The sequence below is a fragment of the Benincasa hispida genome, chromosome 9 (genome assembly GCF_009727055.1).
Source record: "Benincasa hispida cultivar B227 chromosome 9, ASM972705v1, whole genome shotgun sequence".
Classification (NCBI taxonomy): Eukaryota; Viridiplantae; Streptophyta; class Magnoliopsida; order Cucurbitales; family Cucurbitaceae; genus Benincasa; species Benincasa hispida.
Window position 1 is genome coordinate 40275290 of NC_052357.1, and position 72089 is coordinate 40347378.

Genomic DNA, 72089 nt, shown 5'->3' on the forward strand with positions numbered 1-72089 from the left:
GAGGGTTGGCTCAATAACATTAGCTCAATAAGCCTCCCATTTCAGGGGTAAGACCGAGTCTAACTAGAGACATAGGGTGCAAGATGGAACTCACTCCTACTCGCTTTCAGGGATAGTAGAGAGGTTGTTCCCTTAAGTGCTAATTTTAGGTCTTGAACAAGGGGCCCCACCCTCTCATTGGCACGAGAGGATCTCGGTTTGATGATCAGATCACAAACCAATTGTTCATTAGAAGATCAGTGAGACTTAAGGAACAAGAGGTAATCTCAGAGGTAAAACAACCTTTTGACCCAACAGTTATTACGAATAACCTGTGAAGGGTTAACTTACTAATCATAGTTATATCAAGTGGATACAATATGTCTACAGTGAGAGGAGTGCAACTACTGGGCTTTAGTGAAATGACCTGGTAGTTAATGAATGAGGGTGATAGCTTGTAGAAATACAAGTTATTGCAGCCTTTTTTTTAGAATTATAAGGGTTGATGAGCAGAATATACGTTAATATTGCTAAGAATTCATGTGGAATAATGAACTTGCGTTGATCAGTACTAAAAATCCCCGCTAACCCTATATCATACGTTATTTTGCGTCAAAATGTCTATTTTGTAGTTTTCGCGAGAATCGATTGCATGCGTTGATCCCAAACCATCTCAAATTTGATCTCATGTGTAGATCTTAATGAAGACAAGTTGGTCGCATAAAATGCCGCAACTACAGTGGTAACCACGATAGGAGGATGATCGTAAAGTGAGTGGAATGCATTGATACTTCAGAAGAAACAATTATGAATTCATACCACGTGAGTAACAAAGAGATAAGATCATAATGACATTTCACCCACCGCATCAGTAATGGCAGTGATTCAGAGCGAGATTACCAAAGCTGTCGGCATTTGAGCTCTATAAATAGAGCCCTAGAGCCCAAATTCAAATCATCCAGGACTTCTGCCTTAGGTAGATTCCTATGATCACAAACAAGAGCATGAGCAAGAAATTATTTGAGAGTTCTTCACTTCCACAACATCCTTCGATTGATGACCAGAGCTTCACCAGAGATAGATCTTGAGAGGGACTACTCCACCACCTATCCATTGCACCACCGACAAACTTGACGCACATCTGATGGAAACAAAAGATTGCCTACATCTAGCCATCCATCTCTCTTCTCACCTCTATATTGTATTACATTTTGGCTTAAGACATTAATACATTTTTTAATCAATGCATCTCTTCAATTCCTTCAACATCATTTTCACCATCTTCTTCTACTTTATCATCATTTTCTTTCACTGTAATGAGTTAAGTGCAGATCGCAAGAGTTATCGCATACTCAATCATGCGACATAGAGGTATGACACATGTAGCAAGCCACCGAGAGGTGTGCATTGCATGAGTATAGTGAGTCAATCCTGTTTGTTTAATACAAGGCTATCACAATGTTTGTCTATGAGCAGAGTAGCTATAACCAATTGCCCGAGAGAGTAAGTAGTGGAATTCACTAAGCAGAGTAAGCAATGTTCCTAGAGATAGGAATAATCTTATGCTCAATGCAACCATGCGTTATAGAGATATAAACATGTGGCTGACCACCGAGATATGTGCGATGCGTTAGTGTGGCAAGCTGGGATTACCCTTGCGACTAAACTTAAAGACTTGGTGATATCTCTTCCACAACTCTACTTCACCATGCATCTCATTACGCATTAACAGTTGTCGCATCTCTACCAATTCTCATATTCAAACTTCAATTGTTCAGTATGTTTAGCTAGGAGTAGAAGTAGCGCATAGCAATCAACTTCTTTCTTTTTATTTTTATTCTCCAACATATTACTTTACAATCATCTTTAGTTTCAAGTCTCCATGTTCGACCTCAGATCATCCCGAAAAACTTGTGATCTCGTTATACTTGGCGAGAAAGCAAGAAAACTAGTGACAGGAACGCATGATCATCTCATACACGATTAACACATACTGTATATTCATCAGATTAACACATGATTAATGCATGACCATCAATACATATCCATTAAGGCAAACGAAATAAAAATTTCCTCCACGCATCAGGGGGTTAATTCGGTGTAAAGAGTTTAGCCAATTAATCTCAGATCGTTGGAGCCCATGATCTGTTGGTCTATTAGGACCCCCTACTAGCTCATAAACGGAATAAGCCTTAAAATAGTGTGATAAGTTGATTTGAAATATTCAAATTCGAATCAAGGGAATTAGTAATTATATGTGATATAATTACACATTTAATTTTGGAATTAAACGAAATTGGAGAATCGATTAATATTTAAATATGATTTAAATATTAATTCCATGAATAGGGATTCATGGTGATGGAATTGGTAACAAATAATTTAATATTTTGATATTAAATTAATAGAATTGATTAAATTGTTTAATTAATTATTTATTATTAATTTTATTAGAAAAATTAATTATTGAAATAACTTTTGTAAAATTAATAAAATTTCAGTTTTAATTAAAAGAATTAAAATTTAAAAATATTTTGATTTTGAAAAAAAATCAAAAATAAAAAAAAATAAAGTTGAAAGTTTGAAAACCCCAAAAAGTTAGATTTTGCGGTTTCAAGTAGGTTAGTCACCTTCCACTCACAGTCCAGCTCAAATTTGAAGCTGGAGCTAGAATGATTTGATGCAATTCAGCGTTTGCATGAAGGACCTATATAAAACACTCAATTTTGAGTGGAGTCGGCCATGTAAGTTAGAAGAATTTGCTGAGAATTTAGGTTGAAGAAGAGCTCTTCACCAATCAGAAAACCAGTCTCCTTCTTCCTTTTGATTCCCTTAATCCAAGCCTGTTTTGAGTCTCACAACTCAATCTAAGGCTCCTAGAGGATAGTAGGGAAGTGGTGGTTCATGACCAAAAGAAGGAAGAATTGTAGCTAAATCTCGTTGAAAAAGATGATCTTCAAAGGTATGTAATGAAACCCTCTTCTTAGTTAATGAAAATGCTTAAATGGTAGCCAAAATTGAGGAATTAGAATGCTTAATGATCTTGTTTTCTTCCGTTGTATGTTTCCTTAAACCAACAATTGGTATTAGAGCATCTTTTAAACGTTCAATTCGAGTTAATTTTGGCTTGGTGGGTGTTTTTCATAAGTATTATGAAAATGGTGAATTGATGTGATTTTTCTAAGTTTTGGCATTGAATTCTCTTCAATTATATTGTAATTCTTCTAATTGGCTCTTGATTGATGGGCCTTAATGTGTGCTTAAGTGTCTATAATTCGATTGGAGTCATTAGAGTTGAAATTAGGTTATAATTGAAGAAAAAAGTGAAGAAGGTCAAACAGCAGAAACTGGATTTTTAGCTACTGCCTTACAGCGTCGTGACACTGTGCTTGGAATGGCGCGACGTTGTTCTTTGTTCCAGTCCAAATTTTGAAGGTGGCCCTGTGGCGTTGCAATGTTAGGATGCAGCGTTGCGATGTTATTCATCCTAGCCCAGCATACATGAGTGAGCCCAAACCGGCGGTCCAAATGAACTGGTCTAGCCGGTTCAGGTCAAGGAGGTCTAGTTCGACCTGATTAAGCCGGTTCATCCTTTTTGTAGTCTTGAAGGTTCGGTTCAAGAGGTTCGGACCATTTTAGGGCAGTTTGAATGGTCCAGAAGTGTTTTGGAGCCAGTTTTGGTTATTATTGTAATAATCTAGGCTTTTGTTTGCTTGAAAATGTCAAAACTAAAACCATGTCAGTTTATGTTTAATTATTTATGCATGTGACGTATGTTATAATTAAATAAATCTTGTATGTGCATATAATATGCCATATAGATTTAAAATCCCACCATAGGAAAGCATGTTACATGCATTGAAAGTATGTTATAAGGTGTTATAATGTATAGTATGCATGTTTAGGGTTTCAAATGTTTTAATATAAGTGTTATATTAAATCATGAAATATCTGATGTATTTTATGGATGTATATCATGTCTAAAGTTTTATAAGTTGTTATAAAAATTGATTAGACATTAACATCCATAACAAAGATAAGGTGCATACTCACGTAGGTTAACCATTTGTTTAATAGTTAAAATAGGTCGTTATCTTATAAAAATTCGGTTACAAACTCAACCGGTATATAATCTTATCTAAGGTTGGAGGTATTTAAGTTGACGGTTTACGGAACACCTCCTACCTGGGGCTTATGGCCAAATAATTGAGTCTTGTTAATCGGTTTTATAAGCACACGTGAGCGATGTGAGGTTTTAAAACTGGTTTATCACATAGACATCGAAGGTTAAATCCAAATATAAATGTTATACTTGGATAAATACCTAGACTTAGGTCGTTTAATTAGCCGGAACAAACCTAAGTAAACTATACCCAAACAATTAATAGAACACTTCAATGGGAGTTTAATAACGTGTATGATATGTTGTTAGAATGCTTCAGTGGGAGATTAATAACATATATGTTATGTTTGTTTTAGTGCTCGTGTCCCTAAGAGTTCACATCGAGATTCATGTTTCGCTTCGTGTCACCCTGGGATGACCTCTATTCAGAAAGTGTTTGCATGAATGAAGATTCAGTTGAAGAAGGGGAAGTTGTTCAGTGAAAAATCAAATATGTGATATATTGATTTCATGTTATATTGTTTAGTTTTGAATCTCATTCAAAATTAACTTTATAATATAATGTATCTATATACGATTTATTAATTGTATCATATAAAATTAACATAAATTTCCTTATAACTTGAACAATTCAAATTCTTCCAAAACTAAGGCCTCGTTTGGTAACAATTTGGTCTTTGGTTTTTGTTTTTGAAAATTAAGCCTATATCATCTACATTTCTTACCATGATTTGTATTTTTTTGAAGCATAATGGTTGAATTCTTAGCCAAGTTCCAAAAATAGAAACAACATTTTGAAATTACCATTTTACCTCTGTATTACCTCTTACTCCTTAAGCTCCACTGAACTTCTAATGAACAACCTGTTTATGGTCCTACCATAAACAAATCCCTCTGGAGGCAGGGAGAGGGAGGGGCCTCATTGTTCAAGACCTAGAATCAACACTTAAGGGAGCAATTCATCTACTTACCATAAGGGTAGGAAGGAGTGAATTCCATCTTGTGTAGCCATGTTCCCAACTCTCTATTCGGATAAATCCCTGAAATGGTAGGCTTATTAATCGGTGACTCAGACAACTCTCACACATACAAATCAAACGATTCCCCTTATAGACAAGAGTTTATAACTCACTTTGGATTAAGGGTGAGTTACCTAAGGTCATTCTATGAAATGTTGATCTCTTCAGTCAATGGTGTTATAAAGAGAGACTAATCATTTTGTGGTTAAAGTGATCGAATTATATGCAGAAGTATGTGAACACGTGTACTTTTAATATGTGTTTCAAATACAGAGAAAAATACATAGAAGTTTAAACATGCTTTACTATGAAGAATTTCAAGAAGAAAGAAAATACCTTTGAAGATAACTTTTCAATTTTTTCCAATTCTTCACTGATATTCACAAACTCTTCAACCTTCTTGGATCTCGAATAAGACACCACCACCAAGTCTTCCCCGCTATTCTCCGATAAGGATTTGGTTTGTGGGAACCAAATTTTGGAATACTAAGGGAAGTGAATTTTTAGATAAACTTTTTCTTTGTGATTTGTGAGAGTAGAAAGAGTATGGAGATAGTGAATGTTAATTAGAAGACATTCTTCTATCTCAAAGTATCAAAATGCAGAACCTCTTCTGCAATTCAAGTAAAGGGAACTAACTCTCCTCCCACTCACCAACTTACGTTAACTCCTTAGTAAATACAGGGGAGTTAATTTTAACATTTAAGTTAAAATTAAATAAAATTTGATTTAATAATTATTAATTAATTAATCTTAACTAATTAAATAACACATATTTAACTAATATTAGATTTGAAACGTTCAAACATATTTCCCTCCAATCTATAGTTTTAATGTGCATCACATTCACATTAAATTTAACCTAAGTTTTAATATGAACCTCATTCATATTAAATTTAATCTATAGTTATAATATGAATCTCATTCATATTATTTAATATTTGAGTTTTATTCAAATACATTATTCTCTCACACTATATACTTAAATTTTGAATCTCATTCAAAATTAACTTTATAATATAATGCATCTATTTACATTATATAATTGTATGATATACAATTAACATAAATTCCCTTATAATTTGAACAATTTAAATTCTTTAAAAATTAAATAATCCTTGTTTTATTCTTAGTGAGCGAGCAAGAAGACTTAATGGACATATAGATTAGAAGCTCTATAATTTGAGATTAATTAATTAAACTCTTTAATTAAATTAATCAACGTTCATTAATTGTAGGTCACTCAACCAAAGACCCACAACTGCACTTTTCGCACTGTAGAATATTTCTATATCCATGGATATAACCAATAATCAGTAAGTCAACCCTCTCACGAATTGCCCGTAACTATAACTGAGCCAATTTATCGTCTTACCACTGTAATTGCCACTTACTCCTTAAGTCCTGTTGATCCTTTAATGAACAACCTATTTATGGTCCCTACCATAAACAAATCTCTCTTAGGCCAATGAGAGGAAGGGGTCTCATTGTTCAAGATGCGGAGTCAACACTTAAAGGACTAATTCATCTACTTACTCTAAATATGGGAATGAGCAAATTCCATATTATGTAGCTATGTTCCCAACTCTCTACTTGGTCAAATTCCCAAAATGGTATACTTATTGAGTCATGATTCGGGCCACTCTCATTTATACAAATTAAAAGACTACCCTCATAGACTAGAGTTCATAACTCACTCAGGATTAAGGTTGAGTATCCTATGAAATGTTAATCTCTTCAGTCAATGGTGTTATAATTAATCATTTCGCGGTCCAGTCTTATACAAACTCTTTGTATAGGATACTCTCACTCGCATGTCTCCACATGAATGACTTGGATAAAATTATTTGTAACACTTACAACTCTTGTAACAATTACAAAATGGGTCGTATCTGTAGTGTCACCAAGATAATGCACCCAACCTTATCGATATACTACAGACCATTTAGGTTATTACTTAAACTTGGTCCATCTATATGTCTACTATATATTGTTTAAGTTACATATAAAATAATCTTGAATCTTTCCCTAATGGATAGTTGCATATATGAAATAATCAACTATTATTTCAAATAACTTATTAACTACAAGATTTTAAGGCATACATCCTAACAGTGGTTCGGGCTTATACAAACTCTTTGTATAGGATACCCCACTTACATATCTCCACATGAACGATTTGGATCAAATTGTTTGCAACACTTACAACTCTTGTAACGTTTACAAAGTGGGTCATATCCGTAGTGTAACCAGAATAAGAAACCCAACCTAATCTATATACTACAAACCATTTAGGTTTTTACTTGAACATGATCCATCTGTATGTCTACCACATACTATTCAAATTACATAAAATAACCTTGGATATTAATTTATTGGATTGAGTTACACAGGTATAATGAACTTCTTAGTTTACTAAATAAATGAATTTTGTTTATACATTACAAATCACAAGATTTAGGGCATAATCCTTGATAAAATGGACATCATAATGATCTAATTAACCTTTATGTTTAGATGAAATGCATCCTAAACATGCAATTTGATAGCATTAGGATCAAGAGATTATGCTTAGATGAATAACTAATTGGAAATGCCTAATTACTTGTTCAATGTGATTTTCAACTAAGTTAGTTAAATGAATGCTAATTGAATGGATGTCAAATAATCCACAAGTCTAACTTAACCTTTGCCACATTGATTTAGAGATTTAACACTTGTTGATTAAGTTTTAATCTATGGCAATCAACTATATTCACTTGACTAGTTGTCAGACATTCCCGAGCAAATACAATTGAAGCAATTTATTTAAGAAGAAAAATCCTTAAACAAGGAAGTCATAAGATGAACTTAAACAAGAATCTGAAAAGTTTACAAATTTACAACTTCTCATAATAGCACAACTGGTGTGATTCCCAAAGATCCACTTAAGCTCACCTTTATCATTTGTAATAAACCAAGCTATTGTTGGGAATGTCCTAGAACTCGCAGTTCGTGTTAAACATTTTATTTTATCAATAATAATGACTTGTTGATTTTGCATCTTATTATAGAAATTCAATAAACGCATCCTTGACTATAGTCTGAATGTTGTAACTTTATGTAGTGACATAAACATGATCAAGTTGACAGTATATAGCCTAAATGGTCTAATAAGTATATGGATGAAATTGGGTATCTCATCCTAGTAACACTATTGGATGCAGTCCACTCTGTATTTGTTACAAGAAGTTGTAAGGTGCTACAAATGATATGATCCACAAATTGTTCATGTTGAGACATGAGAGTGGGAGCATCCTATGTAATGAGTTTGCATATAAACTGGACCACAAAAATAGTCATTTTTCTTTATAACGATCGTTTATTGTTAAATTGACTATTTCATTTTATATAACCTAGGTTAACTTGATCTTAATCCTGAGCTAGCTATGAACTCTTGTTTGTTTGGGATTATCCTTTGATCTGCAAACGGTGAGAGTAGTCCATCAGCACTGCTCAATAAGCTTACCATTTTGGGGATAAGACCGGATGAATAGCTGGGGACATAGCCTTGCAAGATGGAATTCAATCCTACCCTATTTAGGGTTAGCAGATAGACTGTTCTCTTAAGTACTGACTCCAGGTCTTGAATAATGGGGGCCCCGCCTTCTCATGATAAAGAAAGGATTTGACTCATAGAGATTATGAATCAAAATTGCTCATTAGAAGATCAGTAGAAACTTAAGGAACAAGATGTATTCACATGGGTAAAATTGTATTTTTGACCTAGCTATGATTACGAACAACCTGTGAAGGATCGATTTACTAATTATGGTTATTAAGTGGACATAATATATCTACAGTGAGAGGAGCTCAACTATGGGCTATAGTGGAGTTTCCCATTAGTTAAGGAATGAGGGTTAGATCAGACTAATGAGTTTAGCTGATTAATCTCGAATCGTTGGAGCCCACGATCTGTAGATCCGCGAGGTCCCCCTACTAGCTCGTAAATAGATAAGCTTTAGAATAGCTTAAGAAATTGATTTGAAATATTCAAATTAAATGGAACAGGAGAATATATATTTAAATATGATTTAAATATATGAAGATGATTATTGTGCAAAAATTAATTTAATATTTGATATTAAATTAATTTATGAAATTAATTTTAGAAAATCATTTTTCAATTTTATTAATCAAAATGGTTTTGAAATCATTTAGTATTTTTAAAAGAAAAGTGTAAATTGGATTTTGCATGTTGCACAAAATGAAGAATTCATTTTTTCCATTATCTTCATCTTCATACTCACACAAAAGCCATTAACTTTTCTTCATTAATTCTCCAAGCATGAGCTGCAAGCCATGAACTTCACTTCTTTGCATGTTCATTTGCAATATATAAAGAATTTTGGAGTCATTTGAGAAGAAGGAATGCATAAATTTTGAGAGAAAAATCTCTGGGAGAAGAAACTGTTCTTCCTACCCGGTTGTTGTGTGTTCTTCACTGTTCTTCACCATTTGAAGTTGTTCTTGAGTCCCACAACTCTATCTAAAGCTCCAAAAGGATAGTAGGGAAAACTTTGAGGTGGTTCACGATTATCTCTGGTGAAGACTGTTGTTGTACATTCGGATTCTTGGAGTGTTCTTCAAAGGTATGATTTTAAAACCCTCTTTTTAGAAAAGCATGCTTTAGTTTCTGCTAAAATTAGTGAATTTGAATGCTTATGAATCCTTGATACTTCCGCTACATGTTATTTAACTCTTTCAGCTATATCCATGATCATCTTCTAGTTACTAGCTGCAGGTGAGGACCAACATGATCTAAGGGACCTGAGGAGATAGAAAATCCCATCAGAGCACCGACCTCCTTCAACATAGCCTCTGCCTCACCAACCTCCTTCAATATAGCCTCCTCCTCACTAACCTCTAGTAGAAGAGACTCAATCCTCGTTGAAAAGGAATCCATATAAAAGGTCCCCTTTTTGCACCATATCTCATTCCTCAGGTTCCACAAGCTCTTAAGAATATACAAACGTTCTAATAGCGAACACAACAACCTCAATCACTATCAATAATTCATCAGAGACCACCAATAGCTAGAGTTAAACAAAGCAACATAAGAGGGAAGGAACATACTCCAAACTTTCCATGAAAACCTAGGCTCCTAAAGCACATGACTTATTGTCTCATACTAAGACCTGGAAAGATAACATAAAGAGTTAGTATGAATCTTTTTAGCATAGAGATTCTAAAAGGTAGTAATCAAATCAAAGAAGATTCTATAATAGATAATTTTAACTTTTGTTTAATCGGTGCTCGCCAAAGATCATTCCTGAAGAAACCTTATTAAAGGTCCTTGAGTGAGGTGGGAATCGAACTCAAATCCCAAAATTCATAGTATATAAAAATTATAGTAGAAGAACAAAATCATGCATTTAATTTAGAAAAATTCAACATGCTCACAAACGAAATACAGAAATAAAAATGGGTTCAAAACCCTTACCTTTGAAAATCTAATCTTTACGTAATTCCTCTCCAAGAATGGTCATGAACAATACAAACTCCAAATGAGCACCACCAGTCAGAAACCTTCGTATTATCTGGGATGAGAACCTAGGAGTTTGTGGGATCTGGCTATTGTGGTGAGGGAATTAGAGAGGAGAAAGAAAAGGAGGAGAAGCCAAAAAAACTCAAAACGTTTCTTTGTTTCTCTTGTATTCTGTAACTATTTTGTGAAAAATAGAAAAATGGGAAGAAGACAAAAAACCTCAACCCACTAACACGTATTGGAGGGAAAAGAGGGGAGGGAGTTATAACTCCCCCCAAAATGATTTTTCAAAAATAAATTAATTAAATTAAAACAATTTATTTTAATAAATGATTTTAATATATATTTATATGATAACTACTGAATCGTATAATATATATTAAACTATATGTTATATCAAACATAACATATATAACCTAGAGTTTCTATATTGTATCAAATACAATATAACCTATAGTTTCTATTCTCTCAACAAGGACATTTAATATAAATCTCATTTATATTACATTTAATTATCTGAATCTAATTCACGTAATTAATATTTGAATCATATTCAAATATTTATTTCCTCTCATATATCCTGGTGCTCTCATAGTTTGTAAACTTCTTGTACACATTGTTATTAATAAAATAAGTGTTATTTTATATGCATTTAGTCAAATCTGATAAACTGAGATCCGTAGTTATTTTATGTAACTTAAGCATGTATGTGAGACATACAAGTGGATCATGCCTTAAGTAATAACCTAAATGGTTAGTAGTATAAGGATAAAGGAGGGATACCTTATCCTGGTGACACTACGTATACGACCCGCTTTGTAGATATTTACAAGTGTTGGAGTGCCCTATACAAAGAGTTTGTATAAGATCGGACCACGAGATGATTAGTCTCTTTATATAACGTTGTTGATAATTGAGACGTACATTTCACTAAAATGACCATAGGTGACATGACCTTAATCCTGAGTGAGCTGGGAACTCCTACCTATAAGGGTGGTCCTTTGATTAGTATGGATGAGAGTGGCTAGATTACCAACTCAACAAGCTTACCCTTTTGGTTATTCGTCTGATTGGGGAGTTAGGAACTCAACTACAGAAGACGAAATTGCTCCTTTACGGGTTGATTTCGGGTCTTGAACATAGTGGTCACACCCTCTCTTTGGAAGAGAGGACTCAGTCATAGTAGAACTATGACTTATTGTTCATTAGAGGAATTAGTGGTACTTAAAGAGTTAGATGTAACTATTTTTCTCTAATAACCAATTTGAGTGGGAGGTTATTGGAAGTTTTATGGTAACCATGAGATAAAAAGGAAAATTGTTTTCCAAATTTAGTTAGTTAATTCATTCGAAAAATTCTCACGGAAAAGGCTATCTAGTAAAAAGAGTTTTTACTAAGCGATAACCATTGAAAGCATACACGATCGTTAAGAGTTGACTATACGATAGATACTCGTTGATCGTTGCTACACGATCGAGTAGCCAAGTCTATACGATAGGCTTGTGTTTTCTAAACGATCGAGTACATTGTCTATACGATAGACAATGTTCTTATCTCCCACTTACTCGATTGTATACTCGATCGTATACCTTCTTTCTTCCTCAATCCAAGATCATACAGAGCCCACAACTCTTGGATTTTCACACCAAGAATACCAAGTTAACACTTGTGGTGGTGTTCCTCTTCAGTTCATGAATCGAGTTGGACTTGGTTGGATTCGAGGAGCATCCAGTTATTCGTGCTATTATTGTTTTGTTCGTTGTGTTCAAGTGCATTGTTGGATGCATTGTAACCGATCAAGGGATATTTGAAGAATGGTTCTTCAAAGGTACACATACTTTATCCCCTATATACTCTTGTAGCATGCTGTAATTTTTGTCTATGCATAATCTATTCATTTCTGATTAGACTGTAATTGTTGTGTTCTTTTTGAATGGGATTTGGAATGATCCACTTCCACTGCTTATAGTGATATCTGTTTAAGATTTCCTTCAATATATACTTTATATTATAATGTATCGAATACACTATAGTAGTTATATTATATATAATTAAATTAAATTAATTATATCACATATAATTAAGTCCCTCAATCAATTTGAACAATTCAAATTAATCCAAAAACTAATTCTCATTTATTCCCCTTGAGCTATATAGGGGACCTCATGAACCTGTAGCTTGAAGCTCCAATGGTACATGAATTATTAATTAAACTTCTTTAATTAAATTATTCACCATCCGTTAACTGTCGAGCACTCTACTAAAGACCGACAACTACACTCTTCGCACATATTTATGTGTCCATTGGATATAACCAGTCTACAATACGATGACCTTTCACAAATTGCTCATAAGTACAGTTGGGCCAAAATTACAGTTTTGCCCTCACCCCCAAACTTAAAATCATGCTTGTCCTCAAGCATGCGTTATACTCAAGAAATTCTAACTCACCTTCATGTTTTCCTTTGCGATGACCAGCTTCTCAGAATATAATTTACACACACCTCTGACCATTACCGCAATGCTCTTCTCCACTTTGGTTGCTTCTTCAAAAAGATCTTTTCTAAGTTTAAATTCGGCAAGCCTTTGCTAAAAATTTTTTTATTCATTCACCACAATTTTGTGTTTAGCTTTTGAGAATGCGTTCGTCAAAATAATTCAAAACTTTGCGATGACTTATTCAAATGCGACGTTGAACCAGGTTACACCTTTCGTTTTGCTTACCCCCACATGTGTCATGCGGGCATCCAACTTCGGTTGCGTTCCATATTCAACTCAACTCTTGTCTCGTTTGATCTGGCTTGCACCAGACAGAGAAGTTGCGCTAATGTGTTGATCTTGGCGACTTGCCTTTGTTTTGGCTTGCCCCCACGTGTGTCATGCGGACATCCAACTTCGAGCAAGTGCCTTTCACAAGCGTTGACAGTGGAGTTATTATTCTCAAAAACTCGCTTCTATTTTTTTTTCAAATGATCGCAATGCAATGAACACAATTCTCCGAGACCGTTGCCACCCCCAAACTTAGAGGTTGGCAGCGTTCTCACCGCAAAGCTAAAAAGAAAATTACAAGAATGCGATAATAAATGTTTGAACAAAGGTTTGCACAAAATAAAACTCAAGATTTTCAAAATTTGAAGAAGCTAATAAAGTAAAGAATGCCTTGCATTTCTTAGTTAGAAGATGCAGTGAACTATACATACCATCATAGAAACATCGCAAAACAACGCAATCGGGAAAGAAAGAATTTCAAAAGGATAAGGCATACAAGATAACAGGAAAAGACCTTAGGCGGAACAACGTATGCGCTCATGCGTTGGAATTCACGCGATTGAAGCCATGCGTTGATAGATGAAAGGAATTCTTCTGTTGAAATACGAACCAAGGCGACTTATTGTTGCAAAATAACAATAAAAATAAAAATAACCTATACTAAGAAAGCAAGTTAAAGATAGAGTAGAAGACGTCCCTGGAAAAGTAAGAGTGTTGTCACCGCAAGGAGTCTTCCATGCAGGAGATGGTTCTCAACTGCTTGGGTCAAGTTGCCTTGACCATTAGAACTTCCAGCAATTGTTGGGCGCATGTGGTCGTCATGTGCTTAGAACTGCCTTAAGCTCTTTTGCGATTGATTGCCCTTCTACCTTGGGGTCAATACTGGCTTTCAGAACATCACCTATACTTCAATATTGTTTGCAACCTGGTCACACAAGCTGCAATACTCCCGAGATAAAAAGTTTGCTCACAGAGACACAAAACTTAACAAACATTTAGCTGCCAAGTCCCTGGCAACGACGCCAAAAACTTGATGACGGGAAATTAGAAGTCAAATTATTCAACAACTAAAATCCCTTAGACGCGATATGCGATGCATGTTCCTAAGATATGCGTTAATAGTCATGCGTCGATGGTCATGCATTAGAATGATAATGCGTTAACGGATATATGCGATGACATCGTCCTGTCACAAGTTTTCTTGTGTTCACGCCAAGTATAACGCAACGCAAGTTTCTTGGGTGATCCAAGGTCAAACACAGGTACTTGTAGCAAAACGAATGCGGTGATGTGCATGCGGCGGTTTAAATAAAAGAATGGAGGAGAGGTTGCTAAGTTAACCCTACTCCTATCTAACAGACAACGCAATGAGAATATCATGAGAGGTAGAGATATGACAACTCTTGACATGAAATAAATGAATGGGGAAATAGATAAAATGTGGAGATGATTACATTGCATCCCTTAAGAGTGACCGCAAAGGCAACCTCAGTAAACGCAAGCCATGCAATCATGCAACACGCATACAATAGTAAACCACCTCTTGGTGCGAATGCTATAGCTTCTAATACTAGAACACATACGATATATGCGATAAGTCTACAGGGCCTACACATAAGTCTTTATTCCTATTTATGCGATGAAAAAATGACATCCACACAAATATGTGACCACATAATATCATACCTATCTCTAGGGTGCATGCGATGCAGTATTGACAAACATAGCTTATCTCTAAGTCCCTATCTCTTGCTTATGCCGATTTAATCTCGCTCTCTCGAGTCTAGATTCTAACCTAGCTCTCCCGAGTCATTAGGTTCTTTCTTTAGACTCTCTCTCGAGTAGCTCTAAAGGGGTGTTAGGCACAACATAAAACAAAACAAATGCATGAACTTGGTTGACATAAGATTGTTCCTATCTCTAGTGACCAATGCATACATTGCTTAATGTGACCAACCACTTACCCTTTCGAGTAGTTGGTTGTTGCTGACTTTACTCATAGACAAGCAATGCGTTAGCCTATAGATAGGTGTTGCCGCAGCTTCATACTAAGCAAATAAGGTTACTTACACACTCTCGCAACACACACCTCTCGGTGGGTTACTACATGTTTCATATCTCTAATCCACATGACTAAGTATGCGATATCCAAGCAATCTCACTAAGTGTTGCAATGAAAGTAAAGATGCTAAGTAAAGAATATGGAGATGGAGTCGAAGGAAACAGAGAAATGTATTGAAAACAATTTGTATTAATTCCTTGATCACAAAATGTCATACAATACAATATAAGAAAATAAAGGGAAATGAAATGACCGGCTGGAAGCAAAGACTTGCTTCCAGCGGATGTGCGTCAAGGCTGCCAGTGGTGCCATGGATGGGCAGTGGAGCTGACTCTCTCGAGATCTAGCTCCGGTCGAAGGCTCCGATCGTCACTCAGAATGGATGAAGGAGGTGAAGAACTCTCAATCGTCTTCTCACGCATTTTGTCTAGATTGCGGGGAAAATCCTCGGATAACTTGAATTTCTGCTCATCGGCTTCTATTTATAGATCTTGGGTCACTGACAGCATTAATGGACTACTCTGAGTCTGACATTCGGTGCATTAGTCCTTTTTGAACCTCTGCCACTAACGGCGTGGTAGGTGAAATGTCAACATCATCTTTTGATTTTTCTCGAGGTAGATGCGTTGATGCGTTTATTCCACCAACCTTGCGTTACTCTCATTAGTATACGTTGTCGTGTAATGGCAATCATTCAATGACCGCATTCGCTTAATACCGCAACTCTACACGATGACCGCAATTGCTAAGCGAATGCAACTCACATACGATGGACGCATACGGCTAATTACCGCAACATCCATGCGTTGATTGATACATTTGCCTTTGCGATGGAGAGTTTCTCCATATGTGGTCGTCTATGTGGTGGTCCGGTTTTCGCATTTGCGTCCATTTCCTGTTTTAGCTACAAAAATAGAAATTGAACGCATAATAACACATAATAATGAATTACCTGAGATTCAACATGTTGATTGATGCAAGCTCACTTTCTCGTGAATTCCTAGCACAATTGCCACATATTCTGCTTAACAACCTTCATAATTCTAAGTAAAAGGCCTAAGAAGACATGCATTTCTGCATGTCATCACCCCTATAGTTACATTTATCTCCTTAAGTAACACTAATCCCTCTAATGAGCAATAAATCATAGTCCAACTATGATCAAACTCTTCTCAGGCCAGGAAAGGCTGTGGTGCCACATTGTTCAAACCCTAGATCAGCCCTTAAGGAAGTAATTTATCTTACCCGATGTTGGGGAATGAGTGAATCCCTTCTTGTGTAGCTGTGTTTCCTTTGATTTTGACAGCCCTTCTCTTAGATTTCCCCTGCAACAGCCCTTGCTCAAAAACTACGCTCAATTTTTGAGATTTTGGCTCATAAATCACCTAATTTGCACAAGTAGTTTAGGAGAACTTCTCATTTGAACTTGGTGCTATAGTTTGTCCTCAATGCCCGGACAGCACCTGCACCTTCTGCCTTCTTGATCAATGCATGGTCTTGCTATCAACGCATGCTCTTTATGATCAATGCAAAGCTTCTTCTGAATATGCCCTTAAACACTATTCCTAATGTCATTTGAAAGGAAATGTGTTGTGAATTGAATGGAAACGTTGTTGAGGTATTTATAGGCCCTTAGAATGCTCCACCGCATGACACCTCCTACTAAAGAACTTTTGAAATGTCTTCACCTTGATTTGCCACCACTTACTTCCATGCCACTTCCTACTTGCATGAAGTTTGCGTTGTCCTCCTCATGCACAAGTCCTCTTTGCATGCTTTAATATTCATTCACCTAAATGGTTAAAGTGATAACCTAAATGGTCTGTAGTAGAGTTATTCATAGAAGGTGTGACAATTGAGCAAGGTTGAGTAATCTTAAGATTCTGAGCTCTTGCGGTGGTGTTTAAAGACCAAATTTTAAGGTAATTAAGTTAAGGCATTTCTAAATATATTTATAGAAGGAAGTGTCTCGAGATAAGGTTTGGAATTATGTGTAACCTGAACTTTAAAATAAATATGGAGATTAGGGTTCAAAAGGAAGCCAAAGGAAACCATGGAACTTGGAAAGAGAGAGAGGTTCCTGCCAGTCAAGGTGAGTGGTATTCTTTTAAGGTCTTAAGCATATCTTTTATGATTTATGTTTATGTTGTGGATGAATAGCCAAAACGAGAATGAGAATATGTGACCAGGATGGTCAGGGGGTTAATAGACCTAGTTTCTGAGCCCAAAGCAGGATCTCATGGGATGGTCAAGGTGCTATGAGGCCTAGTTCCTGAGCCTGTAAGAGGAACCTCGTATAGGATGGTCAGAGGGCCGACGGGCCTAGCTTCTGAGCCCATAAGCGGGAATCTATGTGCATATAGGGAACATAGGAGATTAAATGATTATGATAAGTATTAATTTTGACTATCTACCATGTCTGTAGGTAGGGTTGAGAATGGACTCAATCGAGACTGAGGTTTGGATGTTAACCTCATAAATATGATATGCTTTTATTGCAATAAGTTGAAAGAGACTTGTTATGTTATTACCACTCATTGAGCTTCTTGAAGCTCATACTTTTCTTTTGTGTTTTTCTTCCCAGGTAGTGAAAGATGAGAAGTTTTAGGGTGCTGCTAAGATCACGGTCTGCCACGCCACAACCACACTTCTGGATTTAAGTTGTGTTGTAAACATTTGTAGTTAAGTTCGAAGTTGTTGTTGAGGTTGATGCCCTAAATCTCGTAGGGTCTTGTAGTTTGTAAACATATGTATGAACAAACATTTGTGATGTAATAATATGAGATATTTTCTTGACTAATGTCTATGAAATATGAGATATTTTAGTTGCATTAACCACAAACCAATAAAATAAGTTCTCTAGTTATCGTTGTAACTTAATCATGTATGTGGAGACATACAAATGAATCATGCCTTAAGTGATAACCTAAATGGTTTATAGTATATGGATAAATAAGGGAAACCTTATCCTGGTGACACTACGGATACGACCTGTTTTGTAGATGTTACAAGTGTTGTAAAGTGCTACAGATGGTCTGATCCTGATCATTCATGTGGAGACATACGAGCGGGGTATCCTATACAAAGGAGTTTGTATAAGACTGGACCACGAAATATTTAGTCTTGTTATATAACGTCATTCATGACAGAGATTTCATTTCACTAGGATGACCATAGGTAACATGACCTTAATCCTGAGTGAGTTGGGTACTCTTGCCTATGAGGGCAGTCCTTTGATTTGCATGGGTGCGAGTGACCAGATTGCTGACTTAAACCTACCACTTTAGGGATTTGTCTGATTAGGGAGCTGGGAACTTAGCTACACAAGAAGGATTCACTCCTTCCCCAAAGCAGGGGTAAGTAGATAGATTGTTCTCTTAAGGGCTGATTTCGGGGCTTGAACAATGTGGCGCCACACACTTTCTCATGGCCTGAGAAGTGTTCACTCATAGTAGGACTATGATGCATTGTTCATTAGAGGAATTAGTGGTACTTAAGAAGTTAGATGTAACTATAGGGGCAAAATGGTAAATTGGCCTAGTTGTACTAAGGAGCAATCTGTGAAGGGTTATCGTATTGTTGGTTGGTTATATCCAATGGACACAGAAATATATATGTAGTGCGAAGAGTGCAGCTGGCAGTCTTTAGGTAAGTGCCCGATAGTTAATGGATGGTGGATATCGTAATTAAAAAGTTTAGTTAGTTATTCACGTACCGTTGGAGCTTCAAGCTACAAGTCCATAAGGTCCCTTTGGTAGTTCAATGGATTCAAGTTGAGAATCAGTTTTTGGGTTAGTTTGAAGTGTTCAAATTCACAAGAGAGAATTTGATTATATATGATATAATTAAATTGCTTCAATTATATGTGATATAATTGATTTGATGTATTAGATACATTAATTGGAGGAATCGATATAAATATGATTTATGTTAAATAAAGGAGAAAAAAACTATGGTTTAAATACTATATATGATATGATATTAAAACTATAGGTTATAAATAGAATATGATAAGTTAGTTATTATATTTATTTAAAATAAAAATAATTATGAAATAATTGTTTTAGTTGGTTATTTCTTTTCTCCATTAACTGTGCAAGTGGGAGGTTAATTTCAGTTTTTAATAACTGAAGAATAAAATGTAAAGAGTTTTCATTTTTTGAATAATCGCTGCATTATCGCATTACTAATTGATCGAGCGAAAGAAAGCTATGCAATAGCCCTTTCGAGAGACTAAATGATCGAGTGAGAGATTGCTAGACGATTGCTCACGAGAGCGAGAGATTGCTAAACGATCGAGTACCCACTGTCTATACGATAGACTAAACTTTTCTCCCACTTACTCGATTGTGTAGCTCGATCGTACACATCCTCCTTCCCTCTACCAAATTCACATAGAGCCCACACCTCCTAGATTCTTACTCCAAGAATAGAATACCAAGGTAACCAAATGGTATTATCGAGGGTTGTCGTTCGAGGATCAGACTGTTTGTGATTACACTGGGTGTTCGTCGCATTTGTGATCGTTGAGACTTTGCTGGGACACCTGACCAGTGTAGCTCGAGGGAATATTTGAAGAAGAGTTGTTCAAAGGTATCTCTCTTGATTCCATTTGTATTTAATGAAGAAATGATGTTGTAATTTTCTTTAAGATGCATAATTGTTCTTGTATATTTGTGAATGCATTTATTCTTTCATAATGGGCTTGGAAATATCTTGCTTCCGCTCATTGGTTCTCTTCTATAAGAGATCCCACTGTTGTATAAACGTTATACTATTTGTAATAAAATAAAGTTTAACCAACCAGTTGTTGTTTATTTCCTTGGCTTAAAGTTTAGTAAGCGGAAAAGGTCAGATGGGCAATAGGTATCACAAAAGGATGGTATATGTCGTCCTCACGCCTCCTTTTAGGTTCAAGAGGTGAGCTCGAGAGGAGGTGTGACAGATGGTCATCTTGGTGAAATGTAAGTCTCTATTGTGAACGACATTATATAATGAGACTAGTCATTTCGTGGTTCGGTCTTATACAAACTCCTATGTATAAAATATCGCCCTACTCACATGTCTCCACATGAATGATCAGGATTAGATCATTTATAGCACTTTACAACAATTGTAACATCTACAAAGCAGGCCATACTCGTAGTGTCACCAAGATAATGTATCTAGCTTTATTCATCTATTACAGACCATTTAGGTTATCACTTTAACCTGATCCACCCGTATGTCTCCACATACATGTTTAAGCTACAAGATAACCTTGGATGTTAGTTTATTGATTTTTGGTTAATGCAACTCAAATTGAAATAAAATTAAGATGTTTGTACAATACAATTACAAACTATAGGACCCTACGAGATTTAGGGCACCAACCCCAACACTTCCAACACCTATAAGCCTCTATCATGTTAGAAATTGAAGGGATTGAAACATTCATCAGAGAAGCCCTAAGTGATAGGCACTCTGACAGAAAACTGCCACATTTTATCAAACTTCCAGAACACCTCATCTTTGGCCACAAGTTGTCCTAAAGGAATCTTGAGGATATCATGTACATCTTGAGGAAGAAACACCTCCCTGATAAGAGCTTTATTCCAAAGACCTTCAATATTAATCAGAAAAGCCACCAAAATGTCTTTTGCCCAAATCTGTGCCCAACTTGGTCTTAAATTTCCATCCATTGGAATCTAAGGATCTTTATCAATAGAGATGCTCCTCCAATTCCCCACCTTCCATTTGATGCCTTGAGAAAACAACTCTCTACCCTACTAGAGTTAGTAAAAATAACTCGTGGGGTTAGAAGTCCATAGAACCCCAACTCAATTACATTACGAAATCCCTGGTTTGATAGGAGATAGAGGTTAAATCGGGAACTTTTATAGGGTCCCCAATCCGGGATAGGGCGAGGACTGTCTCTTATACACATCTAGATGTGTATTATATATATATATGTATGTATGTATGTATGTATGTATGTATGTATGTATATGTATATGTATATTATTTTAAACACAAATAATTGTTTATTTGTAGGAAAATGAAAAAAGCACAACCACTCAATCCAAGCCCAAACCCAATTCGAAAACCCTAATATTTTCTCTTCCAACTTCCATATTAGATTATCATCTCATCTCTTTCATTCTCGAGTTCTACCCACGGTTGTATTCCCATTTAAGCCTCTTCTTCTCAAATCTCCTCCACATTTCTTTAAACTCAACAATCACGAGACCGCCTAAGAGCACCAAAATATGTTATTTCCCTCTACTTAATTCGGAGCCATTCATTCATTTAATGTGTTTAATTGATTATTTACAGATCATGAGTGTTTAAAAGATAGAACAAAGCGTTGGAGTAAAACGGTTCTAAAACAGACCAATTTGAAGCTCAATTGCATCAAAAGAGAAAGAAGACATCAAAATTATGAGAATGCTTCTGAGGGAGCATCGGGCAGAAGTGCAACAACACCGTGCTCGACGTATTTTCCTGATAGCTCATAATTTTGGAATGTGAGGAAGCATTGCAACGCTACAAACTTTAATGGAACAAACGCGTACGTTGAAGCGTCGCTATATTGCGCTTCAACAAAGGGGGTGGGTTCCCAGGCCCCTGACGTAAGTATTTATGCATGTGATGTATGTTATATTTAAATTTAAACACGTATGTACATATTGTATGCCATGTAGATTTAAAATCCCACCATAAGAAGCATGTAACACGTATTGTATATATGTTATAAAGAGTTATAATATATAGTATGCATGTTTAGGGTTTTTAAAGTTTAATATAAGTGTCATATTAAAGTTTGAATGTCTTTTATGTATGTTATGGATGCAAAATATGTCTAATATTTTATAAGTTCTTATAAAATTGGATTAGACATTAAAATCCATAACAAAGATAAGTTGCATGCTCACGTAGGTCAACTACTTATTTTAATAGTTAAAATAGGTCGTTATCTTATAAAATACGGTTACAAACTCAGCCGATATATACTCCTATCTAAGGATGGGGGTACTTAATTTGACAGTCTACGGAACACCCTCTACCTGGGGATTATGGCCGAATGATTGAGCATTGTTAACCGGTTTAATCAGCATACGTGAGCGGTGTGAGGTAATAAGATTAGTTTATCACCTAGACATCATAGGTTAAATCCAATTATAAACATTATACTTGGATAAACCACATAGACTTAGATTGTTTAATTAATAGGAATAAACCTAACTAAAAGTATATCCAAACAAGTAGAACACTTCAGTGGGAGATTAATAACATATATAATATATTGTTAGAATACTTTAATGGGAGACTAATAACATATACGATATGTTATTCTTAGCTCTCACGTTCCTAAAAGCTCACATCGTGAGATTCATGCTTCGTTTCGTGTCACCCTAGAAGTGACCTCCATTTGGAAAGTGTTTGCATGGGTCAATATCAAAGGTGAATAGGGGAAGTTGTTCAAGGTAAATTCAAATATATATGATATATTGATCTTAGCTCTCATGTCCCTAAAAGAGTTCACACCGTGAGATTCATGCTTGAATTTGTGTTGCCTTAGGAGTGACCTCCATTTGGAAAATGTCTGCATGGGTCAAGATCAAGGTGAATTAGGGAAGTAGTTCATAGTAAGTGGGAGAAGGATAGTGTCAACGTGTCTTGTGGTCTCTTCCATTAGTTTGGACCATGAGATTCCTATATTGCGTCTGCTTGTTGACTTTAGGTAACCTTTGCTAGTCATTTAACGATGGCTATCCCCTCGGAGGGTTGTAACATGGGATTCGAAACAACTCAAACTCCAAAAATGGCTAGAATTTCTTAGGTCCATTCCTAACCTTGACTCTCCAGTTCGGTATCATCGTTGGGGCCGACATCTGAAGTCTGAAATTTGAGGGTTACACTTACAAAATTACTAAGTTTTTGTAAGTTCTGACAAAAAATGGTAACAAAATAACTATAGGAATAAGAGTTATTCTAGAGATAGTATTAGTCAAGAATGTCTTGCTTTAGTGAAGGAGTATTTGACTGTCCCTCGGTAGCACTTATTCTGACTCACATAGTATCATTGTAAATAACTAATGAAATTCGAGTACATTATTACTTTATGTTAAAATGAAATTGGATTTAATTGTAATTTACTAATTAGAATTTGTTTAAATTTTCAGTATATTGAATTCTTCAAGATTACACACTTCCAATTTAGTTAATAGTTTTAATCATTCACCATGCAAATTAAACATACTAGCAAATGATGATTCAAAATTTGTTTTAACAGAGGAAAATCCTCTATCTCCCAACTCGTATACAAATCAAAAGGTTTTGAACAATATAGATGAGAAAACGAAAGTAGCACAACAAAGTAAATATAATTTGCTTGTCATTAAGACATGCTTAGCGGAAAATGATAAAAATAGCTAGATAGTAGATTCAGGTGTTGCTAATTATATCTGTATTTTCACTCAGAAAACTAGTTCCTGGAAATAACTTATAGAAGGTGAAGCAACCTTTAAGGTAGGAATCGTGGAGGTTGTTTCAGCTAAAGAAGTGTGAGATATGAAGTTATTTGTAGGAGATAGATACATTTTTCTTAAAAATGCTTATTACATTCCTTTTATGAAAAGGAATTTAATATCTGTCTCGTGTTTACTATAACAAAATTACAAAGTTTCTTTTGAAAATAATGAAATGTCCATTACTTCGAAAGATACAAGAGTTTTTCTGTAAAACTAGAAAATAACTTGTACATGTTAAAACCAACTGAGGTAAAAGTCATCTTGAACATAGAGATGTTTAAAACAATTGAAACTCAAAATAAGAAAAGAAAATTTTCTCCAAACGCCTTTCTTTGGCACTTGAGACTTGGTCACATAAATCTCAACAGGATTGAGAGATTAGTTAAGAACGGTCATCTAAATCAGTTAGAAGATAGTTCATTACCTCTATGTGAATCATGTCTTGAGGGAGAAATGACTAAGAGATCTTTTTCTGGAAAAGATCTTAGAGCCAAAGAATCCTTAAAGCTAGTACGTTCAGACCTTTGTGGTCCGATGAATGTTAGAGCAAGAGAAGGATATGAATATTTCATTAGTTTTATCGATGATTATTCAAGGTATGACTATATTTACCTAATGCATCATAAGTCCGAAACACTTGAAAAGTTCAAGGAATATAAGGCAGAGGTTGAGAACCAATTAGGTAACAAGATTAAAACACTTCGATCAGATCGGAGTGGTGAGTACGTGGACTTAAAATTTTAGGACTATTTGATAGAATACGAAATTCAGTCTCAACACACAACACCTAGCACACTTAAAAAAATGGTGTTGTAGAAAGGAGAAATAGAACCATGTTGGACATGGTTTGTTCTATGATGAGTTATGTTCAATTGCCAAGTTCTTTTTGGGGTGACGCAGTAGAAACTGCGGTATATATATTGAACATGGTTCCCTCGAAAAGTGTTAAAAAACACATTACTTGTTATGAAGAGGACGTAAAAGTAGTTTACTTCACTTCAGGATCTGGGGATGCCCAACACATGTGTTGGTGCAGAATCCAAAGAAATTGGAACGTCGTTCAAAAGTATGCCTATTTGTAGGCTATCCTAAAGAGACAAAAGGTGGTTTCTTTTATGATCCTCAAGAAGATAAAATATTTATATCAACAAATGCAACATTCCTAGAGGAAGACCACATGAAAAATCATCAACCTCACAGTAGGTTAGTATTAAGTGAGATGACTAGAGAAACTATAGATAAATCAATAAGAATTGTTGATCAAGCAGGTCCATCAAAAAACGTTGATGAAATTGGTACTTCATGATAACTGGCAGAAATGCCAGTTATTATAAGCATTTTATTTAGAATTATGAGGGCTAACAAGTAGAAAATACGGTGATAATACTTAGAATTTGTGAAAAATTGAGTTTTGCGTCGATTAGCACCTAAATCCTCACTGACCCCAATATTATGCGTTACTTTGTGTCAAAGTGTCTATTTTTGTAGCTATCGCAGGAATCAAACGCATGCGTTGGAAATAAGTAATCGCAATCAAACGCATACGCTGAAGCCAAGCGACCGCAAAGACAAACACATGCGTTGAAAGCTGTTATCACATAGACGAATGCTTACGGTGATCGCATGTGTCCATCGCATGAAAGTTGCGGTGATCGAATACATCCATCGCATGGAAGTTGCGGTGATCAAGCGAAATACGGTAATCACTTGGAGATTGCAGCCACAGAGTGATGACCATAATAGAAGGGCGATCGTAAGATGGGTAGAATGCATTGATACTTCAGTTGAATCAGGCTCGGACGCATACGATGGGAGTATCAACAAGATAAGATGATGTGACATTGCCCATACCGCGACAAAGGCAGTAGTGAGACATAACACAATCATGATAGTTGTCGGCATTTAAACTCTATAAATAGCCCTTTGGACCTTCATTTCAAGACATCAGAACTTCTGCCTCAAGGCAGAGGTTTGTGATCACAGATGAGAGCATAAGCGAGATTTTTAGTGAGAATTCTTCATCTCCACAAACCAGACCGAGTGACGACCGGAGCTTTCACCGGAGATAGAGCTCGAGAGAGACATCTCCACCATTCATCCATGGCACCACCAGCATCCTTGACGCAGAGTCTTTCATTTCTTCTCTAACCTCTGTATTGTGTTACATTTTAGCTTAAGATATTAAGACATTTTGTAATCAATGCATATCTTGCTTCTTTCGATGCCATCTTCTTCATCATCTTTATCTTTATCATCATTTATCTTTATCGTTTATTTATCAAAGGCGATCACATACTTAATCATGTAGCCTAGAGATAGGAAGCATGTAGCAACCCACCGAGAGGTGTGCATTGTGCGAGTATAGTGAGTTAATCCTCTTTGCTTGGTGATAGGCTGTAGCAACGCTTGTCTATGGGTTGTTGCAATGCTTGTCTATAAGTTAATTAGTCGTGTCCAACTGCCTGAGAAGGTAAGAGATGGAACATACTAAAGCAAAGTATGCATTGTTTCTAGAGATAAGCACAATCTTATGCTCGACGCAACCATGCACTATAGAGATATAGTCATGCGGCTGACCACCGAGAGGTGTGCAATGCGTTAGTGTGACAAGCTGGGATTACTCGAGCGATTTAAGGTAATAAACATTATTATGCGTTAATAGTTGTTGTGTATCTACCAATTCTCACCGCAAGTCTTACATTGCTCAATCTGTTTAGTTAGGAGTAGGAGTAGTGTGTAATCCATTAAACTTCTTCTTTTTATATTTTATTCATCGCCTCAAACGCATTGCTTCACAGGCATTATTGAGTGACAAGTCCTTGTGTTCAACCTCGGATTACCCGAGAAACTTGCGTTCTCGTTATACTTAACGCGAACGTAAGAAAACTTGTGATAGGAACGTGTGGTCATTGCATACTAGATTAACATATATTTTCCATTCCAACGCATGACCTCCGACGCATGGGTATAAACGCATAGCTTAAGCCATGTACAACGCATGATTGCGTGCATAACCCCATCATTTTTCCTTCCAACACTTCACGTCATTCTCAAGAGTTGAGAGTGCCTCGACGTAATGGGAGGGTTGTTCATCAGCTTGACTGTTACATGGGTTTAACAGAAACCTAAGTCATCATGCTAGATGATGGCTTAGAGAATCTATTAACATTCAAACAAGCAATGGAAAATGTGGATAAAGACTAGTGGATTAAAGCCATGGACCTTGAAATGGAGTCAATGTACTTTAATTCAGTCTGAGATCTTGTAGATAAACCAGAAGGGGAAAATCCATCGATTTCAAGTGGATCTACAAGAGAAAACGAGACCAAGCTGGTAAGGTACAGTCCTACAAAGCTAGACTTGTGGCAAAAGGGTTTATCCAAAGAGAGGAGGTAGACTATGAAGAAACCTTCTATCTGGTTGTCATGATCTACTCTTATCCATTGCTGCATTTTATGATTATGAAATCTGGCAAATAGATGTCAAGATTGTAGAATTGTATCAACAGCAGCGGAAGCACAATGATCATCTAAGCACTCAAATTCACTAATTTTTGCATAATATAAAGCATGCTTTTGCAGAAAAAAATGAGTTTCAAGACATACCTCTTGTAGAACTTCTTCAAAGTTCCTTCATCAGCTGTTATCTTCTCCAAATCTTGTTGTAGACCACCTCAAGATCTTCCCCACTATTCTCTTGGTGCTCTAGATTGAGTTGTGGGACTCAAAACAAGCTTGAATCAAGTGTAGAAGGAGAAAAACTCACTGTAGCAACCTTGTTGAAGAACCCTTTCTTCAACCCGAATTTTCTCTAAAATTCTCTATAGATTGCATGCCCAATTTTCACTCCAATCTCTTCATTATATTGCAGATCAACGTGCAAAGAAAAGAGTTCATGAGTTGCAGCTCATGCTTGGAGAAGACAAGGCAAAGATATTGCCATTTGAGTGAGCTACTTGGTGATGGATAATGGAAAAACCTCTTTTTCCATTTAAGTGTTTTGTTTTCTTTTTCTTTTTCAATTTTATCTCAAAAACTCAAAATTTGATTTTATTAAACCTATTTTGATTTTAAAATGAAAAATTTAATTAATTTCATAAATTAATTATTAAATAAAATTAATTAATTTAATATCAAATATTAAATTAAATTTTAACACATATCCATCTTTATATATTTAAATCATATTTAAATATATAAATTCTCCTATTCCGTTTAATTATAAAATTAAACATATAATAATATCTTAATTCTAATTTGAACGTTTCAAATTAACTTATCACCTAATATAGAGCTAGTCCGTTACGAGCTAGTAGGGACCTCGCGGACCTACAGATCATGGGCTTCAACGATCCGAGATTAATTGGTTAAACTCATTAGACCAAATTAATCCTCATTCATTAACTAATGGGTCATTCCACTAAAGCCCATAGTTGTACTCCCTCACTGTAGATATATTATGTCCACACGATTTAACCATAATCAGCAAGTCGACCCTTCACAGGTTGTTCGTAATAACGGCTGGATCAAATATCTGTTTTACCCTCGAGATTACGTTTTATTCCTCAAGTCCTCACTGATCCTCTAATGAACAATTGGTTGATGATCCAATCATCAAACCAAACTCTCTCAGCCTAGTGAGAGGGTGGGACCCTTATTCAAGACCTGAATTTAGTACTTGAAAGAACAACATTTCTCCTATTCCCTAAATCGGATAGGTGTGAACTCCGTCTTGCACCCTATGTCCTCAGCTATCTATCCAGTCTTACCCCTGAAGTGGGAGTCTTATTGAGCCGGCACTGTTGATCCAACCCTCAACTATGCAAATCTAAGGGCAATCCCGAATAAATAGGAGTTCATAATTAGCTCAGGATTAAGATCGAGTTACCTAGGTCATCTAGGTGAAATAGTCAGTCTTAAATAGTAAACAGCGTTATAAAGTAAGAGTAACTTATTTCTTGGTCCTGATCTTATGCAAACTCATTGCATAGGACGCCCTACTCCTCATGTCATAACAGGATCACATCGTATGTAGCATTTTACAATTCTTTGTAACAACTATAGAGTAGGCCGCATCCAATGTTGTTACCACAATAAGGTATCCAACCTCATTCATGTACCATAGATCACTTTGACTATTTACTCGAATCCAATCCGATCTTATGTCTCCACATAAAGTTCAAGTACTCATACAATAGTCATGGGTCTTAGTTTATTGGATTTAGACTTTCATACAATTTATGAGATCAATAACAAGTATATTGATAATAGAAAATGTTTATTATTTTACAAACTGCGAGTTTTTAGGACATAAAACCCAACAAAGACAGCCTTTTTGAATGGCTATCTTGAAGAGGGTATTTATATGTCTCAACCAGAAGGGTTTATAGAATAGGGTCAAGAGCAAAAAGTTTACAAGCTTAATAGGTCAATTTATGGGTTAAAACAAGCTTCACGATCCTGGAATATGAGATTTGACATTGCAATCAAATTTTATGGCTTTGAACAGAATGTTGACGAACCTTGTGTTTACAAGAAGATTGTCAACAAAACTATAGCTTTTCTGGTTCTGTATGTTGATGATATTCTACTCATAGGAAATGAAGTAGAATTTCTTGCTAACATTAAGAGATGGCTTGCTACGCAATTCCAAATGAAGGATTTGGGAGAAGCATAGTATGTTTTTGGGATCCAAATAGTCGGAATCGAAAGAACAGAACTTTAGCATTATCTCAGGCACCTTATATTGACAAAATATTGTCTAGATATAAAATGCAGAATTCCAAGAAAGGTATGCTACCTTTCAGGCACAAAATTCGTTTGTCTAAGGAACAAAGTCCTAAGATACCTCAAGAGGTTGAGGTTATGCAACGAATTCCATATGCATTAGCAGTAGGGAGTTTAATGTATGTCATGTTGTGTACTTGTCCCGACATATGCTATGCAGTTGGAATCGTCAACAGATATCAGTCCAATCCAGGATATGATCATTGGACTGTCGTTAAGAATATCCTCAAGTATCATCGAATGATGAGAGACTATATGCTTGTTGTGGTGCTAAGGATTTGATCCTTACAGGATACGCATATTCTGACTTCCAGACTAATATCGATTCAAGAAAATCTATTTTGGGGTCAGTATTCACTTTGAACAAAAGAGCAATAGTATGGAGAAGTATCAAGCAAAGTTATATTGTTAACTCCACCATTGAAGTTGAGTATGTTGCTGCATGTGAAGCAGCTAAAAAAGCAGTATGACTAAAAAAGTTTGCATAGGATCGGACCAAGAAATAAGTCACTCTTACTTTATAATGCTAAGACTGGCTGTTTCGATCTAATGACCTAGGTAACTTGACCTTAATTCTAAGTTAACTATGAACTTCTGTTTATTCGAGATTATCCTTAGATTTGCATATATGAGGGTTAGCTCAACAGCGCCGGCTCAATAAGTCTCCCATTTCAGATGTAAGACTGGGTAGATAGTTGGGGACATAGGATGTAAGACAAAATTCACACCTACCCAATTTAAGGATAGTAGAAAGGTTGTTCTTTTAAGTACTGAATCTAGGTTTTGACACAAGGGGCCCCACCCTTTCATTGGTCCGAGAGGGATTAAGTTTAGTGATTGGATCACAAACCAATTGTTCATTAAAGGATTAGTGAAGCTTAAGGAACAGGATGTAATTTCAGGGGTAAAACAATAAGTGACCCAACCATTATTACGAATAACTTATGAAAGGTCGACTTACTAATTATGGTTAAATCAAATGGATAGAAATATATCTACAGTGCAATTATCAAGCTATAATGGCGTGTCTCGATAGTCAATGAATATTAATTAATTCAATCTAAAGAGTTTAGCCAATTAATCTCAAATCGTTGGAGCTTATGATTTGTAGGTCCATAATGTCCATCTACTAGCTCGTAAAACATTAACACCTTGAATTAGTGAATTAAGTAGTTTTGAAATGTCCAAAATCAAAATTAAGATTTTCAATTTGAAATGTTCAAATTGAATTTAAGGGTTTTTTAATTTGAAGTGTTCAAAATTTCAATTAGGGTTTGGATAATTATATTCGATATAATTAACATTTAATTTTGTTGAAATTAAATGAAATTGGAGAAGTTTAAAATATTTAAATGTTGATTTAAATATTAAATTACATGAATATGATTCATGTATGAAATATGTATTTAATTAATTTAATAAATTTATTTATTTAAATCATTTTCAAAATTAGAAATTCAATTTGAGAAATTGAAACTTTTGTTTAATTTAAAATTTGATTTGAATTAAACTTAAAAATTGAAATTGGATTTGGATAGTGGAATTGTCCAAATCAATCCCACAATCCAACACCTATCCCACTTCTTCATGGCCTCTTGAAGTGTCAAGGGGTTGGTGAAGTGAGGATTACATCGATATTACATAAAACAGTTCCAATTTCTAAGATTGAAGAACAAGGATGCTAGAAAATTGTTTCTCTGTAGAAGTTCTCTCTCTCTCTCTAAGACCTTTTCCTATTCCATACTAAATTCACTTCAAATTTAAGTTCCATCACTCAAATCCAGAGCTTAGATAGTAGAGAAGACACTCTTGTTGGTCTACTCTTGATTTGAAGCTAAAATTCGTGGAGAACAGCTTGGATTTGAAGGATTCTTCAGAGGTATATGTTCTAGAAACCCTTCTATATGAAAAACTGTGTTTGTATGATCTTAGAACTCAAATTAAGTGTAAATAGAGTGCTTACTGATCTGATTGCTTCCGTTTCATGCTTCTACATTCTATCAATTGGTATCAGAGCATGATTTAAGAACTTAATTAACGTTAATTTGAGTTTAGTGGGTGAATTTCTATAGATGCATGTTTGGTTGACTGATATGGTTGAAATTCAACTTTGGCATTAGATTTCTCTTTGATTCAATTGTTAAATTTGTAATTGACTCTTGGTTGATGAGCTTATATGTGTGCTCTAAAGTCTTGAATTTTATTGGAGTCAGTAGAGTTAAATTTAGGCTGTAATTGACGATTGAAACAAGCAAGGTCCATAGTAGAAACCTAGAGGAGTAGCTACTGCTAGGCAGCCTTGCAACGTTGCCCATGAGCGTTGCAACGCTGCTCTTGATGAAGTTCATGGCGTTGTAATGCTGGAATGGAGTGTTGCAACGCTGCTCATCCCAACCCAAAAAGACGCACACTCATGAGTCGATTCACGTGGGGTTAATCTAGTTCAACCATTTTGGTTGACTCTTGGTCCAGTTCAGCTCAAATTGGATCGGTGCAGCTTCAATTGAGCATTGAAAGGCCGGATCGGGTCGGGTTGAGCGGTCTAGATTCAAATTGCAGTAGTTTTTTTAGCTGTTTTTGTAATAATTTAGTTTTTATTGCTTGCTTAGGATGCCAAATTTGAACCATATCAGTGTTGTTTAAATATTTATGCATGTTATATTTAAATTTAAACATGTATGTGCATATTTGTATGCCATGTAGATTTAAAATCCCACAATAAGAAGCATGTAACACGCATTGGTTATATGTTATAAAGAGTTATAATATATAGTATGCATGTTTAGGGTTTTTAAAGTTTAATATAAGTGTCATATTAAAGTTTAAATGCCTTTGATGTATGTTATGGATGCAAAATATGTCTATTATTTTATAAGTTCTTATAAAATTGGATTAGACATTAAAATCCATAACAAAGATAAGTTGCATGCTCACGTAGGTTAACCACTTATTTGAATAGTTAAAATAGGTCGTTATTTTATAAAATATGGTTACAAACTCAACCGGTATATAATCCTGTCTAAGGCTGGAGGTACTTAAGTTGACAGTCTATAGAACACCTCCTACCTAGGGATTATGGTCGAATAATTGAGCGTTGTTAACCAGTTTTATGAGCATGCGTGAGTGGTGTGAGATAATAAAATTGGTTTATCACCTAGACATCATAGGTTAAATCCAATTATAAACGTTATACTTGGATAAACCACATAGACTTAGGTTGTTTAATTAGCCGAAATAAACATAAGTAAAAGTATACTCAAACAAGTAGAACACTTTAGTGGGAGATTAATAACATAGATGATAGGAGGAAGCTAGTGGCGATGATCAACACGATCATTAAGAGGAGGAGATTGAAGAAGAACCTTTAGGTTTAAGATAGCAGAAGAGGCCTTGAGAGTGAACTTAGATTTAGCTCGAAGGGTTAGGCATATACAGAGAGATCACTTCATGAATGAAAAGGGATCTTCTCTACTATGCCAACATAGACTTCCAGTTCAACATCCCGAGAGAGTTGGACTCGCTGGTTTTAGATGGCCACTATGCCAACATTTTTTTTTTGTACGGATGACCTTCTCCCGTGCGCCTTTATGTTTTATGATCTGTCTTCCACTATCTTATGAATTTTAACCTTATGACTCCTTTTCAATAGAAAGGAATAGCCAAACCAACCCAGCTACTAGTGTATAAAAAGACTTTTTTTTATGGTTTTTGGCCAGCAAACCGGTATCTCGGAGAAAGTCGATCAAACAATTCCCAATCATGGTCTTTGCGGATCTGATCATCCATATAATATACAAAAAGAAACTCCAGATATTATGCCAACATTTTTTTTGTACGGATGACCTTCTCCCGTGCGCCTTTATATTTTATGATCCGTCTTCCACTATCTTATGAATTTTAACCTTTTGATTGTGTCAGACGACATTTTTAACCTTTTCAATGAACTTGCATTGGGATGAGATCTCCAACCCGACGCCTTTTTCAAAACCCGAACCTGATGCTATCATGATAATGCAACGAAGAAATTTAAGGGGAGAGCTTAATGATATTGTTGGGAATGTCCTAGAACTTACAGTTCGTGTCTATTTATCAATAATAATAAGTTGTTGATTTTGTATTCTATTATGAAAATCTAATAAACATATCCATGACTATAGTCTGAATACTTTAACTTTATGTGGTGACATAAACAGAATCAAGTTAATAGTATATAACCTAAATGGTCTAATAAGTATATGGATGAAATTGGGTATCTCATCCTGGTAACACTATTGGATGCGACCCACTCTGTAGTTGTTACAAGAAGTTGTAAAGTGTTACAAATGATGTGATCCACAAATCATTCATGTTGAAGCATGTGAGCGGGGGCATCCTATGCAATGAGTTTGCATATAGGCTGGACCACAAAAATAGTCACTTTTCTTTATACATAGTATATAGCCTAAATGGTCTAATAAGTATATGGATGAAATTGGGTATCTCATCCTGGTCTATTGGATGCTGTCCACTTTGTAGTTGTTACAAGAAGTTGTAAAGTGCTAAAAATGATGTGATCCACATATCATTCATGTTGAGACATGTGAGTGGGGGCATCCTATGCAATGAGTTTGCATATAGACTGGACCACAAAAATAGTCACTTTTCTTTATAATGATCGTTTACTGTTAAAATTGACTATTTCATTTATTAAGTAACCTAGGTTAATAAGATCTTAATTCTGAGCTAGCTATGTACTCCTGTTTGTTCGGGATTATCCTTTGATCTGCATGAGTGAGAGGAGTCCAACAGCACAGCTCAATAAGTCTCCCATTTTAGGGATAAGACCAGATGAATAGCTGGGGACATAGCTCTGCAAGATGAAATTCACTCCTACCCAATTTAGGGTTAGCAGATAGGTTGTTCTCTTAAGTACTAATTCCAGGTCTTGAACAATCGGGGCCCCACCTTCTCATGATAGAGAAAGGACTTAATTCATAGGTATTATGAATCAAAATTGTTCATTAGAGGGTCAGTATGAACTTAAGGAACAAGATGTATTCACCGGGGTAAAACATTAATCTTGACCTAGTTGTGATTACGAACAATCTATGAAGAATTGACTTACTGATTATGGTTATATCAAGTGGACATAATATATCTACAGTGAGGGGAGTAAAACTATGGGTCATAGTGGAGTAACCCATTAGTTAATGAATGAGATTAATTTAGTATAATGAGTTTAGCCAATTAATCTCGGATCATTGGAGCCTATGATTTGTAGGTCCGCGAGGTCCCCTACTAGCTCGTAAATGGATAAGCTTTAGAGTAGCATGATAAGTTAATTTGAAACGTTCAAATTAGAAAGAAACGGAATAAGAGAATTTATATTTAAATATATGAAGATGGATTTGTGTAAAAATTAATTTAATATTTGATATTAAATTAGAATTATTTAAATGATGATTTAAATAATTTTTATTAATTTTATTAGAGAATTAATTTATGAAATTAATCTTATAAAATAAATAATATTTTCGGTTTTAAAATCTAGTGGATTTTGAAATCAATTTTTGATGAAAATAGAAAAATTGGAAACTTGCACAATGGAAAGATGGGTTTTTCAATTACCATCTTCAACTAGCTCACTCAAAACCCATTAACATTCTCTTTAATTATTCAAATCTCATGCAACCATCTTCTTTGCATATTCACATGCAATAAATAAAGAAGACTAGAGTGGAATTGAGAGATGATTTAAAAAGTGTTTTTTGAGAAAAATTCATGTTGAAGAAAGAGTTCTTCAAACGAACTGTTGCAGCGAGCTTCTCCCTAGTTTTTCGTTCGTTCAAGCTGTTCTTGAGTCCCACAACCCATTCTAAAGCTCCCAGAAAATAGTAGGAAAGATCTTGAGGTGGTTCACGCTAAGTTTTGGAGAAGACAACTACCGAGGACCAAGATCTTGAAGAGTTCTATAAAGATTTACTCCAAACCCTCTTATATTAGTTGAGCATGCTTTAGTTTTTGCCAAAATTAATGAATTAGAATGCTTATTGATCCTTGTTATTTTCGTTGCATGCTAATATACTTTTATAGATATTGGGTTGGGATGAACTCACCCGTCCGATTTATTTTCTGAAGCCCTAACCCGATTTCAAATATGCAACCCGATTGAATAAAAATCTAAAAATCGGATGGCATTACCCGTGAAATCACGACAGTAGTAAACGTCTCAGCCTGGTGATGCCTTTTTCGAAGCCCTAACCCAGTAATAAATAGAAAGCCTGAACTTCAAATTTATTAATCAGAATAAAAAAAAAAGCACAATCCAAATCAAATAGAGCATGTACATTACCTCTATCTCTGTTGGTCACTGCTTATATTACTTAATAATGACTGGCTGCATGTTGCTCAATTGTGTCCTGAATTACCACACGTAGTGCACCTTTGGGTTACATATTTAAAATCGGGTTAGAGCTTCGGAAAAGCAATCGAGTTGGTGAGTTCATCCTCAACCCGACATCATTAGGTTCTTCCTTTAAATTTATTCGTCGCATTATTATAATAGCATCAGGTTCGAGCTTTGAAAAAGGTGTTGGGTTGGAGATCTTATCCTAGTGCGAGTTCATTGAAAAGGCTAAAAATATCGTCTGACGTAATAAAAAGGTTAAAATTCATAAGATAGTAGAGGACAGATCATAAAACATAAAGGTGCACGCAAGAGGTCATCCGTACAAAAAAAAAAACTCCATTTTCAGATTGGATTTAGTTTTGCTTGGTAAATTTAGCATAAGTTCTTTTTTATTCTTTTAGGGGGCGTTTGACGCACAGAATTGAGTTGATAATTATTATAGGAAGAGAGTAATTGAGAGATGAAAAATGTGAGATAACGAACAAGATAATAAGTGATATTTAATAATTGGTAAACTATTACCAAACAGTAGGCGGATTTTTTTTTTCCATCCAATCCAATCCAACTTGGGCAAACACCCCTGGTTGCTGGAGTGAGACCCCTCCAGTCCCCACTTTCTCACTCGAAACCTTCTTTCTACCCTTCCATTCACACTTAAGAACAACCGCCGGCCACCCTCATCGCCTTGTCCGTCGTGCCGCCAACCAACATCGTTGACAGCGCCGCCTCCGTCCGTGTCTTGCCGGAGTTTCCGCCGGCGGCGGTAAGTCTCACCGGATTCTCTCCTTAATCCGTGGTCTCTCTCTGTGTTAAGCTTAAGCGCCGCCGCTTGTAGTGCTCGCCGCCGTCGGTGTCGCAGACTGTCCTCCACTGTCGTCCCCTGAGTCCGCTGCCGCCAAAGCTGGAACCAGTATTTGCGTAAGTTTTGGGTGTTTTTGGATGATTTTTGGTTGGTATTTGTTGTCCATAGGATTATTTGGTTTGGAGATTGATTTACCGATGATTTTGAGATTAGATTCGAAGTTTTGAAGGGTTTAGAGTTGCCGTTCAGCAAGGATAGCAAGCGTTTGGAAATTCTGGTGTGTTGAGATCTTGAGACCCTTTTGGAATTGTTAATTAGCTGCTGGAATTTGTGTTTTCAGCCCTTATTCTTGAATTGTTCTTGACTTCTTGTTGAAAGCATTGGTAAAGATTTGAAGTGTATTTGGATCGATCCGCACCTTGGGTAAGTTGTTTGGTGACTTTTGGAGTGAGTTTGCAATTGTAATTAGGCTCTGAAGGTTGAAATTTAATTTAGTTGTTGCTGTAGGGTTTGATTCAAGGCCCCTCTAGGTCAAGAAGGAGATTTGATTGCTTGGATATAATATTTGAGGAGATTTGATTACTTGGATATAATATTTGAGTTTATCTTCCAGGCAAGTGGCTGTTCTGATGACGACCTTATGGCCTGTTGGATATGTATATTTAATGTTTGAAAATTATGCATGATTTTTTGATGCTTAATGTTGATGTTTTACGATTCACGGTGTATACTCTATGATTTTTATGCTGCTCATACATGTGCGGATGTTGGAAATTGATGTGGGCAATTTATAACTTATTTTGGTATGCATGCCATATACGTTTGCATGTCTGTGTGATGTAAATGTACATGACACCCGAGCTAGGGGACCTCATGCATATTCTATTTGACACTTGCATCATGGTAGTTAGTCATGAAAAAATTGCTTTGGGAAATTACTCATTTATCTTCTTGGGAACTTGTGATGGGGGAGGCTCCACTATGCCAAATGGGTGCCAACTACCATCGATGTGAGTGGGTTCTTCGGAGAACCACACTTGCTTCGTTGAGGTAATTGTCAACACTGGCCACGCAAAGGCTGGAGTTAAGAGAAGGTCTCACATTGCATCATTACTTGCCTTTGTGGGGAGAGATGTGCATGTTTGACCCCATCGAAGGGGTTGCTTACTGTGTATTTTTAATATGCATCATTTTCAGGTAAAACTTAAGTTTAATTAGCTATACTAAGATGGAGGATGAGAATTTGATGTTTAAAAGCAATGCTAACTTGTGAAAAGTACCCTAATAAAAGTATGAAGTTTGAAATTGAATTGTAGGTTATAAAAGGGTTGGAAATGGTCACATATTTTGGTATCGAGATTATGTTTCACTTGGAAAGTGAAAAAGAGAACCTTTAACTTAAGACCAATAAGTGGGAGGAAAATAAAAGTATTTAATGAAGGTTTTATTATTTTGATAGGATAAAGGAAATTAATATTTTGAGGTCAAAGGCTAAGTTGGTTTGGCTTCCTAAGTTAAGAGTTTGTTGGTTACGAACATTTGAGATTGACTTCAATTGGTTTTCCTTAGAAAATTTGGAGATGTTATATGAAGGGAGGTATAGACCTTTATGGACAACTGAAGTTTATTTTATAGAGATGGGATCATCGAGTGGTGGAGGAGGAACAAAAGTTAGAATTTGGAGGTGGTTGGATTACAACGTTGGATATCTTCTATTTTCTTAGAATGAGACAATTTACTTCTTTGGTGACTGATTTATGTGGAGGTTTGGTGGAGGAAGAAGTGTGTGGAGGGGAGGATTGGTGGTTGAAAGATGTCTGTTTTAGGGCCAAAGGTATAAAGATGGGTTTATTCCGGCGGTCTGCTATGTCAATCACAAGGATTTCTCCTTTTCGGTGAGTGGATCAAATAGTTTGGTTGCTAAGCAGACAAGGGGTCGAGAGTTACTGGCTTATAGTTTTAACTTTGGTCTCTCAAAGGTGGGGTTCTGGCCCCATTTATTCTTCTTAGTTTCACATTATATCCTATCTAGCAAGGTCACTCTCTGATTGATGGGGCCTTTCGAGGTGATAACGGACTTATGAACACCATAAATCCATCCTAAGCCCTAAGAGAAAAAACCTAAGTTGGCTAGTGCACAAGAAAGCAAGGAATGAAAAAAAATTTAAATAGGCTTATCAAATGCTCTTTCAACAAAATCAAGCAAAGAAGCATACAAGCATATCCTAAGTCGTCCTAATCAAACAAAAATGTAAAAATTTATGTAAAACTTTTGTGCACAAAAACGGGACAAACAAGATGCAAGTATAAGAACCAATAGAGCATAAGCACCATGCAACTCACCCTCCCCCAACCTAATCAATGCATTGTTCCTAATGCATGCAAGCAGCAAAGAAGGACAAATGAAAGAGAAACAAAAAATCTTCCCTGAAATGAAGTCCATGAGGGGCGGGTTGCTTGGGCAATACAAGGAGAAAAGAAAAGAGGAACCTGCAATGCAAAAACCAAAATTCCAGACAAAATAAAACCTACCTAAAAGAAGTTAACCTAAAATCTACTCCTAGAAAGCTAGCTAGAAAAGAAAAGAAGCTAAAAGCTAAAAATTAAGGGGAAAAAACCTAGGCTGAGGGCACTAAGTTAGAGAAAAGCTAATGGCCATCTGAATCCGGTGAGTTTGACTCTCTTTGGATGTCATACTGGAAGCCTATGTTGGCATAGTAGAGACAATCCCTTTCATTCACGAAGTGATCTCTCTGCATACACCTAACCCTTTGAGCTAAATCTAAGTTCACTCTCAAGGCCTCTTCTGCTATCCTAAGAGCACACTGACCTAAAGGTTCTTCTTCAATATCCTCCTCTAGATGATCGTGTTGATCATCGCCACCAGCTTCCTCCTATTGCCTCTCCACCGCCATGCCACCTTTAAAGGCAGAAATGATAATCCTGTTATTAGGTGCCTTAGGAGCTACCCCCTCTTCAAGCTATCCAATCTCCACACCTGGTCGTTGGCATAGCTCCGTGATCAAACACGGATTCCTAAAACCGTCGATGGTGGCATGACGGTTGCAACGTCGGATGGAGGAACATATAACCTTCCCGACGTTGATAGAACGATCGATGTAGAGACATTAGAGCAGCTTCATTCTATCCTTGGTCGCATCGGCCAAACGGGTGACTGACATCAACCTAGCACAAAGGAATGCATGCTAGATTTGATTAGAGACAATTAAATTCGTCCCTTTAATCTTAACATCCATCCCATTTGTCCAGACCTTGTTCGATCCTTGGCCCACAGAGGGCCTCAGCAACTTGGTCCTCATCAAATGGTTGTGACAAAAATCTAGAATACTCATCCTCACTAATGTTAGCCAAATGATAAATATTATTAATGCGAGAGGGAGAAAAAGAAATTGTCACCCCTCTAACAACGGAGACATCCCTATCCTCAATGTTAGAGTAAAATTCCCGAACTATAGGACCAACCGCATCCTTAGGTTGTCCCGCTAATAACTCCCATCCACGCCGCTGTTTTTTGGCGGTGATGTGGGGGAAGTAATTAGAATCCAAAGACATGGCTCGTTCGGGAATAAGGATTTTAGTGGCTATGGCATGCATAAAACACTCATATGCACTGTGAGAAGGGAACCTATTTTGGTCATATCGAGGCTCTTCGGGACGGTTGCTAGAGCTACTAGCTATCCCTTTACCCTTGTTCTTCCTAGGTGCCATTGGTATTGGAAGCTAAGTGCACAACTCAAGGCTACCTAAAGGAAGAACGACACAACATTTCGGCCAAAAATTCTCAAGTCTCTAAACTAACCCACCCCAACCTGCAAATAGCAAAATCACAAGCAAAAACACCATGAATTCGTCCAAACTACGCCACTTCAATTCCCTTCCTCCAATTTTCAGCACAAATCAACAAATCAAAGAGTTCATAACCTAATTTAAGCAAATCTCAAGTAAAAACTTCAAATAAATTAAGAGAACAAGAGATTATACCTTAGGTGTGATGAAAGACTAAAAAATGTTGAAAAATCCCTAATTTACGCAAGAATGGAGAGAAACCCACGAAAATCTTGCTTGATGAGGTGAGAAATCGAGGTAGGTGTGCAGTTTTTGGAAGAAAAGTGATTCAGGTGCAATTTGGATAATTTTATTTATGAAAAAAGGAAGAAAGAAAGAATTAAAAGATTCAAGCGGCCCGATTGAGCCTAAAGAAATGAAAGACTAAATAACCGACTCTTGAAAGCAAGAAGAAGAAAAGTCAAATATATGCGAGATACATGGAGTTAGAACAAGACGAGGTCTTTCAACCTTTAACTCTATCGCCTGGATGTCGTCGGGTGTAGGCTCATGTTCTTCTTCTGCCTCGACAACTATCTCCATGGCATGAGCTCCACGTCATCATCCTCATCGTTAAAGCACATTACCTCGTGAACGGGGCGCTTCAGTAGTCTCAAGGTAATGAAGTTGCAGCAGGGATTCCTATAGCCTCCCAATCGAGTCAGCAATTTGAGCGTGTTGATTGCTTAAATACGACATCTCAGCTCTAGTCTCTGTCGCGAACTAACGACTGTTCTGCTGGATACTAAAGTGCTTCTGCTGCATAGAGAAATCATTGTTATGCAACTCTCTAATTAAATCCTCTGAAGACATACCTTGGTTGGCCTCTTGAGCAAACTCTGATGGCTCGGGAGTGACAGGATTGTAGTAGTACTGTGGCTGTGCATAAGAATTACCATAGTTATAGGAGTGAGCGGTCCATCCAGGATGGGTGCAAGGCTCAGGCTCCCAATGACTAGGGTGACTCCTCAAGGTATGACTCGTTGACATCGGGTTCCCTTGAGCTTAGAAATTTTCCTAGCTTCTTGTTGTTCGACAGCTTGCCTTGTGCACAAAGCATAGTAGAAACTATGTGCTTTGTTAGTCATGAATAACCTAACATAAGAAAAGAAAACAAATCAAAAGCAAAAGAATGCTCTAACTAGACATTTAACTAAATGAAAACAAACTGGCTTCCCTTGCAACGATGCCATTTTGATAGAGAGAATTATTGTCGCTTGCAAACCTCTACTAATCAAAAACAATTTGTAATACTAAACTATACTCCTATTACTACAAAGAGGTAGCAACAGTGTCAAGTCCGAGTCAATCCGCAGGGAAGTGCTAATAATGTTTCGTTAAGCTAATTCTCTAGTTGTAGCGGTAAATGAGGGGTTTGGTGTGGATAGGATTGAGTGCATGAAATTAAATGCAAGAAATAAAGATAAAGGGTAAATGTAACCTAGGATAGGAGAATCTAGTCTTGGGAGCAAATTGGGTTCCTATGTAACTTCATCATTGAAATATCTTGATTAACATTCATTTGATTATGCATTCACATTGACTTACCAAATTCATCCAAATTCATCAACACTATAGGTAGCTGAATTGTTTCGGCTAAATCGAGCAAGTGCCCTAACTATCAATTAGCCTTAAGCCCTAATTAAACTACATGCCGCAGGTCCTATTGGGTTCGATAAGCGATCATATAGAATAAGGTCATGTGCATTACGGTTAAGAGTTCCATTGTGTGTTTAACTAATTAGTAAGCCTAATTAATTAACCAATTTATCTTCGAACCTAATTGAAGCATGCATTCTAAGATCTAAGATAAGCTTAAAACCATAGCATACAAGATTCAATTATTTGCTACATAGGTGATTATAGCTAGATGAAGGAGAAGACACAATGCAAGCTAAAAATCAATTAGCAACGACAAACATTTCAAGATAGGGGCATCTATTGAAATATGGTGCATTAGCTCTAAGGGCATATTTGTATTTTTCTCTATATTTATTAAATTAGGGTTTCCCCTCATTTTATTTATATCTGTCTATCTGAGATTGGGGCCTCTTGTAGGTATGACATTAAATAATAAAAACTTCTCTATCATGGTTTTTTCACCTTGGATTAGGGTTTTCCACGTAAACCTTGTCTTTTCCTCTTTTCTCTTTACCTTTCAATATGGTATCAGAGCAAGGTAATGAAACCCTAGTCTCGATAAAAGAAATTCAGTCATCCAACGTGGTAGGTGATGGAACAACGGCAGACGCGATTAATATGGCCATGATCCAGGCAACTGTGGATCGGTATCTCCGGACGATCCTCAACCCAGCAGTCACGCCACCTGGAACCGTGGAAGCCACGCTGTCAAGCAGCCACAACCCAACCGGATCACAGACAACCCAGATGGCAGACGACTCTATTCCAGCCAATAGACCTAGTTTTGCTTAGGTACAGCAGCCGTCGAGCAGATTCGCGCTAGCAATCGAGTTGGAGCTCTAGATCGCGCCTCCATTCAACGGCTACCCGATCGCATCCGAGCAGTCGATCGAGCCTCAGACCAGAAGCTACCCGATCGTGTCTGAGCAGCCCCTGCGCCAGTCGATTGGGAACCATGTTTGCAAACTCAGGAAATCTTTATATGGGTTGAAACAGTCTCCTAGGGCATGGTTCGATAGATTCATAGTGTTTGTTAAATCCCAAGGGTTTGTTCAAGAGCATTCTGATTATATATTGTTTACCACAAAATCACCTTCAGGGAAGATTGCTGTTTTGGTGGTGTATGTCGATGACATCATTTTATCAGGAGATGACACGACAAAAATTGTTAAGCTAAAACAAAGGATGGCAGGTGAATTTGAGATCAAAGATATTGGTAGTCTGAGGTATTTTCTCGGGATGGAAGTGGCGAGATTGAAAGCAGGAATATCCATGTCTCAATGGAAATACACTCTAGACTTGTTAAAAGAAACAGGAATGACTGGATGCAAACCCATTGACACTCCGATTGAGGTCAATGGCAAACTGAAGAACATTACGGAAGGAGTTCCTGTAAATAAGGAGAGGTATCAACGCCTTGTAGGAAAACTAATTTATCTGTCTCATACTAGGCCCGATATCTCCTACGCTATGAGTATGGTAAGTCAGTTCATGCAGAGTCCGTATGAGGAGCATATGGAAGCAATGACTCGAATTCTGAGATATATGAAGCCCACCCCAGGGAAGGGCTGTGTTCAGAAAATATGACACACGGAGCATCGAGGCATATACTGACTCAGATTGGGCAGGATCGGTGACTGATAGAAAGTCAACCTCAGGATACTGTATCTTTGTGTGGGGAAATTTGGTGACTTGGCGGAGTAAAAAACAGAGTGTAGTGGCCAGAAGCAGTGCTGAGGCAGAGTATAGAGCTATGAGCTTGGGAGTGTGTGAAGAAATCTGGTTACAGGAAGTTTTGTTTGATCTTCACCAAGACAGTCCAGGTCCCATGAAGTTGTATTGTGATAATAAGGCTGTCATCAGTATTGCCAACAATCCAGTACAACATGGTAGAACCAAGCACGTTGAAATTGACAGACACTTTATTAAAGAGAAGTTAAACCACGGGATTATTTGTATCCCCTATGTCCCTTCAGCCCAACAGGTTGCAGATGTTCTTACCAAAGGATTACCAAGATAGACGTTTGAAGCGTGTGTTAGCAATTTGGGTCTTGCCGATATCTACGCCCCAACTTGAGGGGGAGTGTTGAAATATGGTGCATTAGCCTTATAAGGCATATTTGTATTTTTCTCTATATTTACTAAATTAGGGTTTCCCCTCATTCTATTTATATCTGAGGTTGGGGCCTCTTGTAGGTATGACATTAAATAATAAAAACTTCTCCATCATGGTTTTTTCTCTCTTTGGATTAGGGTTTTCCACGTAAACCTTGTCTTTTCCTCTTTTCTCTTTACTTTTCAATAGCATCAATCCAATCAAGAAACATACATTTAGAGGTTAAAATAGATCAAAGAGGCAAAATCATAATATAATGTCATTCAAGAACAATCTCAAGTAGTTTACATAGGGTTTGCTCCCAAAAACTAGAAAACACTTACCTAAACATCTTCATAGACAATGAAAGGAGAGGGAAGAGCTTCCAATCCATGATTACAACCCAAAAATATGAAAAACCTAAGCTAAAATATGAAAAAGAAAGAAAATACGGGCTGGGGGTTGGTTTTCTCTATTCTCCATGACCTTTTTACCCTACAAATGGAGCTAATATATATAAAAGAAGCCTAAGGGCCGTGGCACTCATGACGTTTGCCGTAGCGCATTATAGGGCGCCACTGCGCCTTGCCCTTCAACACGCGCGTGCATCAACCTTCATCTTCCGTCAATCTCCGAAGTGTCGTGGCGCTGCACGATTTTGATGCTTATTGCCTTCGAGTGCAATGTGTAGCGCCGGGCATGGCACTGCTATGCCAGCTTTGGGGACAAAACCGTCATTTTGCTTCTTGGTTGCTGTTGAGTGCTCCATTTCGATCCAAATTGCACTTGGAACGTCCCGAAAGTCTCCTTTGCTCATTTTCCTGTCAAAACATTCAATAAAATATTAAATTCCTAAGAACTAACATGATTTAGGTGGAGATAAGTAGCTCTTTTGGAGAGCTATCAGGTTTGCAGGGGTGTGTGTGTTGTTGTGGGATCTTTGGAGGGAGAGGAACAATAGAGTGTTTTGTGGAGTGAAGAGGAACCTTAGCAAGGTTTGGTCTTTGGTGAGGTTTCATGTTTCTCTATGGGTTTAGTTTCGAAGACTTTTTGTAATTATTCTCTTGGCAATATCTTATTTGAAAACCCTTTCTGTAGTGGGTTTTTTTTGTTCGCCTGGTTATTGTATGCCCTTGTATTCTTTTATTTTTTCTCAATGAAAGATATTGTTTCTAAAAAAAAATCATGCTTATTTTATATTTTTGATGGGATCCCAAAAACAAAACTCTTATTCATGTTTATTCGTTAAAGTTGTTTTGATTTCTTTATCTTAAAATATTTGGATTTACCGTTTTAACCAATTTTGAGTTTTACATTCATGAGTAACATCAGTACTCTTTTCTTTGAAAAGTCAGGTCGTTACTCCTCCACTTTTCTCAATGGACTTCTCCAATCAAAGTTTTGTAAATGAGTTTATTTCATGTGTGCTATTTTAGATTAACGTATACCTTTGTTGATGATAGGTTTGATTTGCGTGGAGGTGGAGATGAAAGTAAAAGTTTTGCGTATCCTTTGTATATCTGTTTTCCTGTACGTTACTAAATATTTGTTGCTATATTGAGTCATGTTTTCTATTTTCTATCTTTTTTGGAGTATTTTCATTGATGAAATGAAAAGTGACTAATGCTCAAGTTACATAAATCTTGAAGGAACATAAGAAAATGGAAAACGAGAAGAAGTGCAAAGCAACAAATATAAAGATAAGAAACTATAACACTGATAGAGGAAATATGAAACATCCCAAACAAGATATAAAATTTGAATAGAGGAACTGACAAAATGATGTAATAGAGTTGAGACGAGTTGACTCTAGATGAACAAAACTATTGAGGAGCTAACCTTGAAAAAGATGATGAGACCTATCAAACCAAAATATCAAGAACAAGGCCTACAATGCATAAACCCAAAGAACGGTAATCTTCCAGCAAATTTGCACCAAGAACAAATTAATAGCATTCTTATCTGTAAGAGTTTCTTTAAAGCTACACGATGGATTTGACCCGAGACCATGAGAGATCCAAGTAATTAATTCAGGTCATATTAGAAGAGCTTTGCTCTTTCAAGTTGATATTGATGGAGATTTGGGTGATATACTTCTTAATTAGAGCCCACAAATGTATCCAAATAAGAACATTTGGATGGAATTTGAGAAGATAAAATAGGGGGTTCCACCCTTGATTCTATTAAGCTCAAATTTGCAACTTCATCTGCATATAAATTTTCAAATTTGTTTGATTGAAAGCCTCCGCCTTGATTATCTTGGAATGCCCCTTGGACATAATCTCTGTTCTTTTTTAGATTATAATGATAGAAAGAATCTCTAGAAGATCTTATATATATTTGTGTGCGTGTATATAAATCTCTATGAGATTGAATAAATAAAAAAAAATGCTCGATTATATGCTGTTTATTTCTAGGAGAGATTGACTAACTTTTATTCAATTTGTCTTGTCGCCTCACCGCTTATATCATTTCCATCTTTAAGTTGCCTAACAAAGTTGCTTCCGAAGAATGGGGGATGTCCTCTTGGCTACCAAAGGATTTGAGGATGGCAGTGATCTTACTTATTGGAACAGAATTTCTAATGACAAAAATGGTGGTGGTCTTGCCCTTGCCAACCTCAAAGATTGGCATATAGATCAAATGGTTCCGGATTACCCACCCTATGAACGAGTCTATACATCCTATCATTACTGGTAAATGTGTACCTGATTTTCATCTGTGGTTCACAAATTGCCATGGAAAACTTCAAAGAAATAGCCCTTGAAAATTTTGTTACATGCAAGTCTCTCTTACAGTTTTCTTTGGTTTCAAGATTGGCAGTAGCCATAATATTAGCTTTTAGGGAATGGCACTCTTTCCTTGTCTTTCCCCGCCTTAAGGTAGATTCAGAGCTTTGCAATCATCTCTTTCTACCCTGTCGAAGGATTCAGCCTTTTGCTTTGCTCTTTTCACAATTAAGCTTGAATTGGTGTTATCCATGTTCAACAACTCATGCCATCGAGCAGGTCCTTTTGGGCCACCTCTTTTGAGGCAAGCCAAAAGTTTTTGGAAGTGTCTAGTCTCAAAGTGTTTTGTGGGAAGCTTGGCTTGGAAAAAGCCACAAATCGTCCAAGTAAAAGTTTGCAACTTTATGAAATTTGGTAGATTAGTCACTTGAAGTTTTTTTACTGTGTGCTTTTGTGTTAATCTCTTTTGTAATTTAAAGATCTTTTCTCCACGACGTAGTTGGGTTGATTTCTTGTCATGTGCTTTCGTATCTCCTTTTTCTCGTCATTCTCGATCAGTTATAATAAGACCATTCCAATTATGTATGTCAGTATGATAGTTCTGTTGGCTGTTGCACAATATTCTTGTGCATCAATACATTAGAAATGCTATCTTTTAATAAACTGTATCTGCAATTAGATTCTCCTTGACTCAGGTGCCCTCCGTAAACGTATGTTCGGGGTTCAAAAGAGTACGTTCCCACATTTTTTTTTCTTATAGTTCCCACCCTTGAGTGTAATTAACTATTTTGTTATCCTCCCTTCCGTAAAATATAGGTGGCATGCTGTTGCATCATGGACTTGGAATGCACAAGATGAAACATGTGGAATTTGTAGGATGGCCTTTGATGGTTGTTGCCCTGATTGCAAGCTCCCTGGGGATGATTGCCCATTGAGTGAGTCAACTCGCCTTCTGTTCATATCCTCAAACTTTTTCTCCTACTTTCTATCATTGCAACTCACAGTTGATTCGTGATGTTTAAGATTATATATACACACATATATTATAAGTGAGCTCGAAAAACCATCTAATTGGTACTTATACACACATATACTATAAATGAGCTCGAAAAACCATCTAATTCGTACTCTAATTAACAACCAATTGAAGGTTGCACCGTGTTTTAGTAAATTCTTTCAGACATTTATTTTTCTTTGAACATGATGGTAATGATCCCTTATTTGTTTTTCTCTACATGCAGTTTGGGGTGCATGCAACCATGCTTTCCATCTTCATTGCATCCTAAAATGGGTGAATTCACAGACTTCTCAGGCTCATTGCCCCATGTGCCGCAGAGAATGGCAATTCAAGGGGTGAGACCGTAATTGTATTACTTGTGACTAGCAACTTATTGCTACATTTTCTTTCACCAAACCAAGGCCTAGAGACATTAAAGGTTTTCCCTATTAAACTCACCGACTATTTGAACATTCGACGCTCAGTTAGGTGTTACTGAGAGACAACGGGCCTTACGTAACGGTGCAACTCCTTGGGGCTATTTTAAGGTTACATTTTTTCAATGTATAATATGATTGCAAATTGAAGCAGGGCGTGTGTTTCTCAAGTCTTATCGAGTCCCAGCTTCTTTGTGTGCTTGAATTGGACCTTACAATATGAAATGTGCAGGGTTGAAGTTTCATCCTATTAGGATTAGATGACATGTGAAATAGCCATTAAATTTTTGTTTTCTTTTTGTCATTGGCTGTTAGAGAGGTGGAATTGTTGAAATTGTTTGCGTTTGTAGAATTCATATTTATATTCCCTTTTAAATAGATCTTTTCTCAAGTACAAGTGTTTGTTTGTTTATTATGCTTGTTGATGATGGTGCTTTCATATGATACTTTTTGTTTCTTTGGTATCTTGGAGCATTAGTCTCTTTTCCTTATCTTGTATTTTATTTATTTTTTAAAATATGAGGTTCAGGGCGAACAAAATCAAAATGTTTTTTTAAGTATATCCATATACTATGCCTTTTTGAAAAGGCTTGATAGTCAAGTTTTTTGTTTTTTTTTTGTTTTTAATTGTTTTAACTTTCTCTATTGCCCAAGGGAAAAGAAGCTTTTAGCCTTGATTAGTGTCCCCCAAGCCTTGGTTTTCCGCTCTTATGCGTCTTCCCCTGTTAGTCGGCGTTGCTTACCACCTTTAGTGGGTGGGGGTCGGGTTTTGCGTGCAGCAGTTGTTGGATGACGTTTCCTAAGGGAATTTTTCTGTAAGTTTCCAGTTGGCAACGAGGCTCTAAATCCCATTTTGCAATGCTGTAATTTGAGTTTTAACCCTCGGGTTTNATTATTATTTTTTTTTTTTAAATGAAATGGTTTTACCTAAATGAATTTAACATTGATTGATTGTTGATCATCATGTTGCCGATAACCCAAAACCTTTAAAAGAAAAAAAATCTCATTCTATTATATAGAATCGTGACGGTTGATTAAGGTCTAGTTTGATAATCATTTCATTTTCGGTCTTTGGCTTTTGAAAAATTAGTCTATTTTCTTCTCATTTCTTACCATGATTTGTATCTTTCTTATAATGATTGAATTTTTAGTCATATTCTAAAAACAAAAATATGTTTTTTAAAAGCTACTTTTTCAAGTATATTGATTTACAATGATTTGTATCTTTGAATTCTTAGCCAAATTTTAAAAACAAAAACATGTTTATAAAACCTGCTTTTTTTTTTTCTTAGTTTTCAAAATTTGGCTTGACATTTAAATCATTGGTAAAAGACAGATAACAAAAGAAGAAATTTAGAGATGAAAGTAGTGTTTATAAATTTAATATTCAAAAGGCAAAATTCAAAATCGAAATAGTTACCAAATGGATTCTAAGTAAATTGAAAATATTTTGAGATTGTGTCAAAAAACCATTATTACATAATTGTAACATTTGAAGTAATGGTTTTCCTCAGGAATGGAACTTTAGTTATTGATGTGAAATTCATTGTGAAGAAGGATTTTTTTCTCAAAGGGATCCAAACATGCTCACATCCCTTTAATAGGGATTGTTGGCAATTGTAATTTTAGCTCAAATCCGACCTAGGGGTGAATTTGGTTCAATTCTTATCTGACTTTTTTTGAAGGTATACTTAGAAGGTTGAGTTACTAAACTTATATATTTATGGTTAATGTGAATTTAGTTTAATATAATCACCCTTCTTTGTTTGCTCTATGTTTACGGTTGAAAAAACAAAGTCATATGTCTAAACTATTTTCCTAAATTTCTTTTATGAAAACTAAATCTTTTTCAAGTTTTTCAGCATTAGACTCAATCTTTGCATATTACTCTCGTTGATCCATCTAGTTGAATAATGAAAATAAAATTAATAAAAGCAAATCATGCTATGAAATTGAACAAAGTTATTGTTATTATTATTATTTATTTGTTTTTTCACATATTAGACTTTTTATCCTTTCTTTACAAGATTCACAAGTAAAGTTTAAGCCCATAATAAAAGGAATAGAGAAAAAAATATAAATAAGATATATTTCACATTAAACTTTGGAAGAAAGGTATAAAACTGTGTAATTAAGGTCTTGTTTGGTAACTGTTTGGTTTTGGTTTTTGTTTTTGAAAATTAAGCTTATTTTATCCACATTTCTTATCATGATTTGTATATTTTTTAAGTACGATGATAGAATTTTTAGTCAAATTTCAAAAACAAAAGCAACTTTTTGAAAGCTGCTTTTGTAGCATATAAATGGAAGAAATTTGGAGGTGGAAGTAGTACCCATAAATTTAATTTTCAAAAACAAAAACAAAAAACAAAATGGTTATCTAACGGAGCCTAAGAAATCACAATAGGTAGCTATTTAGTAACAAACTGATAAATGAAGAATGAAAGTGCAACCAAACTATAAAATACTGAAAAGAATGTGAAGGAGTCAGCATGTTAAGGTGAAAAAGAAGTGCAAAATATTGATTAGAAAAATAATATTAATTTAGAGGTTGGTTGGGGCTAAACTCAAGTGATTTTGTGAGAATTTTGTCTGTGTAAACTCATTTCTTGGTTTAATGTTCTCTATTCTCCATTTTGATTCATGAGCTAGCAATTCATATTGATTAATGCTACAGACTAATTGTTAATAATATCGATGGTTCGTGCTTGCAACGTTTGTGTTCGTTACTCGTAATTGTTGCGAATAAATGCTTAATTAGAGTAGCAAATGAGTACTATTACGAATATGAGTAATCTATAACATTTTCTCATGATTATCTTAGCGATAAGGAACCCTAGGAATAGAAAATCATTATAGTGAATTTGACCAGTTTAGTTGCGTGTCCTAATTAATCAATCTACCTGCTTAATGTGATTAATCTATTTGCATGATCGCTATTATTGTAAATATTTATTTAGCTATTTTAGAGTTAATTGTGATGTTTAGTCCTAATTAATTGAACTGAGGATTCGGATTGACATGAAACACTATCCATGCAACTAGTCGTAGATTAGGCTTTTAATTAAGAAGTCATATATTTATGTTAGAATCGACGAACAAAAACTAACAAGTAGCCTAACTATCTCTGAATCATTTAGATTATCTCTTGAACTATCTCTTCCAAGTCTTTCATCGTTATCTTTTACTTTCATGCATTTTATTTTTCATCGTTTTCCTATCAAAACCCTTATTCCTTACTTCTTTTTACATTCAAATTTAATTTAGAGAAATTAAGTATAAGTTCCTTGTGGTTTGACCTAATCCAATGTATAATACTACAAATATTTAGCTTTAAATCCGTTATTATAAATTAAATTTCATTTAGTTGAAGGCCAGGCCTCAATAAACTTCACATCAAAATCTTCAAAAATTGCAATTTTATGCTTTAAAAATGTCTTGCACAAAATAAAAAAAAAAATATAAGAATTTCCTGCATAAAATCATAAAAAAAATATAAGATTCAAGTATTTTGTGAATGCACAACATGATAAGGGAATGGAAATTTTCCTTTTATTTTGCTTGCAAAAATTTGTTTACTTGAAGTGTGGGGAAGAAGAGAGAGAGGAAAGGAAATTAAAATTGCAATTTTTTTTTTAGTACAACAATTGCGAGATGGACGATTGAAACCTCGACTTCTTAAATCGAAATGCATGCCAATACCGCTGAACTAAACTTACTATGATAAATAAGAATGGTAATTGCATAAAATATTTCTTCATCGTAATTGTAAACATAAACATAGAAAGATGGTGAAGACATTTGTTAATCCATAGTTGAAATTCTTATGTGATAGTTCATTTTTTTTTAAAAATTTTCTTTAACCCACCCCTCAATCCTAAAGAACAAAAGGCAATTTGGTAATTTTTCATTTCATCAAACATAATTGAGTTAAAAAAAAAAAAAAAAAACCTTACATTAAGATACCATTTTTTATGCTATACTTTAGGTTGCATTCCATTTTAGTCCACCAATTTGCACACCTCAAAATTTAGATTTTCTACATTTAATAAATTTTAAATCTAATAATTTGAAGTTAAATAAAAGTAATAATATTCTTGCTAGGGTAAAAAGACACAACAGGAATATATTTTCAAAATTTATCAAATGAATGCTACTTAAAACTTTTTTCTGAAAATATTAATAATATACTAATTGTATGGACTATTTTTAAATGAGATTTTCAAAAATAGAAAAATAAGGAAAACTGTTCACACAAAATAACAAAGTTTAATCTTATTTGATATAGATTGATAAAAGCTGATAGAAGTCTATCAGCGTCTATCATGATAGAAACTGATAGAAGTCTATCATTGATATTATACGATAGATGCTGATAGAAGTGCATCAATGTTTTTTTTTTATATATTTCTGTAAATAGTTTGATATTTTTTCTATATGTGGAAATTTTTCTTTTTAATATTTATTGAAAGTATATAGACTAAATTATAATATTTAAAACTACAAAAACTAAAACAAAAGGAACCATAAGTAACAAAAACAAAATGACATTTTCACCAAGAATGTATTTTGACGATTTTATTTTAAGAATTGCCCTAAGAAGTTCAAAAATCAAAGTCATATAATAAAACATTAATAATTACTACATAACATCTCATATAACAGCTATAAATTATCATTTGAGGCTAAAATTCCTCTTGTTCAAAGAAAGAACAAATAAGAAAGGCAATTTGGTAACAAAGATTGTTCCTCATTAGGTTGAAACAACTAAAATTAAAAGCAAAAGATTCCATTTGAGTTATTCCTAAGATTGAAATGATTCTAAATAGGTGATATGAAAAACATTCCTTATATAGTAAGAGGAACTTTGGAGTGTACACTGAATTTGTACAAAACCCTAACATTTTTTTTTTTGAGAGATACAAAACCCTATCATTTGATACACACCACAAGATGTTAGATAGACATAAAATGTAATCAAAGCAATCTTATAGAGGTGCATAAGAAGTTACATGTTACATTCATTGAACTTAAACCTACAATTTTCCTTTTATATATTCTCAATAATTGGTGGTGATTGAATAATTAGGGTATGAAATTTACTCAAGTCAATATTAGAATCTTTATCACTAGCTATAGATGCTAGTATTGATAGGAACATGGAAATCTTCCATCTTTCTAAATGTAATCTTTCTATAATTGTATCAATTATCATCCTTAATTAATAATTTTATCAATTTAAACCTTGATCTTTTATAAATGTTTGTCATTATGTTTCATTTTGATACACATCATGTGAGACTTACAATTTTATCAATTAAACTACTACACTTTCACAAGCGAATCAATTTGGAGTCTCGGTTATCATTAGCTTTGAAAATTATTCATAGTCGTTCATTTTGTTAATCGGACATTTAAAGAAGAGTCTTATGTGGGTAAAAATTGATGCATGGATGGTTTTTAGAAGTTAATAAAGATCTAAATTGATTCACTTATGACAATTGAAGAGTTTGAAATAAATATAAGTCTCACAAGATATTTTTCGAAAGAAATATGAAAGAAGGTGTGAATTCATACATCTACAAAAGATTAGATTTTCAATTGATCCAATTAATTGTCGAGAGTTTTAACTAAAACAACCTCTTTATGTTTTTATATAACATATTTTTTTTAAAACTTTTTCTTGAATGTTTTCATGCTAAGGACAAACATGTCAAGTTTCAATCAATGCATCAAATGCATCTAATACCTTCTTTGGAAAAAAATAGTGAAAACAAGTTCATTTTTTCCTTCTAATATGGGCTTCCATTAGAACAAAAAGCAAGAATAAAATAAAATTTCAAATCGTAAAAAGTAAATTTGTTCTCTAGGAAAAAGAGAATAAAATTTCAAGTCTTCCAAAATTTTCAAACACTAACTCAAGGTATTATTTATTGGGAATTTAATTAGGACATCAATTGAGATACTTAAATAGATACTTTTCGTATATTATAGCCAAATATCAATTATCCATATTATCATTAGCATATCGGTCACAATCATCAAACATCTAAATCTACTGATCGAAAAGGTTTAAGGAGTATTCGCAAAATATTAAAAGAGTTGCACTTTCACATTGAAAAAGTCTAAATACTACTAAAGAGGTATATGACTTTGGTTTCAATTCGTCTTAATTAAAAATACTTTTATTTTTTGTTTTTGTTTTTTTACTATAACTAAATTAGTTACTTTAATCAAACTAAAAAAAGTTACCAAATTTTCACAAATAAACATATGGATAAAATTAATATTTAGTTAACAATTAACATGCAAAAATGTGTAAATGCACATGTTAATTTAAAATAATTAAAAAGATGTATAAGATCGGACTGAGAAGTAGTTAATCTCTCATCGTAACACCATTAACTGAGGAGATTAACATTTCATAGGATGACCATCTGTAGCTCAGTCTCAATTTTGAGTGAGTTATGGACTCCTATTGAGCTTGTCATTTGATTTGTATGAGCAAAAATGACTCATGTCGCCGACTCAATAAGCCTACCATTTAGAGAAAAAGACCGAGTAGGGAGGTGAGAACATAGCTATACAAGTTGAAATTTACTCCTTCCCAATTTTTGGGTAAAGTAGAGGAGTAATTCCCTTAAGTGTCGACTCCAGGTCTTAAACAATGGGTCTCCTTCCTCTCATTGATCAGAGAGGGATTTTGTTTATGGTAGAACCATAAACAGGTTATTCATTAGAGGATTAATGGAGCTTAAGAAACAAGAGGTAATTACAGGGGGTAAAATGGTAATTTGATCCAACTGATATTACGAACAGCTCGTGAATGATCGACTTACTTGTAATGGTTATATTCATAGACACAAAAATATTCTACAGTACGAAGAGTGCAACTATGGGACTTTAATGGAGTGCCCATAGTTAATGAATGTTGATTAATGTAATTAAAGAGTTTAATTAATTAATTTTGGATCATTGGAGCTTCTAATTTGTAGGTCCATTAGGTCCCCTTGCTAGCTCACTAACAGATAAAAACAAGGATCAAAGAGTTTTGGAAGAATTTGAATTGTTCAAATTAAATAAAAGGAAATGTGTATTAATTGTATAAGATAAAATTAATATAATGTATATAGATACATTATAATATAAAGTTAATTTTAAATAAGATTCAAAATAAATTACATAATATGAGATAAATAATCAAATAAGATCATATTAAAATTATAGGTTAAAATTAATATGAATGTAATTCATATTAAAACTATAGGTTGTGAGAGAGATGTGTATTTGAATATGATTCAAATATAGATTTTTATTAAATATGAGATAATTAATTAATTGATTAAATAAAATAAAATAAAATTAGATTTAATTTTATTAAATTAAATAAAGAAAAATAACGTGGGGGAGTGGATGAATGAGTGGGGAAAGGGAGTTACAACTCCCCCTTACATTAAATGCATAGGGTCTGCATAATGTTTTTTTTAACGGGAAAAAAGAAGAAGTTACTGCCTTCCCTCTCACAAACTATCTCTCTTAAAAATTCTGCCTATCTTTACAGAGAAAGTTTCTCTTGTAAAATCACAAACTCCCTTTCCTTTTTCAATAAAGATTCTCACACAGCCTGATCCTTCTTGTTGGAGATATAGCGGAAAAGTCCTGACGGTGGTGTCCAATTTGTTTGTTGACAGAGGTAACTTGCCGAGGAAAAGAAATCAAAGAAAGGTCTTCAAAGGTAATCATCTTTTCCCTTTGTATTCCTTCTATAGTTGAAAAAACACGCTTAATCGTTGGCTTTCTTTCTTTGTATTTTCTATAGATTCTAAATCATAATTAACAACAAGACGATCAATCGCTTCCGCTTGGGATTCGATCCCTTCACATCAATCCTTTGAACATAATATCAAGTTTTCGTTCATTTTCATACCTACAAAATCAATCCAACTCTCGACGAGTTTGCCACATATTTCATATCTCTATGATGTATGCTTTAGGTTATTAAACGTAAGGTTGTCTTTATCTCTAAATATATTTCTTATTTTTCTCAATGAAATCCACAACCACTTATCTTTTTGAGCAGTTAATTCTTACCACTTGATCCGATTAACTGGATGGAACCAAGAGACAAAATTTTTCACACATTAAGCAAGCTGAACTTCTACCCTTATTTTGTTCTTCAAAATGATGATAAACTCACTCCAACCCGCTAACGATTTAGTTACTAATGGTGAAAGAAGTAAAAGTGGAGAAGATGAAGAAGATGAAGTTCGTGATGTATTAAGAAATAAAAGAGTAGCTACAATAGGTAAAATGTCGAAATAAGATAAAGATAAAGATGCGATGATTGATAAAATATGATAGGATAAGCTTTTTGCGACAATATCTCGTTTTCTATTAGCCTGAACTTGATGCAGCTTCTTCTACTGTATAATGGTTCTGATGGTCGGGTGGAGGGAAGAAGATGACTTTCTCGAGTTCTATGATTCCCAGAGGGTTCTGCCCTCCTTCGTTCATTGTTGTTCTTTTTGTCTCAAGGTCATTCTTTTTATATCACTTGATTGACATGACATCACACGTCACATATAGTCAATGCTGGCACGATAGATGACAAAACAATATGCTTCAATGGGGTCATTTCTGGTCATGACAAATGATATTTTCTTTGCACTCAATATGATTATGAAAAATGATCTTTTCTTTGCACTCGATACGATGGTAAGAAATCCTAAGGTCTGCGTTAAGATCAAGCTTCGTCATATCTCTGATTCTATGTGTTGGAGTAAATATAAGCCATGCTTCCAAACTTTGCCATGCTTTGAAGTTGCTACACATTGAACTTAACTTGGCCATGCTTTGCACTTGGCCTCTGACACAGCTATGCACCCAACCGGGATAATCATGATTCTAACATGCACAATCATGCGTTCAACATGACTCATCATGACTTTCATACTTGAACATTTTATGCACTGGACTCGGCCATCAGTCCAACTTGCCACAGGTTCAAAGCAAGCCATGCGTCCAACTTACCATTTGGTAAACCATGCACCGAATTCCTGCAAAATTGAGTATAAGTTAGCCACATTTTAACATATTGGTGCAAACATGGTTTATGTAATATTTGGCTAAATTCATAGAAGAGTATCCATGAATGGGTACTTCTTATGCTCTCAAAGCATGAAATGATCTAATTTTAAGTCAATAACTTTTATTTGATAACTAATTTTAAGTCAATAACTTTTATTTCCACAAGTTATCATACTTTCAAAATAATATATTAAAAAAACCAACACTAAACCCAAGAGTACTTTATGTTACCCAATTAAAAAATAAACTTAGAAATCTTCAACAAAACAATCAAAACTAATGAAAAAGTATGAACTTTCAATTTACAAACCAATATAAAACTAAAAAATATATAACATTGTCAAAATCATGCTAGCCACTTTCTTCGTTTTAAATTAATGTAATATTACATACTGAAGAATATAAGCTCAACATTCAACATTCAAGAACTATTTCACATTTCTTTAACTTTTACGGTTAGTTATTGTAACTACTTGAATCAGAAATTAGTATAAATATTCATCATTTACAAATTTTGTAGATACAACATACATAGCTTCAAGAAGAACTTGAAAAATCTGTAAAAGTAAGAATCTGTGACTTAGCTCTTAATAAAAACTCTCTCTTCCTATGGACGTAGGCTTCAATAAGCTGAACCACGTATATCGTTGTGCTTCTTCTTCCCTTTCTTCTCATCGTTTACACGATTGAATGGTCGTTCTCCATTTTCTTCTTCCATCGTCTACACGATTGCATGGTACTTCCATCGTTTACTCAAAGCAGTCACACAGATCAAACAAGAAGACATTAGGGTTAGAAGAAAGTGTAAAGAATTCAGAAGGCAGAGAACGAGAGAACCAGAGAGCAAAAAGAGAGAGAAAGAAAATTAATTATGCATTAATCACCCATCAGAAAAAGGTTTTTCCTTTCATTTTTCCATCAGACAAAGAGCAGTGATTCAAACCATGTGTAAAGCATCACCTGGAAAATCATGGGCGTTTAATAGCCAAGTTTTCTACCAAACCAAAGTAATTTTGGAGCAAAAGAACTGGGCTCACATTTGGATCAACAAAGAAAGGCCTTACAAGTATTTCATCACCTGGGTTGAATTCATCAAATATACAGAAGCAGGCCCAACAAAGTGGTATCAGAGCAAAAGACTTATAAGATCTCAATTCTTGAAGAATCAAGACACAAGTTTTTCATCCAAAAATGTCAGTAATAAGGTTTGAGGTGGAGAAATTCGATGGTAAAGGAGACTTCAGACCGTGGAAGGCCAAGATCAAGGAGATTTTCGGCCAGCAGAAAGCCTATAGAGCCCTCCTTGACCCATCAACACTCTCTGCCATTGTGACACCTCAAGAAAAGGAAGACTGGGAGCTGGTAGCCTATGGTACGTTGGTTCTAAATCTTAGTGACAGTGTTCTTAGACAAGTTTTAAATCAAGAAACTACATATAGGATATGGACTAAGCTAGAAGAGTTAGATGCTACTAAAGATCTTCCTAGCAAAATGTATCTTAGGGAGAAATTCTTCACATTTAAAATGGATTCATCTAAAATATTAACTGATAACTTAAATGAGTTAAAAAAAATAGTTCCTGAATTTAAAACTCTAGGAGAAAAACTTGGTGATGAAAATGAGGCCTATGTGCTTCTAAACTCCTTGCCTGAACCGTATAAAAAAATAAAAAATGCTCTAAAGTATGGAAGGGATAGTATAAGTACAAACACTATAATCTCAGCCCTAAGAACTAGAGAGCTTGAGTTACAGATTGATAGAAAGGATAAACCTAGTGGTGAAGGCCTATTTGTAAAAGGAAACTTCAAACAAAACCATTCAAAAGACAGAATACCTCACAACTTAGAAGAAAATAAATCAAAACAGAAAATAAAATGCAAGTACTGTAAGAAAAAGGGACATCTAATTAAGGACTGTTTTATCTTAAAGAGAAAGAATCAAGAGAAAGAAAATGATTCTAAAGGCAAACAGCCCGAAGCATCTGTTGTAGAAGGATCCTTCATCTAGTCAGATGCTTTAGCCTCACCTTTAGACAAATCCAATCATGTAAACCCTCTAGGAAAACATGATTGGGTTCTAGATTCTAGATGCATCTATCACATGACCTCAATGAAACCTTGGTTTAACACCTTTACAGAAATAGAAGGAGAAATGGTATATATGGGAAATAACCAAGGCTGTAAAATAGAAGACATTGGCTCTGTTTCCATGAAACTTAAGGATGGAACCATCAAACTTTTTAGGAATGTGAGATATGTTCCATTACTTAAGAGAAATCTAATCTCCTTAGGTATACTAGATGCTATTGGGTGTGAATACAGGGGTAAAGGAGGAACCCTTGAGGTGCTAAAGGATTCTAAAGTGATATTAGTTAGGGAAAAAATAAATGACTTATTTGTGGTCAAAGGAGTTGAAATGATGACAGGGGCATATGTTGCCACCACAAATGAGATCACAGAGGCTGATGTATGGCACAAAAGGTTATCTCAATTAGTGTTAAAGGCCTAGAAGTCCTATCTAATCAAGGGATTCTCCCTAAAGGTCTCTCAGAAAATCTAATCTTTTGTGAACACCGTGTTTTAGGGAAAGCCACAAGACAAAGTTTTACTAAAGTACAACATACCACAAAAGCTATCCTAGACTATATACACTCTGACCTATGGGGTCCAACTTCTACACCTAGCCTAAGTGGCTTAAAGTATTTACTGATGACTTCTCTAGAAAAAGTTGGGTTTACTTCCTTAAAACTAAAGACCAAGTGTTTGATAGGTTTAAGGAATGAAAACTCATGATAGAGAAACAAACGTCTAAAGAAATCAAATACCTAAGAATTGACAATGGACTGGAATTTTGTAGTGAAGAGTTTAACAAATTCTGTAAAGAAACAATAATTACTAGGCATAGGACTGTTAGATTCACTCCTCAACAAAATGGAGTAGCTGAAAGACTAAATAGAACAATCATGGAAAGGGTTAGATGTCTCCTATTAGATGCAATTATGAGTGAAAAATATTGGGCTGAGGCTGCAATCTACACAGTGTACACCTTAAATAGGTGTCCACATTCCTCCCTAAATTTTTTGACTCCTGAAGAGAAATGGACCACACATCCACCTAACCTAGAAAACCTAAGGGTATTTGGATGTGTTGGTTATATTCATCAAAATCAGGGGAAATTAAAATCTTGGGCAGTAAAATGTATGTTTATAGGGTTTTCTGAGGGAATAAAAGGATTTAAGATGTGGAATCCTATTGAGAAAAGGTTTGTTATAAGCAGAGCTGTCACTTTCAAAGAAAAAGAAATGTTTATGCAAAAAGAAAAGACATCTTATGAAGTTCCTAATAGCCCTAATACTGCTAGGATTGAGGTGGAGTCACCTAAGTTTCTTCCACTAACCAAAAATCTCTTATAGAATTAGAAGAAGAAGAAAAGGATGTCTTAAATGAGAATACAAGGAATACTGAAGTTGTACCTAATTTAAGTCAGTATTCCTTGGCTAGGGATAGACAAAGAAGAGTGATAGTTCCTCCAGCTAGGTATACTGAAACTAACTATATGAACCTAGTTTTAAATGCCACAATAGCTCCTAATGACCAAGAACCAGCCACTTTTGAAGAGGCAGTGAACTACCCTAATGCTAGGTCTTGGATTCAAGCTATGTGTGAAGAGATGAAGTCACTCACTGTCAATAATACCTGGACCCTAGCTCCTCTTCCTAAAGGGTGTAAACCTATAGCCTCTAAATGGATATATAAACTAAAGGAGGGTTCTACCAAAGAAGAAAAGCCTAGGTACAAGGCAAGGTTAGTGGCTAAAGGGTTTACTCAGAGGGAAGGAATAGACTATACTGAATTTTTTTCACCAATAGTAAAACAAACCTCTATTAGGCTACTTTTATCTCTAGTTGCTCAGTACAATCTAGAACTAGATCAAGTAGATGTTAAAACTGCCTTCTTACATGGAAACTTAGATGAGGTTATCTATATGGTTCAACCTAAAGGGTTTGAGGAAAAAGGAAAAAAAGACCTATACTATCTCCTAAATAAGTCAATATATGGTCTAAAACAACCCCCCTAGATGCTGGTACAGAAGGTTTAATGACTACATAGAGAGTATTGGATTTCAAAGAAGTTTAGGGATATTTGTTCTTATATTAATTATTCTACCTATAAGGACAAAGTCTATCTATTACTCTATGTTGATGATATATTACTAGTAGGAAAACCTAAGGAGGATTTAACTCATGTCAAAAATATCTTAAAGAGAGAATTTGACATGAAGGACTTGAGTCAATCTAGAAAGATCCTTGGGATTGAAATTCAAAGGGATAGATATTCCTCAACTCTAACCATTAGCCAACTAAGCTACTGTGAAAAGTAATCAACAGATTTAATATGACTAATGCAAAACCAGTCACCATACCAATTGCTACTCATTTTAAACTTTCCTCAGAAAACTCACCAAAAGAAACATACATAGAACATTTGACTTAAATGCAATCAATTCCTTATAATCAAGCAGTAGGGAGTCTAATGTACTTAATGATATCTACTAGACCAGACCTATCATACAACACTAGTCTAATCAGTAGATACATGTCTAACCCTTGAAAAAGGCATTGGGAAGCAACAAAATGGATTTTAAGATATCTAATTTGGTCTAAACAGTCGAAATTAACATATCAAAGTACCAATGAATCAAATTTAGAGCTATATGGATATGTTGATTCAGATTTTGCAGGTGACCAAGACAAAAGAAGATTTCTAGCAGGTTATCTATTCTTATTTGGCCCTAATTTGTTGTCTTGGAAAGCAAATTTACAGTTAATCACAACATTGTCAACCACAGAAGCAGAGTACATGGCTTTATCAGAAGCAATAAAGGAAGCACTGTGGTTAAAAGGATTGATGAAGGACTTTGGTATTAATCAAACAGTAGTAAAAATCTACTGTGATAACCAAAGTGCCATTCACCTTTCCAAAAACCTTCAGTAAAATTCAAGGACCAAACACATAGACATCAATTATCATTTTGTAAGAGACATAATAGAGAAAGGAGAAGTCGAGGTGCTAACAGTTCATACCACCGAAAACGCAGCCGACATATACTTACCAAACCTGTGAGTAAACTCAAGCTTGCAAACTATCTTGGTCAGATCGGGTTTCTGCTTCTTGAAAAGGGGTGAAGACATGTTAAATCCGAAAAGAGAAGAGCTTGCATGTTAAGCTTAAGGTGGAAATTTGAAGAATATAAGCTCAACATTCAACATTCAAGAACTATTTCATATTTCTTTAACTTTTACAGTTAGTTATTGTAACTATTTGTTATAGAAATTAGTATAAATACTCATCATTTACAAATTTTGTAGATACAACATACATAGCTTCAAGAAGAACTTGAAAAATATGTAAAAGAAAGAATATGTGACTTAGCTCTTAATAAAAACTCTCCCTTCCCATGGATGTAGGCTTCAATAAGTCGAACCACGTATATCATTGTGCTTCTTCTTCCCTTTCTTCTCATCGTCTACACGATTGAATGGTCGTTCTCCATTTCCTTCTTCCATCGTCTACACGATTGCATGGTCGTTCTCCATTTTCTTCTTCCATCGTACACGATTGTATGATTCTTCCATTGTTTACTCAAAGCAGTCCCATAGATCAAACAAGAAGACATTAGGGTTAGAAGAAAGTGTAAAGAATTCAGAAGGTAGAGAACGAGAGAACCAGAGAGCAAAAAGAGAGAGAAAGAAAATTAATTCTGCATTAATCACCCATCAGAAAAAGGTTTTTCCTTTCATTTTTTCATCAAACAAAGAGTAGTGGTTCAAACCACGTGTAAAGCATCAGCTGAAAAATCCTGGGCGTTTAATTGCCAAGTTTTCTACCAAACCAAAGTAATTTTGAAGCAAAAGAACTGGGCTCACATTTGGATCAGCAAAGAAAAGCCTCACAAGTATTTCATCATATGGGTTGAATTCATCAAATATACAGAAGCAAGCCCAACACATACAGATGGAATTGTTATGTAAATTCGATACAATTGGTGGCAGATCTTGACCTCGATAGACTCATCGGAAACTATTGTTTCGCATACATGATAATGTGTAAGCGCATGCATCGAGTAGTAATATAGTTAAAACGGCCTTGGCCAAGTATCGTCCTCAAGGAATTGGATTGATATTCTTTTAGCTATTCAAAGATTTTTCCAATTTTATTTAGGTTACCGACTTTGATGGAAATAAATTAAACTAATCTAAGAAAGCAATAAAAGTGATTGAATATGAAGATTATTAACTTGGAGACGTTTTAGGGATTAGATTTCATCAAAGGCATTGTTAAACAGAATTGCTTTAATTCTTGAAGTAATTAAAATAACACCTAGATCTAGAAATCTTTTATCCGGATTGAATCTTTCGGAAAAAAATCTTTTCTCATGCAAACATAATTGATTATTGATTTCTTGAAACCAAATTAAGAATCATGGCATTAAGATTCTTCATTAACAATCTTTACCTTTATCCGACTACTTCCCGTGTGTTCAAACAATAGTCTAGCATACATTATTTAATCTAAAGCCTACTCACCAAAGAAATATAATCATGTAATCGTTCAAACATTGATCAAACATTCAAAAGTGAGAAAACGATAAGGAGGTATCTATTGCAAGATAACAATGTTATGACTTATGCTATAACAATTCACAAGACAGTTATCAAAATGCACAATAGATGAAATAACACCATAGATTGGTAATCCAGTTTGATGTAAGTCACCTACATCTAAGGGGCAGTGTGTGTAGAAAAGATAACTTCACTAATATAAATGATAAAAAATTACAACATAGTACTTATCTGTAATAGATGCATGATTACAGTGACTCTCGTACAACTTTATCACTCAACTAATAGACTAGGCTCCCCCTAGGTGAGAGACTTCTTCTCATGGTATCTTAGGCTCCCATCAAGTTATATTATAGTGACGAAAATCGTAGGCTCTCTCTAAGATCAAGATTACCTCTCTATAAGGCTTGAGCTCCCCTCAAAATGTGAGGTTCCTTTTCACTCGTGTTGTATATTTTCTTTTAAACATAAAGTCTCCTTTGCTCGAATGGCTTAGGCTCTGCCTAAGCTTAAGAGTCTTTTCTCAAAAGATCTTCTTACTCTTGATGTGAGGAACACAAAGTATGTCTTTGAGAAAAACACAATTTTGTTAAATGCACTACAATGTTGTCCAAATACACACTTGTTTGATTTCAATAATAGCACAATAAAATACAACCAACCCTTTTCGAAAGAAAAAGAACCCTTTAAATTCGAGCAGTGGAAACACACCGAGCAACCCTACTTCCATAGAAACTGAGAGCCAAAAAGGAAAAATATTAGCAAAATAAAATAGCAAAGGAAACCACCGATAAGGAAAGAATCTAGTAGGATCAACATTATCAAAGACATTCCTCTTCCCAAAACCAACAATATAGAGACACATCTCATAACATCAAAGATGCTTACACAAATATTGCCAACCACACAAAAACTAACTAACTTCCCCTTTGGATTTTTTTTGAAGTGTGGACAAAAAACAACAGAATAAAGCAACATAGACATACAAACACAATAACAATGTCATTGAAACAGAACATAACATTGCGAGAAACAAACCAATGTAGTAGAAAAAAAGGGAATCAATTTTGAAACCACGACACCACAAAACAACAATATTTAAAAATGTTGTTCTTTTTCTTCTCCCCCTTGTTGTCCATACTAAAAAAAAAGTTGAAGACGATTTGATCAAGGGAGACATCATCAAACATCCACATCATCATCCTATGCATCAGATCTTCACCTCATTAGGTCCAGCCAAAGCACCACAGAGTAAATTCAACACATCATCTACATCAGTTTTGGGAGCAGAAATATTTTGAAGCAAAATGCCAAGATCTTTTGATTCATTCGGCAACACATGCATCACCTTTTTCTTGCATAGAATTAGAAGAAACTTCCTCATTGGACCACTTTCAGTTATAGGAACATCAGTGTGAACCAGGTCAAGGACATGTTTCCCCTGATATAGTCTGTAGCTAAAAGATAGAGCAGGAGGAAGAGGGTGGGACATCAGAGTCCAGAAGAAGATTAGGCTTTTGAGCGAGAAGTATCCTATAAATAAGTCTAAGAAAACACAAGGGAACTTTGATGGCTTGAGATCCAACATGACGTTTGATTTGATTAAAAATAAAGAGACTGTAGTTAAATTAGGCCTCTGTGCCAATCTAATATAGAAGACTTGCTAATGTAGTAGATAATCTAGATTTGTAAGAAGATGGACACCAGTTCTCAATCCCTATCTTATGGAGCAACACATACTTCACACTAAGATCAGAGCAAGGCCGTTGATATTTCTTGGGCCAAGCATGTTTGACACTCATTTTAAGCTCAAAGACTAGATCTGACATAGACGGACCTGCTCAGTAACATTTTGAGAAACTTGGCGATTTAAAAATTTGTTACTAACAGAGGCTAAAAACATAAAGCAATGACCTCTCACATGAACCGTAATGTAATTCGAGCTGTATGCATTATTAAATTGGTAAGAGAGATCTACACAAAATTCACAAACCAAATGAAGGTAGTATAGGCCAAGGTTCAACACAATGTAAACAATATCGGCCTTCACAAGTAAACTCATAATTTCTAGATAGTCTTGAGCTTGTGCAGATAGATCTCTTTCTACAACAATCCACCTGTTAACAACAAATTTCCACATCTTAGCAGTGTCTTTAGAGTGAAAAGATATATTGTCTAAAGGCACAACATAAACATCTTTCTTTTTCACTCTTTTTTTTTTATCTCAATTTTTTGAACATCCTTATTAGGCATATCCTGAGGATTTTTTTCCAACACATTTTCATTTTCTTCTTCATCAACCAATTCTAAATCAGAAACATTTACATTTTGTGCACTTGGCTTTGAAGAACCAACACCCTCATTTACACATTTTCCTTACCCTTTTGCTTCAACTGACTAATAGACACATGGTCATTAGAGGAAACATTAACAGAGACAGAGATGTTCTTACTCGCTTCTTCCTCGTTAGGAGTATTTTCACTCTCTTCACCCTTATCAGACAATTCTCAACATTTGTTAACTACTTGGTCACTCTACTAAAGCTCACTAGTTGCACCTCTCTCATTGTAGATATATTTCTGTCCCCTTGATTTAACCGTAATCGGTAAGTTGACCCTTCACAAGTTGTTCATAATAACGCTGAGTCAATTGTTGTTTTACCCCTGAGATTACATTTTTCTCCTTAAGTCTCACTGATCCTCCAATGAACAATGGATTTGTGATTCAGTCACCAAACCGAATCCCTCTCGGGCCAATGAAAGGGTGAGGCCCCTTGTTCAAGACCTGGAATCAATATTCAATAGAACAACCTCTCTACTATCCCTAAAAGTGGGTAGGAGTGAATTCCGTCTTGCACCTTATGTTCCCAGCTATCTACCCAGTCTTATCCCTAAAATGGGAGGCTGATTGAGTCGACGCTGTTGAGCCAATCCTCACCTATGCAAATCTAAGGATAATCTCGAATAAACAGAAGTTCATAGTTAGCTTAGGTCATCAATTTGAAATAGTCAGTCTTAAACAGAAAACAATGTTATAAAGTAAGAGTGACTTATGTATTGGTTCGGTCTTATACAAACTCTTTGTATATGATGCCTTCACTTGTAAGTCTCCACATGAACGATTCAGGATTACATCGTTTGTACCAAATACAAAGTAGGCCGCATCCGATAGTGTTGCCAAAATAAGGTACCCAACCCTATTCGTATACTATAGGCCGTTTGACTATCTACTCGAACTTGATCCATTTTATGTCTCCACATAAGGTCTAAATATTCATGTAATAGCCATGAATCTTAGTTTATTGTATTTAGTTCAATTTACATATTCAATAACCATTTTATTGAATAAAACTCAATAACCATTTTATTGTAAGTAGAATATGTTTAATGTCTACAAACTATGAGATTTAGGACATACAACCCAATAGATCAGTACCTGGAGATTTTTGAAAATTAAATGGAAGTTGGAAGGGATCAATTTCTACACTAGGACCCACAAGGTCCTCCATGGTCAGTCTAAGAGAGGCCTCTTCCTTTTTATTCTTTTTTTTACTCGTGGTCATGTGTTGCGATATTTTTTGCTTTGTAAAAGAAAAGGAAACAATATTACTTTAACCCAATGTCTTAGCATTAGGTTTTGAAATGTGATCAGTTTCAATAACACTTGTCGGAGCATTTCCATAAGAAGATTCATTAATCTTTTTCCTATTGACTTTTTCTTTGTAGCACAACATTTTTGATTTAGAAGTGTGAGTTCCTCTTCGAGTATTCACCATTTTGTTTGGAATCACCAGAGAGAAACCATGGTCACAGGGGAAGTTGAATAGAATGTGAACATGCAAAAAGTCAAAAACTTCTTTCCTACCAAAAACACGACTGACAATACAAACACAGGGAGTAAATGTTTCTCAACTCACACTGATATGCCCCATGACATGCACAACCAAAATGCCAAGTGTTCTGCCTTGAAAGAATGAGCCTTAATCCCATCTCAACCCACTTCCAAAATGCGATTAGTTGCTACAATTCAATTATACACAGGCCCAAGGCAGTACTGAGAGCCTCAAACTATTTAATGTCTAGAACTTTTGTGAAGATTTCAGCAGTCTTATTTTTAGTTTGAATATGTTCCAAGACAATTTGTTTTCTTTCGACTAATTCTTGGATGAAAGGATGGCTAGTGTCAATATATTTTGTTCTACTTTATTGGACTGGGTTCTTATAAATATTTATGGCACTCAAGTTGTCACAGTACACTATCATAACATTTTGTGAGACATCATATTCATTGAGCATATGTTTAATTCAGAGAAGCTGAGTGCAACTGCTTCCGACAGTAACATATTCAACTTCAACAGTGGAGAGAGACACACAGTTTTACTTCTTGTGAAACCAGGATACCAAATTGTTTTCCAAAAAGAAACATCCACAAGAAGTACTTTTTCTATCATTTGAGCTTCCATCCCAATCTGCATCATAGTAGCCAATTAGGGAAAAATTAGTATCAAAAGAATATAGAAGACCATATTCATATGTACCATTAATGTATTTGATGATTCATTTGGCACCTAACAAATGACTAACTTTAGGTTTAGCTTGATATTTGGCACAAATCCCTACAATAAAAGCAATGTCAAGCCTGCTCACAGTGAGATAAAGTAAACTCCCAATAATGCTTCGATATAGGCTCTCAACAATGCAATACCTATCAGAGTCTTTAGACGTTTTACATGAGCAGGACTAGAGGTTCTCTTTGTATGAGCCTTTTCAAGCCCAAAGTTTTTTACTAGGTCTTTTTCATATTTTCTTTGAGAGCTTTAAGCTACTTGATCTGAAGTCCCAAGAAATATGTCAGTTCGCCCATTAAACTCATTTTAAATTCAGTATGCGTTTGATTTATAAATCAATCTACGAGAGGCTGAGACATTTGTTTGAACATAATACCATCCATATAAACTTGGGCGATCACAAGACTCCCTTTTTCTTTCTTTATAAAGAGTGTTTTTTCAACTCCTCCTTTCACATATCTTTGCTTAAGAAGTAATTAAGATAAGTGATCGTACAAAAAAGGGGGCTTGCTTTAGACCATACAAAGCTTTTTGAAGCTTGTACACATGATTGGGGTGAACAAGATCAACAAAGCCTTTAGGTTGTTCAACGTAAACTTCTTCATTCAAGTACCCATTGAGAAAGAAACTTTTGACATTCATCTGATAAAGTTTGAACTTTAGTAAGAAGACAATACCTAGCAGAAGTCTGATGGCTTCTAGACGAGCTGCAGGGGGCAAGTGTAACACCCCATATATTTTTATTTTTTTTATTTATGTAATTTCAACAATTTCTTTTTATCATTGAGGGCATTTTTTGGAATTTTGGAAGTCAAATGTAGTTGCAGGAATTTAATTTTTGGCGTTGAATTTATTCAATTTGGAAATTAATGTCAGAAATTAACTTCATTTTGGGAAGGAAAGAAATTTAATAGTATAAAGTAGAATAAGAAAAAGAATAAAATATAGTTTATTTTATTTAAGGTGCACGATAGCGAAGATCAATCCATCTCAATCTACAAAAAAAAAAACATTGCCTTGGGAATGCAACCCAAAAATCTCGAAAGACAGCTCGCTTGAAGAAAACTATTTTAGAGCCTGGTATAAGCCAAGCCTCTTCGATTTGGCAATAAGAGTCGGTTATAGAATAGTCTTTTGGTCAGCTTTCCCTAGTATTATTATTATTATTTTATAAAAATCAAAATTTCCCATTTCTTCTTCATGCGTCTGAGCCCCCACCCCTCCCCCAATTTTCCCTGCTCGTCACCGACCTTTGCTGCTCGTCCACCACCGTTGACACCTAGCCGCCCGCCGTTCTCTGCTTGACCAGATCACCAGCCGCATGCCACAAATTTACCTAGTCGCGTGCCGATCTCCCTTCTCCGTCCGCCGCCCCATTCGTCAGATCTGAAACGAACGCCAAGCCCAACCGTGCTGCCACCGTCAAGCTTCCCTCGCACTGTCGCTTCAGCCCAGCCGCGTGGTTGTCGCTTCTCCAGCTATTGTGCGCCACCAGATCGAATGGAGTTCCAGCCGCGTACCATTCCGCGTCAGGTTAGTCGCCGACACCGACTGCCACTGATCCGTCGTCATGTCTGGCTGCCATTCAAGCCTGGCTTCGAGTCCTCACTGTCGTCCCTTTGGGTTTCTGTAGGATTTTGGAGATAGATTGTATTGTGGGTAAGATTTAAAGTATTTGGAACGATTAAGGATTTCTTTTGTTTGGTCGCTATTTGAGTTTGGATTTAATTTAGTATACTGTTTATCTTGTGAAGCTTGGATTGAAGTTTCAAGGTGTCAGGATCTGCTGTCCAATAAGATTGGATTTCGACTATAGGGAATTTTGGAACATGATTGGTAAGTAATGTGAACTTGAAGCTCTTTGGAATGGGTTAATATGCTGGAAATTTGGTTTTAAATTACTAATTGTGGGTTATGAATAGATTTGTATCTCCGTGCTAAGCTTAGAACAAATTATTTTCCCATTGAGGCCGAACTTAAACCTGTGCTGGAGGTAAATCTTTGCCTGTTAGGCAAGAGGATAGCACGTTACAAATTCTGTCGTGGTAGGACATGTATTTCTATTACTATGGAGTTTGAGGTATTTTCATATTTGAAATTAGTCCTAAATGTCAAACTTAATTTTGATTATTGATTCAGGGTGTAATTCAAGAATCTTACTAAATTAAAGGAGGGTGTGAATTTATTTTTGTTAACTTATCATCGAGGTAAGTAATCGTACTACTGGAACTACCCACGGGATGTATGCTAGCATGATAGATGAATGTTATGGCAGAATGACAGCATGATAGACTGATAATATAGTATAACCGATGTATGTTCTTGTATGAGATCTGAAAGATTTATTTGTGCACGTAGATACTTGAAGGCTAGCTTGAGGTGATATTTGATTCCATGAGGTTATATTTGATCTGAGGATGTTGAGATGTATATGTATGTCATAGAACCATGTTGTGATAGTTTTGATGTTAAGACTATGATAGTGTCTTTACTGATTAGTTAGATGCCTACTAGATATTGTGTCTCCTTCGGGATTCACCAGACTGTGTCTCCTTCGGGATTCACCAGATTGTGTCTCCTTCGGGATTCACCAGATATTGTGACTCCTTCGGGATTCACCAGATTATGTCTTCTTCGGGATTCACCAGATATTGTGTGTCTTTGGGGATTCATCAGATATTTTGTCTCCTTCGGGATTCACCAGATATTATGTGTCTTTGGGGATTCATCAGATATTGTGTCTCCTTCGGGATTCACCAGATTATGTCTCCTTCAGGATTCACCAGACATTGTGTCTCCTTCGGGATTCACCAAATATTGTGTTTCCTTTGGGATTCATCAGAGGTAGTGGGCATACTTAATTATAGTATGATAGAAATAAGCTTTTCATGTATGTATGTGTCCCATGAGGACTAGAGTAGTTTATGTTTCACCAGAGGTAGGCATCTAGAGGACATAGATGCCTAGCCTGACCCTGGTAGTGGGGTTACTTACTGAGTATTTTATACTCATCACTTCTCATGTTGTTGTTTCAGGTAAGAGTAAGGACGTGCCGACGAATGACAAGCGGAATCCGTGATCGAGCCACTGGGACCAGTTT

General features: G+C 35.4%; 1 protein-coding gene across 1 annotated transcript; it reads left to right on the forward strand.

The window, feature by feature from the left end:
• Positions 1–17495: 17495 nt before the first annotated feature.
• Positions 17496–49107, forward strand: LOC120084719. Its single transcript, XM_039040532.1, has 6 exons — positions 17496–17571; positions 36826–36929; positions 37002–37084; positions 46014–46055; positions 48096–48214; positions 48521–49107. Exons 1-6 carry the CDS (start codon positions 17496–17498, stop codon positions 48634–48636), a joined length of 540 nt encoding a protein of 179 aa, XP_038896460.1. The 3' UTR covers positions 48637–49107.
• The last annotated feature ends 22982 nt before the right edge of the window (positions 49108–72089 follow it).

What these genes read in the sequence shown, in the direction of transcription:
- LOC120084719 (XM_039040532.1), top strand. Translation starts at nt 17,496, where the DNA reads ATGGAGATTAGGGTTCAAAAGGAAGCCAAAGGAAACCATGGAACTTGG. An exon ending in AAGCTGGAACCAGTATTTGC is followed by an intron (nt 37,085 to 46,013) that starts GTAAGTTTTGGG and finishes TGTTGATGATAG; the next exon opens with GTTTGATTTGCGTGGAGGTG. An exon ending in TGGGGATGATTGCCCATTGA is followed by an intron (nt 48,215 to 48,520) that starts GTGAGTCAACTC and finishes CTCTACATGCAG; the next exon opens with TTTGGGGTGCATGCAACCAT.